This window comes from Rhinatrema bivittatum, chromosome 2 (genome assembly GCF_901001135.1).
Source record: "Rhinatrema bivittatum chromosome 2, aRhiBiv1.1, whole genome shotgun sequence".
In the NCBI taxonomy this organism is placed as follows: Eukaryota; Metazoa; Chordata; class Amphibia; order Gymnophiona; family Rhinatrematidae; genus Rhinatrema; species Rhinatrema bivittatum.
This window is the reverse complement of record NC_042616.1, coordinates 601,487,022-601,547,969: the sequence shown is the minus strand read 5'-3', so window position 1 is coordinate 601,547,969 and position 60,948 is coordinate 601,487,022. Positions and strand designations below refer to the sequence as shown.

The following is a 60,948-nucleotide window of genomic DNA, read 5'->3' as shown; positions in this document are numbered from 1 at the left end:
GGAACGGGCTCCTGCTCCTGCATCTTGTCGTCTTCAGCCGGCGCCATTTTCCGTACGAAAACGATTCGCGGCGGGAAATCGCTCCCTGACCCCCGCTGGACCTCCAGGAACTTTTGGCCAGCTTGTGGGGGGCCTCCTGACCCCCACGAGACTTGCCAAAAGTCCAGCGGGGGTCCGGAAGGACCTCCTGCCGTCCAATCTTTTTCGTCTATGGCCGCCGCCATTTTCGGCGCCATTTTGGAAAATGGCGCCGGCTGAAGACGACAAGATGCAGGAGCAGGAGCCCGTTCCGGACCGCTGCCGTTCCGGACCGCCGCTGGACCCGCAGGTTATTTAAGTTATTTGGTGGGGGATTTAATTTAAAGGGTCGGGGGTGGGTTTTAGGGGGTTTTAATGTGCCGGCTCACGATTCTAACGATTTATAACGATAAATCGTTAGAATCTGTATTGTATTGTGTTCCATAACGGTTTAAGACGATATTAAAATTATCGGACGATAATTTTAATCGTCCTAAAACGATTCACATCCCTACTTTTTAGTGGCAAATCAGAGCTACAACTCTATTCATGCAGATGGGGCAAAATCGGGAAGGGATCGGCATGTTTCAGTTGGCAAGTGATAAGGTGGCAACCCTATGCTAATGACTTGCTTCCACCATTAACCCGAGCCAGATCTGAACTAAAAATAAGGTGTCCATTTTCTATGCCAGTACTTGTACTGAACTATATAGCCATGTAATGTATTCTATACTGATTGCACTATAATTTCCTGAATCTGTTCTAACACAATTTGAACTCATCTGCTGAATAAACATAACAGTCATATACGATGAGAATGAGGATGATTCAGTTATATTCATTTATTATACAGTATCTCAGTATTTGCTAATGCTAAAACCTTTACAATTATTAATTGGAGCAATAATTTAATTGTAACACAGAAAGACCTTAAATGCCTTTTTAAAGGCTGGATGACAAAGAGGGTAGAGAAATGGATTAATTGATGAATTGAGCAAAAGGAAGCAATTTGTAATTTCATACCAAACTGGTTGGATGCACATTAGATTACAGAATTCACGGGTGATCATAAGTAATGAAAGTGGGGACCAACAAATGCAAAAAACAGTTATTATAAGTAAAAGGGATTTTGCTACTTTCTTATCTCTTGAGAGTTTAGAAGTGCATGATGTATTTTCGTTTGTAATTGTATTCTTTGCTCTAGATGTCATGGGGAAATCTTTGTCTCCTCTATGCTTTGCAGAAAAAAGTTGGCATTTCTTCTCCATGGTATTAGAATTCAAACACAAAATGGAATTTGACCTCTTCTGTTGTGCTCCTACATCAAGATGTGGTGACATGTAGACTTCTGCGCCATCAGTCGTTACATAGAAAATGTCTTCTGTTGAGTCTTCACCACTGGTCTTCATTTTATTTTTGTCTGTTTTACTTTTCTTACTTTTTTCATGCTTATTAATGGTCAAATATATATTTAAATTAAAATAAATGATGACAGAGAAAGGCAGAAAGAAATCTACACTGCAAGCAAAGAAACGGAAATATCTGTTGTGGGAGAACTCGGGAGTACATTCCCCATCTGGAATAACACTGAAGCCCACTATAATATCCCAGCACGATATTGCTGGTGTATATATAAGGAAAGATAAGATCCATGCTATAAACATTTTTACAAATGCACGACTTGTGATTCCTTGCTGGGCTCTATAAGCAATCTACAAGTAAAAAAAAACAAAAGGCAAAATGTTTAATGGTTATTAAAATCCAGAATAAATTATATAAATAATATAACTGATGAACTTTGACGTACTAGCTCTGCAGATATTTCTTCATAACAAAGAGGGTTATTTTCTAAACGTTTATTGCATGCATTAGGATGTTAATTAGCTGGAGGGGAGGAGTCGGGGCAGGGAGGGGAGGAGTCGGGGTGGGGAGGGGGAGGAGTCGGCCGCAACACCACTGCCTGCGATAATATGAGGGACATTATCACCGGCAGAAGCATGGCGAATAGCATCACCTTTTACGGTGGCGCTATTTGTATGAAATGATGAATGATGAATCCAGCCCAAAGTTTGATAACTCCTTTGTCATTTTCATGAATGTTGGTTTGTTTTTTACCAGGTGACGTACTTTTGCCATTGGGAATCCTCATTATATTACAGTACTTGCAGTCTGTTTTTTTCTGCTCACTGTTACAGTTTCCCTCTCTATTCAAAGCACACTTGTCATTCAACATCATTTTTAGATTACAATTTCCAGTTAAGTTTCATGAATGGCTTTGGCTTGTCAAAACCCATTCAGATGCCTAACACACATTTCCTTTCCTTCCATACATGTGTTTATATTTTACCTCATTTCTAATCTTTTTTCCATTCTCATATTTATATACTGTTCTCCTTCTGAACTGATGATCTTTGGAACCAACATTCTCTTTTCATTCACTGCATTCATTACCATATATTAAGAAGTTCCTTTCTTCACTACCGTCATTTTTCTATCTTTTTCAGGCCCTTGTATGATTTCCCATATTTAGATAGTTAAATACACAACAAAATTAAGCAAATAAAAATGTAAAAAAATCTATCATCCCAAGCATATTACCAACATACTTAAGAAATGAGACCCAACATTGTAGTCTCTTCTTAGCCTATAGCAGTGGTCCCCAAACCTGTCCTGGAGGGCCACCAGCCAGTCGGGTTTTTGGGATATCCTCAATGAATATGCATGAGAGAAAATTTGCATGCACTGCCTCCATAACATGCAAATTTTCTCTCATGCATATTCATTGTGGATATCCCAAAAACCCGACTGGCTGGTGGCCCTCCAGGACAGGTCTGGGGACCACTGGCCTATAAGATAATGAAGTTTTTGAAGCAAAGTCTCAGGCATAGAGCACCCTAATAAAGAATTGTAGATAAGTGCATTATTGGACTAATAAAGAATTTTAGATGAGTGCATTGAGGAAAACTTTTTTCAGATATAAAACATTGGCTTTTCTTTATCCCCGATTCTTTTTTTATTTTTGAGTTCAGGTCCGCTATTCTTAGCATTACCTTCAAACTATTGGCAAACCCCTCCCAGAAATTGTTGACCATTAGGGGTAAAAGCTGTGGGATGTATAAGATGGGTGCTCGAGGTTTGTTAAGCTATTTGAGAATGGTTAGGGATCAGGGAGCTAGGTTGGGAAAGATTGTGTTTGGAATGACTTTGGTTGTAATTGCGTACCTCTAGGGTGATTGGTAGTTAAAGAAAGAATAACTTAAACCAGAATTATGTTTTTAGATGTAGATGCTAAGGAATTTTTCTATTGTTTAATTTGATTTGTAAAGTTTGGTGTAGGTTATATCTTTGTGTAATATTATTATGTTGTTTATTGTATTGTAATTTATCTAGAATACTAAGGGGTATATTTTAAAAGCCCTGAGCACGTAAATCATGCCGGATTTACGCGCGCAGGGCACTCGCGCGCTGACGCGCCTATTTTGCATAGGCCGCTGGTGCGTGCAAAGCACCGGGATGCGCGTAAGTCCCGGAGCTTCGTAAAAAGGGCGGGAGGGGGCATGTCCGGGGACGTGTCGGCAGGCAGGGGGTGTGTCTGGGGGCGTGCCTGGGGTCAGGGGGTGGTCCGGGGCGGGTCCGGGGGCGTGGCGACGGTTTGGGGGCAGGCTGGGAGGGCAGTCCCGAGTCCTCTGGCACTGCGGCCTGTGCCGGGGGATGGCGAGGTGGCTCGCGCAAGTTACATCTGCCTCAAGCAGGCGTAACTTGCACAACAAAGGTAGGTGGGGATTTAGGTAGGGCTGGGGGGTGGGTTAGATAGGGGAAGGGAGGGAAAGGTGGGGGACGCGGAAGGAAAGTTTCCTCCAAGGCCGCTCCAATTTTGGAGCGGCCTCGGAGGGAACGGAGGCAGGCTGCGTGGCTCGGCGCGCGCAGGCTGCCGATTTTGCGCAGCCTTGCATGCGCCAACCCAGGATTTTATAAGATACGCGCGGCTACGCGCGTATCTTATAAAATCGGCGTACTTTTGTTTGCACTGGTTGCGCGAAGAAAAGCACACGCGCGCGTACTTTTTTAAGATCTACCTCTATGGATATAAGGCAAGAAATACATTTGAAGAATAAGTAAATAGATAATACTTTTCACCTGTGGTCTTTGCACCAGTTTTCAAGGTAAACTATGCGCACACTTTCATTTTGAAAACTACCCAAAAAAAGTACCCACAGAAAAGTGCTCCTCCTATTTCTGCAGCTACATTTTCCGACCAAAATGACATAGTTTTGAAAATCAAAAGCTATGCATGTTATTTTCTCCCCTAACATAATCCCACCGCAGAAACATCTGCAGAAATATGCGGATAAAAGTATATACATTGAGGAATAACACTCATTAATGTATTAGTGTAGCTGGGTTTTTTAAAGGTTTGGACAAATTCCTGGAGAAGTCCATAAACTGTTATTTATCAAGTTGACTTAGGGAATGACTACTACACTTATTACTGGCATTAGTAGCATGGGATCTATTTAATGTTTTGGTACTTGCCAGGTACTTGTAACCTGGATTTGCCACTGTTGGAAACAGGATGCTGGGCTTGATGGACCCTTGGTCTGACCAAGTATGGCAACTTCTTATGTTCTTATTTATATTTTTAACCACACAGGGGTAGGCAATTTTCAAATTTTTACTTACAGCATTTGTGACAGACAGAAAACGATCATGGCTGATAAGCACAATACTAAATACCGAAGTCAAACAGGTAGAATAATTTATAGCTAGCCAAAGTTTACAGACTCGTCTTCCAAGTATCCATTTTCCATTTAGCACATAAGTTATATATATGGGTAAAATGAAAGATCCTAGAAAAAGACATTAGTGAAAAGCAACATATTTTAATCTTTATGTGCACTTCTCCCCTTCCTTTCAGAAGATTCTAATTCAAAAGTGATTGAATTAAAAAGCAGAATTGTTCACACAATAATTATGGTATCATATGTGAGATTTAGGTACCTAATTTGGCCAATACCCTCTTCCACCCAAGAAATCAGTACATAGCCTTGGGATTGAACTTGATCAAAATCTCATGATGGAATCCCTCATCTCAAAGGTAGTAAGAGCCTTCTTTATACACTTATGCCAGATCCATCAATTATGCAACTACCTTGACCAACACAACCTAGCTACTGTAATTCTTGCACTAATCACCAGCTGTATTGACTATTATAACACATTTTTCAGTACATATTAAATGCCTCCAAGTCTTGCAAAATAGTGCAGCAAGAATCCTGGGAAGGGGCCAAAGCAATAGAAGATATAAAGCCCATTCTATTCAAACTGCACTGGCTCCCAACAGAATTCAGAATATACATTCAAAACCCTCTGCTTTATCTTTAAATCTGTGAATAAACAGGCTGTAGAGTATATGTTCTTTCTTCTTGACACCTACACCCCTCACAAGAGAACTCCAATCCTCTGCAAAATTGAACTGCATGAGACTGAATGCTTTCAGCAACTGCACACTGAAAATCTGGAAGAAGGTACCACTACCCCTTTGTCATGAACCGTCCTACCTAACTTTCCAGATAAAATCAAAGGCATGACTATTCAACCAGGCCTTCCCCCAGCTATTCATGACTAAAGAACTATGGGGTTCATTTACCAGATGGATCGCACGCGATAAGGGACGTTTCGCACGTGAAAAGTCCCTTATCGCATGCAATACCAAGATGGGGGCAGAGTCGGCCCCGGAAGAGGAGGAGTCGGGGCGTCACCGGGCCGACTCCGTGAAGACGCCGTGGACGATGAAAAGGTAAGGGCCTTTTCGCATCCTATTTCGCGCCCAATAGCTACACCTTCTATGGTGGTGCTACTGGGTGCGAAACCGGCAGCGATTGCACCACGGCAGTGCAATCGCTGCCAGCTAGCGCAGGACCGCCCCCCCCCCCCCCCCCCCGTTTCGGCCCCCCACCCCTCATTACCTAAAGTATCGCAGGCCTGAGATACTTTAGAAAATGAGGCCCTATGTCTGGACATTGAATCAATGATGATTACATATGACCATACAACTAATGTTATTGTTAATATACCTGTTAGTCTACTTTAATTCAATTATCAGCTGCCTTGAGTCCATTCTTGATGAAAGCCAGAATATCAGATGTTTGTAAATGAATAATTAAATAAATAACTTGGGTACCTAATTATAGGCAAATGAATTGCAGCCCTAAATTTAACCCTCCTAAATTTTAGGATTTCTAAATGTAGGGAAATTTTCAGCTGAAAACGTAAATGCCAAAGATCTGCTGAAAATTCCCTAAATTTAAGTTTCTAAAATTTAAATGAAGGGCTAAACATTTTTCTAAAAATGAAGCCAGAATATAAAAGAATAAATAATGAGCAATAGCATATTTGGTGAACTGGGAGTGGTAAAAAAATATTCAAAATTATACAGATAAATAAATCCCATTGTATCTTATGTAGGTGCAATCAGGCTCCATTAACAATGTTAATTAAGTTATTCTTAATCTTTAGCTTATAATTATTGCATTCCTGAAAGGTATTGTAATCTAGTATAAATTACCTTTGACATAATAATAAAACAGTTGAAATTAAAGTTGAAATATTTTTCTCACAATATACTTCTGTATAATTAACAGTATGCTACTGATGAGCAGCAGAGGAACTGAAAAAATCAAACAGATCAAACTAAGAACAAGCAATTCTTCTGGAACATTTTCAGAAAAATGTGTCCTCTGAAGAAAATGCAATTACTAATACTTCTAGTCTTCTGATAGATAACTGATTATGCAACTAGAACAGTGTACTGCAGCTATAAAATATACATAGAAGCAGTCAATTATGGGCAAAGGCAAGCTATAGAAGCAATAACACAAACTGATACTATGCACATGCATTTCCCTTTAGGTAATGTACAGGGTGGCAAAATGGACTTTTGGCTAATCTACTGTGCAATAAAGTAACCTAAATGAACTGAATGCTAAATATTTAAAATATTCCTGCAAATAGAGTCAACTAAACTATATACTGCAAATAAAAATTAAAGTATAAATCTGGGAATATTAAATTTATAATAAAAGATCATAAAATGTATTGTGTGAGCTGTATAGTAGAGAAAGCATTGTTCTTCATTAATGTTTTTTATACATATACATTTTAGAATAAAGTAAAAACAAACATTTAGTTTCATGGTATTGGAACTTACCCACTAGAAAGTCACAAATTGCAAGATTAAGAAGTAAAAAGTTGCTTTGGCTTTTAAGTTTCCTGTCTATTACAAAAACAACAATGACCAAGCTGTTTCCCAGTACAGCAACTCCAACAGCCAGTGACAGGAACACGGAGACAATCAGTCGTTTAGTGCTTGAGAAATCTTCCCAAGGAACTTTGCTGACACTAGAAAGATTATTGCTTTGCATCTTGTACAGCACAAAGTCATTTCAGTAGTGAACAAAAATCATCTTTAAAGGAAATCTCATTTTATCTCTATTTATTTACAATGTTTTTATTTGCTCAAGATTTATTGTGTATTTCAGAGTTATAATATATTTCAACCATCAGAAGAGAAGATAATCAAGCTGCTGCCATACAAGAGAAAGTACATATGTTGCTTTCCAAATGCCTGCACTCAATGAATTAGCTTTATATGTAAGAATGAGGTTGGAGAAGAGCCAGGAGTACTTGAGGCTTCAGTGGAGTGTCAAGTTACTGCTGCCTCTCTTCCAGATTTGCAGATATTTATAAGGGATAGAGCAGGAGGAGACACTAGAAGTACCATTAGGAGAAATAAGGCTAATTAGTTGTTTCGTATTTCTGCACTTTTGTATTATATTCTGAGCTATAGATACAAGTATGATTTTGGAGATAAATTAATGCAATTTTTATTCAAAGGAAAACGCTATTCTATCCTGGGAGCAAAAACTCTTTTATCTATTAGTCAAATATTTTTAGCATCTGATTCATGGTCTAAATTGAAATTTCATTGAAGTTAGAGCAGATTATCAATGAAGCTAACTTTCTAAAGCCATTTCCAGGAGCAAAACAATGCTTTAACCAGAGAAATGAGCTGCTTGAAAAATGCCTACCTTACAGGTGGGGGTCAATGCATGCCCCACTACCTGCAAACTTTTACCCACAGTACAGGGAGGTGTTCTTGGGGGCGGGATTTGGAAGTACATGCATAGATTTGAAAGTTTGCATATATTTTCCATCAGAAATAGCAGCCGCAAAAATGTAAGTGTAAATTTGTGCGGGTACATTTTCTTTGCCAGTTTTTTAAGCAAACGTACAAGCATACTTTCACTTTGAAAATTAGTGCAAAATTCACAGATAAAAATACCCACAGACTTTTCAGATATGTGGGCAGTCTGACAATTGCCCCCTTTTTTATCAGTCACTATTTATGACAAATTGTCATTGGCTACTACTTCCTGGTTATTTTATGGTGCATCAGTTATGTAAGCCTTTTGAGCCACTGGCAAGCAATGCCTGAAATTCCTCAATCAGTTTATTCAGCAACACAAACTCACTTCCTCTTGATTACAATAAGAGCAAACTCAGACTTGTGTATGATGCTCAACATAAAAATGTGCAAGCCTCCCATGGGTTATCACAGGGAGACTGGTACCAATACTTACAAATTATTCACTTTCTACGAGCAGAAGGGGCTCTTGCTGACCTCGGCAAGGGTAGATCGATATTTGAATCAATATGTGCACAAGCCAGGCCCTTGAAAAGGCCGATATCCCGCCTTTATCCGCTTCTCAATAGTGGACCTAAGCTCAAAGCGTCCTATCAGCGGCAGTGGGAAGTAGACCTTGGAGAAGAGCTCTCGGATGATGCTTGGGAGCAATGTCATATGGTTATGGGTAGAAGTTCTGTTTCTGCTCTCATAAAAGAGAATGGGTATAAATTGCTTTATAGGTGGTACCTAGCCCCTGACCGGCTGCACAGAATGAACAAGAACTTTAGTGAACTGTGTTGGAGAGACTGTGGAGCAAGGGGGTCCTTCTATCATATGTGGTGGACGTGCCCTAAAATACAGAATCTATGGGAACAAATGGCGAAGCTGGCCACTGACTTCACGGGGGTGTGTATTCCTAGGTCCCCCAAAGGTTGCTTGTTAAGCTTGGTGGGAGGGCAGCTCCGGGATGCACAACGATTGCTTGTGTTGCAATTATTTATTGCCACCAGATGTGAAATAGCTTATAGATGGAAAAGCACCGATGTCCCCTCTGAAACGCAGGTACTTACAAGGCTTGATAAGGTGTACCATATGGGTTATCTAACAGCAGTGAAGCATGACCGTGTTCGTAAATTCCATGCTGTTTGGGACCCCTATTGTAAGTGGACAGACAGAAAGGGTCCGGTCTGAACAGTTGAAGCGGATTTCTTTCGAGATGTCCTGGAAGGGTGGGGGGGGGGAGGGGTGTTTGGGGGTAGGGGGGAGGTCAGTGGGGGGAGGGGATGGAGGGGGAACATAGGGTAAAATTGATTGCATTTTCTGCTGGGCACACTGCATGGTTTCTTTGAAGTTCAGATGCAATTCTCTCCCATTGTTCAATGAGTGTCTAATAGGGATGTGAATCGTGTCCTCGATCGTCTTAACGATCGATTTCGGCTGGGAGGGGGAGGGAATCGTATTGTTGCCGTTTGGGGGGGTAAAATATCGTGAAAAATCGTGAAAATCGTTAAAAAATCGAAAAATCGAAAAATCGAAAAACCGGCACATTAAAACCCCCTAAAACCCACCCCCGACCCTTTAAATTAAATCCCCCACCCCCAAATAACTTAAATAACCTGCGGGTCCAGCGGCGGTCCGGAACGGCAGCGGTCCGGAACGGGCTCCTGCTCCTGCATCTTGTCGTCTTCGGCCGGCGCCATTTTCCAAAATGGCGCCGAAAAATGGCGGCGGCCATAGACGAAAAAGATTGGACGGCAGGAGGTCCTTCCGGACCCCCGCTGGACTTTTGGCAAGTCTCGTGGGGGTCAGGAGGCCCCCCACAAGCTGGCCAAAAGTTCCTGGAGGTCCAGCGGGGGTCAGGGAGCGATTTCCCGCCGCGAATCGTTTTCGTACGGAAAATGGCGCCGGCAGGAGATCGACTGCAGGAGGTCGTTCAGCGAGGCGCCGGAACCCTCGCTGAACGACCTCCTGCAGTCGATCTCCTGCCGGCGCCATTTTCCGTACGAAAACGATTCGCGGCGGGAAATCGCTCCCTGACCCCCGCTGGACCTCCAGGAACTTTTGGCCAGCTTGTGGGGGGCCTCCTGACCCCCACGAGACTTGCCAAAAGTCCAGCGGGGGTCCGGAAGGACCTCCTGCCGTCCAATCTTTTTCGTCTATGGCCGCCGCCATTTTTCGGCGCCATTTTGGAAAATGGCGCCGGCCGAAGACGACAAGATGCAGGAGCAGGAGCCCGTTCCGGACCGCTGCCGTTCCGGACCGCCGCTGGACCCGCAGGTTATTTAAGTTATTTGGGGGGGGTTCGGGAGGGTGGGGGATTTAATTTAAAGGGTCGGGGGTGGGTTTTAGGGGGTTTTAGTGTGCCGGCTCACGATTCTAACGATTTATAACGATAAATCGTTAGAATCTGTATTGTATTGTGTTCCATAACGGTTTAAGACGATATTAAAATTATCGGACGATAATTTTAATCGTCCTAAAACGATTCACATCCCTAGTGTCTAATATTGCTGACCTTTATACTACGAGTTATTTGTATGATCTTAGTGCGATGGTCTATATTGTTCAACATGGGATGTATTTATTTCTCATTCTGCCTTGTGGAGTGTATACCAGTTGGTTCTTTGTTTGTATACATGCTTAAATAAAAATTTTCAAAAAAAAAAAATGTGCAGCAAAAACTAGGCTTTTACAGATTTATCAAAAGCCTACTTCTTTAAATTCTTTTCATTTAGAAATTAATGTGACTATTTTATAGAACAAAAAGGCAAAAAACAAATTTAATTTTCACTAGATCTTCACAAGACCTTTCTTTTTTTTATAGTTGTCCAAAAAATCTCAGAGCTGGCAAATTTAAGCATTTTCTATCTTTTGTGTGGAAATTATTCTGTTGACATCCAGGGCAAACAGTTTAGCAAATGTAATCTCCTGCTGAGATGCAGGGGCACACAACAGCCCCCCGAGGCCACCTCTGTACCCAGATCTTCTTCTTCCCACTCCCTCACTGAACCTAGTTCTCCACAGGCCACCAGGGTGCCAGAGTCCTTTCTGGTGGGGAGGAAGATACACTTCCAGGGTCTTAGGCTCACAGGGGTAAGATCTCCCCCACAGCCTCTAAAGTCTTTCACAATGATACTCACAGTTTAGATATCCCAGCTTGAGGGCATTCTCCCTTAGAAGAAACAGGCTTGACACTGGAAGCTGGTGTTCAAAATAAAATTTACTGTAACCATGAAAAATCTTTCAAAGCTCATTTCACAAAACAAAGATTCAAAAATCTCTGTACAAAATAAGTCTAAGTGCCTGCTCCTAGATTAGTTCTTTCTGAGTCAATATCCCTATAAGCTGGCGTCTCAGTGTCTCTATGTTATGCTCAGGCTTTTGGACCCTTGGCCGACGAGAGGATGGTATACCTTTCAGAGGGTCCGTAGGCTCTCTCGTCGGGTGGCGAGGCAGAACAGGAGGCAGGACCAGCTGACCCTTAGCACTGGAGACTGAGGCGAACACGGAGACGATGAAGAGATGAGATAAAGTGCTGTGTCTTCACCACTGGTGGTCTGCGGTCCCCCCGAGAGGAGCCCGTAGGGACCCGACCGCTGGGACTTAGGTGGGCCTAGGGAGGTCAAAGCAACGGTGCAAAGGCCAACTGGAGCTTCGCCCTGGAAGTCCACGGTCCCCCCAGGAGGAGCCCGTAGGGACCCGGACCGCTGGGACTTAGGTGGGCCCTTGGAGACGGAGTCTTGAAGGAGTCCTAGGTCGAGTGCCAGAGGGTCGTCGCTCACCAGTCTGAAGTCGTGCACCAGGGAATCACCGCTTGCCAATCCAAAGTCAGGAACCAGAGAATCACCGAAGCCAAGCCGAAGTCAGGAACCAGAGAATCACTGTAAGCTAATCCGAAGTCAGGAACCAGGAACACCAAGACAGAACAGGATCCAAAGCTCAAGGACTCACCGAAGCAAGCAGACTGGACAGCGCTGGAGGACGTTGCCAAGTCGAGGAATAAGCAGAGGAAGCCTCCTTAAATACTTCCTCTGCTCTGGATCATTGGAAGCAGGTGAGTATCATTAAAGGGATCAGGTCCCTTTAAATCCAGCAGGGGGGTGTGGCCTCGTGCCTAAAGATGCACCCTGTCGTCCTGGGGTTACACTGGTTGCAGTCGCACCAACCCCAATTTGACTGGGCATCCTTGGAACTCTCCCGCTGGGGCCCAGGTTGTCATGGAAAGTGCCTTAAGGAGATTGCTCCTGTCATCTGCATGCCTACAACTCCAGTGATGCCGGGACTGCCGCCCCAATATGCATCTTTCAGTGATGTGTTTTCCAAAGAAGCTGATGACATTCTTCCTCTGCATAGGTCCTATGACTGTGCCATAAGACTTAAACCCAATACTGAACCTCCTAAAGGACGTGTCTATCCACTCTCAGCAATTGAGAACAAGGCAATGTCCAAATACATCGAGGAGATTTTATAGAAGGGATTTGTGGGGAAGAAGGACGGTACCTTACGTCCTTGTACCAATTACCGAGGTCTGAACGAAATCACGATTAAAGACCACTACCCCCTGCCTTTAATCTCAGAGCTGTTTGACCAGCTTCAGGGCGCCAAAATATTCTCAAAACTTGACCTGAAGGGGGCGTACAACTTAGTTCGCATTCGCAGTGGCAATGAATGGAAAACAGCCTTCAACACTCGAGATGGCCATTTTGAGTACTTAGTAATGCCCTTCGGCCTGTGCAACACACCCGCTATATTTCAGAACATGATGAACGACATCTTGCGGGACCTGTTGTACAAGAGTGTCGTGGTATACCTGGATGATATCCTGATATTTTCTCAGGATTTGCCCACTCATCTAGAGGATGTCAAGCAAGTACTACGCCGACTCTGTGAATCCCGGTTCTACGCCAAAACTATCCAAGTGCGAATTCCATAAAGACTCCGTGCCTATTCTTGGCTATATCGTGTCTAAAGATGGCTTCCAGGTGGACCCTCAAAAGCTAGAAAGTATCAAAAATTGGTCCCAACCTACCAGCCTGAAGGCCCTGAGATGATTTTGGGGGTTTTCCAACTATTATAGAAGCTTTATAAAGAACTACTCTTCTTTAACAGTACCCTTGACTGCAATGACCCGCAAGGGTGCCAATGCTTCAAAATGGACTGCAGAGGCCATTTTCGCTTTTGAGAAATTAAAGACTGCCTTTTCCATGGAACCATGCTTGCAGCATCCTGACCCCAGCAATCCATTTATCGTAGAAGTTGACGCTTCGGATGTTGATGTGGGGGCTGTATTGAGCCAAACTGTAGACTCTAAATCCTTATGTCCCTGCTCTTTCTTCTCACGACATTTCTCCCCGGCAGAGAAGAACTATGGGATCGGAGATAAAGAGCTCTTGGCTATTAAGCTAGCATTCGAGGAATGGCGGCCTTGGCTCGAAGGTGCTCATCATCAAATAACCGTATTCACGGACCATAAAAATCTGGAGTATCTCCACCATGCGCAAAGTCTTAACCACAGACAAGCCAGATGGTCCTTATTATTCAATCTTTTTGACTTTGTGCTCAAATATCACCCCGGAGACATAAATACCAGAGCTGATGCCTTGTCAAGCTCCTTTCTCTTGGAGGACGTGCCTGAAGAACCTCAGCACATAATTGACCTGAAGAAAGTCATCTTGGCAACTGCACATTCTGTGCCCACTGGTAAGACCATCGTGCCTAAACACCTCAGGAAGAAAGCGCTTTTTTGGGCGCACAATTCCAAGCTGGCTGGCCAACCTGGTCAATGCCACACCCTGCTCAAGATCCAGAAGTTCTATTGGTGGCCTACTATCAAGAAAGATACCTTATCCTATGTGGCATCTTGTACAAACTGTGCCAAACACAAATCTGCTTCTGGACAACCGTGGGGATTGCTGCAGCCACTGCCAGTTCTGGAACAGCCTTGGTCACACATCGCTACTGACTTTGTAATCGATTTACCCCTTTCTGGAGGAATGAATACCATCTGGGTAACAGTTGATCGCTTCATCAAGATGGCCCATTTCGTGGCGCTGCCTGGCTTACCTTCAGCCTTGGAGTTTGTGAAGTTCTTCATATCATACATTTTTTGCCTTCACAGCCTACCAAGACACATTGTTTCAGACCGAGGATTTCAATTCATGGCAAGATTCTGGAGGGCCTTGGGCAAGTTATTCGACATCTCTCTAGACTACACTTCAGCCTATCATCCGCAATCAAATGGCCAAACAGAACGGATGAATAGAACCTTAAAACAGTTCATTCGAGCCTATGTGAGTTGCCGTCAGAATAACTGGGCTGAACTGTTACCTTAGGCTGAATTCGCCATCAATTCTCATCCAGCAACATCAACTGGATCAACACCTTTTGAAGTGGTATATGGACGCTCTCCAACACCGCCACTTCCACTGAAGCTCTCAGTGATGTCCCCAGCAGCTCAATCTACTGCTGATGAAATTCATAACCTGTGGACTCAGACGAAAGACATGCTAGTTAAAGTGAGTGACTGTGCTAAGACGTTTTATGATGCTCACCATTTTCAAGTGCCTGTCTTCAAACCCGGTGACAAAGTCTGGTTATCTGACAAAAATCTCAGACTGAAGTTAACCTCCACTCATTTTGCTCCTCTCTACATTGGACTATTTCCAATCATCCGACGTCTTGGCAACATCACTTACAGCCTGAAGCTACCACTCGGACTAAACATCCACAAAACTATACTCAGTGAATTCTCTTCTAAGACTCAGGAACCACCTGCCATCAACACAGAAGATGACCTAGAATTTAAGGTTGAAGAGATTCTTGATGTCCGAAGATGAGGCAAAACACTTGAATACCTTCTTTCTTGGGACGGTTTTGGCCCCGAAGAAAACTCTTGGGAGCCTCAGGCTAACATCCTCGATAAAGAGATGCTCCTTCAATTTCATCTCGTGCATCCTTTGAAGCATAAACCTGGTACCCACAGAGGAGACCGCCCTTTGAAGGAGGGTACTGTTATGACTGTCGCTGTCCGACGTCTCCACTCTGCCCTCCTTACCTCTTTGGTGACTCCGCCCGCGGTTGATGGACGTCTGGCTGCCGTGGCATCTGCCTGCCGTCCTCTCCGGCATCCCCGGTTCAGCTTGGGTGCAGCATCCTGCAATGTTGTTCAGCTTCCATAGGGCATGTGTGCCGCGTGGCCCTGCTTCTTATTTCTTCTTTGGCACGAACCTCAGGGGCATCTGTTGTATATCTGCTAAGGAGTTAGCAATCTGTTATATATCTGCTAAGGAGTTAGCAATCTGTTATTGATCACCTCCTCCAGAGGGGAGGAGATAGCAATTTGTTATGGATCTACTCCTCCACAGGGGAGGAGTGAGTAATCTGATCAATGCTGCTCCCTCAAGGGGAGGAGCTAGCTATCTGTAATACTCCATAGGCGGGGTCAATGATCTGTTGTGGGTTGGCTCCCACCATGTGGCAGTCTGTATGATACTGCTCTAGTAGCGTAAGGATAAACACTTAGTGGAAATTGGTGAATCCTCGGGCCGATGGCAGATGACAGCGCCCCCAGGAGGATATCCTGAGAGGGACCACCGGCTAGGCTGGAGTATGGAGACAAACACAGATAGTTCTTTATTAGACAGGAATTAGAACCACCAGAGGTGGCAGTAGTGAGTTGATGTGCCCGGCAGGGCTGAAGTCCCTCAGATACTGGAACTGCGATCTCTGGGTTGCTGAGCTGTAGAGAGAGACTATAAGTAGTGAGTAAACAGGGTATACTGGATACATAACCAGTAGTAGATGATACACTTACAATTGTAGATATCTATAATGGCTTCTATGCAACAGAGAATCTTCAGTATATTCAGGAACAAGAGCCATAGGCGAGTACTGGTTCCTATATGCAGTCTGGAATAAGAACACACAATATCTGTGTATGAGATGGCTTCTGGAACAGAAGAAAGTCTTTGGAGAGTTTTAGGAATATAGGCCCTCGTGGAGCGAGTAACGGTTCCTATCTGCAATCTGTAATAGTAATGTACCAGAAATAGGTATGCGATAGCTTCTGAGATAGAAGAGAGTCTGTGAAGGGTTTTAGGAACATGGGCCCTCTTGGAGTGAGTACCGGTTCCTATCTGCAATCTGCAATAGTAACTCACGATCTCTATACCTGCGATAACGTCTTAGACAGAAGGGAGTCTTCCCAGATTAGGAACATAGGCCCTCATGGAGTGAGTACCGGATCCTATCTGTAATAGAACTCACAGTGTTCAAGTCTGCGATCGCTTCCAGGCAGTAAGGAGTCTTCTGAGCATTCAAGGACTAGGCCCTCGAGGAGCGAGTACCAAATCCCATCTTAGCAGTCTGAAATCAAGAAGAGAGAGCAGGGCCCCCGAGGAGTGGGTACCCCTTGGTATGTTTGTGGAGGCAGAGCAGCAGAGAAGTTTCCTCCTTGCTAACTCGATTCATAGTAGCAAACGAAGACCTTTTAAGTTGGAAGCGGATGATGTCACTAAGGGGGGGGCGCCCCCGAGGTTCGCGACCTTGCCGGTACAAACTCTGGAGCGTGCGCACGCGCGCACCCTTACGTCATCAGGAACATGGCAGATCCGCAGCATCAGGTCAGCCCGGGGATTCCGGGGAGAAGCGGCAAGGAGAAGCTGCAGCAGCATCTGTCCGTCAGAGCCGAAGGGAGTCGCCACAAAGGTAGAGAAGGTGGAGCGAGGGCAAAAACAGCCACGAACGCAAAAGCGTCCCCCTGTGATGACGTCACGCATCCCGGATACAAAAGCCTACTCTGTTTGCTAGCTATTCAAGTTAGCAAGGAACTCCTTATGGATGGGATTCGCTCTTTGTATCTAGCTACTCTGCCTCTCCTTAATTGGACTTACTATTGGGGTACCCGCTCCTCGGGGCCTCTTTCTTTTCTTTCAGGTCGCTGTCTGGAACCGGTACTTGCTCCTCGAAAGCCCATGTTCCCGGACTCGCTGACTGAGTTCACTTCTGCTTGGAAGAACCCGCTGCCTACACCATCAGTGAGTTACCATCTATATTCTCTCAGAGCTGTTCCCTGGAACCAGGTACTCGCTCCTTGAGGGCCTACCTCTATTCCAGCTTATGTGTTACTTTCTGGGAGAAATCGCTGTGTGAGTAATCTACCAACGAGGCTCTATACCAGAACCCTGTGTATGCTCCACTATACTCACTACCTCATTTTCTCTCCACTACAGCACAGCTATTGAGGGATCGCTGTTCCAGTGTCCTGAGGGACTACAAGCCCAGCCGGGCTTCATCTTTACTCACTACTGCCACCTCTGGTGGCTTCTCAACTCTGTTTAATAAAAGATAATTCAGTGTTGTGTGTCCTAAAGCTGAGCCTAACCTGTGGCCCCTCACGGGACTTCCCCCTGTGGGCGTGGTCATCTGCCACAGTGTCCAAGGGTCCACCCAAAACCTTACAAACAATAACAGACACAGACTGGTTTGACTCCGCCGGAGGCGCTCTTCCGGTTTCAGCCGCCCATGGCCAACTGCATGGGCTCTTCCGTCTTGGCCACAATAGAGACCCTACTTAGAGCAGGGCTGGTGGTCGGTGGCGATCGAACCCAAGAGAGCTTCTTGGGCATCCAGCTCTCTCGGTGATGCTCTTGGAGACGATGGTCAAATCGGCCTGTTAAATCTACAAGGTTCTCCAGGGAGGCAGGGAGCTCACTTGCAGCTAGTTCATCCCTCAGCTGCGAGGAGAGTCCATACAGGTAGATGGCTCATAGGCAGTCTTCCTGCCAGGCGAGCTCAGAGGCTAGAGTCTGAAACTCAATGGTGTAGTCAAAAAGACTTCTTTGACCTTGACGAAGATGTAACAAGGTAGTGCTTGCCCAGGCATGCCGCCCAGGATCATCAAAGGTCCGTTGAAATACAGCCACAAACTGAGATAACTCCCTTAGGAGTGAGTCCAATCGTTTCCATAAGGGTAAAGCCCAAGCCAGCACCTTCCCTTCAAGGTGTTATTGTTTGTAAGATTTTGGGTGGATCCTTGGACACTGTGGCTGCTGACCATGCCTATGGGGGGAAGTCCCATGAAGGGCCACAGGTCAGGCTCAGCTTAGGACACAACACAGATAGATCTTTTATTAGCAGTATTGAGGAGCCACCAAAGGTGGCAGTAGTGAGCAGAGATGAAGCCCGGCTGGGCTTGTAGTCCCTCAGGGCTCTGGAACAGCAATCCTACAATGGCTGTGCTGTAGTGAAGAGAAACTGAGATAGTAAGTACAATGAAGTATATGCAGGGTTCTGGAATAGAGCCTCGTTGGTTGGGTACTCACACAGCGGTTTCTCTCGGTAGGGAACACAGGACCTGGAGTAGAGGCAGGCCCTCGAGGAGCGAGTACCTGGTTCCAGGGAACAGCTCTGAGAGAAGTAGATGGTAACTCACTGATGGTGTAGGCAGCAGTATCTTTCAGGCAGAAGTGAAGTCCAGGCAGCAAGTCCAATAAACATGGGCTCTCAAGGAGCGAGTACCGGTTCCAGACAGCGACCTGAAAGAGAAGCAAGAAGCCCCCGAGGAGCAGGTACCCCAAATAGAGTAAGTCCAGTAATGGAGAGGCAGAGTAGCTAGGTACGGAGAGCAAATCCCATCCATAAGGAGTTCACCTTGCTAACATGATTAGCTAGCAGTAGCGTAGGCCTTTTGTATCCGGGATGCGTGACGTCATCACAGGGGGACGCCCCTGAGGTTCTCGCCAAAGAAAGTATTTGAAGCAGGGCCACGCGGCGCGCGCACCCTAAGGCAGCTGAACAGCATGGCGGGAGGCAGCGCCCAAGCCTGGACCGGGGATGCTGGAGAGGACGGCATGCAGACGCCGCGGCAGCCAAACGTCCGTCAACTGCGGGAGGAGTCACCAGAGAGGTAAGGAGGGCGGAGTGGAGACGTCGGGCAGCAACAGTCGTAACACAAGGCAAGACAGGATAAAGGTGACTTTGGTCAATTCATCCTGGAAGATGGAGGGCTGCAGAGCGAATTGCATATAGCATTCATTGATAAACCCTCTGCAGAGTCTGGAGTCACCGTTGAAATGTGGGGGCACTGGTAGGACCAGCAGGGCTAGAGGCATCGATGAAGATGGCTGTGGAGGAGGAGGAGCCGGCACAGAAACCGGATTGCTGGTGAGGGCATCAAGCTGGGCATGAAGGCGGCCAGTGCCTCAAGAAACTGCTGCTGTTCTTGTACCTTGGATGGCAGACCAGGAATGGCATGGAGGCTACGCGGCTCCACTGAGTCCATGGCCTTTGCAAACTGTTGCATCGGAGGTGGACCCTTAGGCTGAGGTGGGGTTGATGCAACCCGTAGATAGGGACTTATGGGCCCCCACCATCGGCAGGCAGAGTGGGCTGATAGATAGAGGCCACTGGAGTTTTACCTATATCAGCCCTCGTTCCCCGCAGGTTGAGCCTATGGGTGCCGGGGCCAGCAGGCCTTAGGTGGGCCTCGAAGTGAGAGTTGATTCAGCCCAGAGACAGCAGGTGAGAGATGGTACAGTCCTACTCTGAACAAGGTAATGTCCTGGAAACTCGAGCGCCAATGGAACGGAAGCAGACGGGAGCACTCGAGCAAGAGCTGGCTGAAGCCTAAATAAACCACGTCCAGGGGGTAAGCCAAAGAGGCATCAAAGAACAGGCTTGAGTCACGGCTGGCGGCAATCCGAAGGCAGTGGCAAGCAAAGCTGAGGTTTGAGCACAGAGATAGTCAATATTGTAGTGAGGCGAAGCAGAGATCTGGGTCTGGAGATAGGCAATAACGTAGTCAGGCAAAGCAGAGGTCTGGGTCTGGAGATAAGCAATTGCAAAGTCAGGTAATGCAGAAGTCTGGGCTTGGAGAGAGTCAATGGTGAAGTCAGGCAATGCAGAGGTCCGGGCTTGGAGACAGTCAGTGGCTAAGTCAGGCAATGCAGAGGTCTGGGCTTGGAGAGAGTCAATGGCAAAGTCAGGTAATGCAGAGGTCCGGGCTTGGAGAGAGTCAAAGGCGAAGTCAGGCAAAGCAGACTACAGGAAGCTCCTGAATATAGAACTCTCTCTCTCAGGTGGCTGCAGAACAGGCATGATCCTGCTTTTGCTTCTGATTCATTTGCACTCCACAGAGACATGGCCCTATCTGGGGCCCCATGTACAGACTTATCTGGGCCTATACTAAAACTCTGCAGAAATCTATGAATCTTTCAGATTGCTGGCTATGTTATCATCTACAGCCGGATGGCTCTGGGTTTGTTCCCGTACCTTTTAATGAATCCTCCTTCCTCAATCGAGATACTTATATTGCACTTACTGCTGTCTCTCTTACCCACGCTAACCTTTATGCCCTACCCCTGTGCACCAAACAGGCAGGGTGGTGTTTTCAACCGGAGGGTGTCACACCTTGGGCAAACTGTACCGATACTATGACCGTCACCTATAAAAAGGATTACTACAGTGTGGTGAAATATCAATTGTCTGCATGATGGAGCTTTGTGCATGAATGCTTTGACCATGAACTAAACATGACTGTTCATCTGTACAAGGTCAACAACAAGGTATTGGCTCTCCCCGGGGCACATCCTTCATACTGCGGGGACTATAAGCATAAATGCCCCACCTATCCCCCATGCTTCAACAGGACTTTACCTCGTTTTGACTACAGCAAACGCAGCCAGTCAGTCCAATGCAATTCGCCAGCTGTTCCCTATGGAGGCTAAGAAAAGGATTCAGGGGACCTGCCCTACTGGTTATGGACGCAACCTCAGGTGTACTGGGAATTATACTCATGATGAGTACACCCCTTCTCCCATGTTTCTGCTTGCCAAGGCTTATATTGAAGCACAAGGCTGTTCTGTGTTGGGAACATATCAAAAATCTACTTCACCACCTCTGAGGTAAGAGTAAATGATAGCAGGCTATCAGTGTATAATACCTCAAGACTATGGTTCTTTTCCCCGCGGGGAGCAGTAAAGACTATTTCCTTTAATACTTCTGCTCAGTTCTCATTTGGATACATTGTACCATTGTTTTATCTCAACAAACATCATCAGAACTGGTTTGCCCCTAAGAGAAGGCGCAGGTCACTATTTGATTTCCAGATGGACAGTGATCCCTTTCATCATGTTTTGAGGACTTTTCCCCCTAGTTTAGGAGTTTTTGAACTTGAAAGTGCTTTAAAAAATCTTTCTGCCACTGTGGAAGTCACAATGAATGAGACAATGAAGATTTTGGGACTCATGCAACAAGAGATCAAGTATCTTAAAGAAGTAGTTTTAGATAATCGTATAGCACTAGATATGTTGCTTGACGACAAAGGAGGGGTTTGCCAATTTATTAATTCTTCTTGTTGTTCCTATATTAATAATGATAGTAGTATTAGAAATCACATGCAAGCTATAGATACTTTACTGTCACACCTTTCTCATTTCACTGACATAGAAAACCCCTCATGGGATGTCTTTGGTTTAGGAAGGAAGCTATGACTTTGGGGCCAGAGATTACTGATGATAGTTATAACAATAATAGTACTTCTTATAGAAACATAGAAACATAGAAATGACGGCAGAAGAAGACCAAACAGCCCATCCAGTCTGCCCAGCAAGTTTCACACTCTTTTTTTTTTTTCATACTTATCTGTTTCTCTTGGCTCTTAGTAACCTTTTGGTTCTATTACCCTTCCACCCCCACCATTAATGTAGAGAGCAGTGTTGGAGCTGCATCTAAATGAAATATCTAGCTTAATTAGATAGGGGTAGTAACTGCCGCAATAAGCAAGCTACACCCATGCTTGTTTACCCCGACTATGTAATTCAATCTTTGTTGGTTGTCTGTATATAGATCCACTTTTCTTCATTCCCCCTGCCGTTGAAGCAGAGAGTTATGCTGGATATGCATTGAAAGTGAAGTGTCAGTCTTTCTCCCCTGCCGTTGAAGCAGAGAGCTATGCTGGAAATGCTTGAAGTGTCAGTCTTTCTCCCCTGCCGTTGAAGCAGAGAGCTATGCTGGAAATGCTTGAAGTGTCAGTCTTTCTCCCCTGCCATTGAAGCAGAGAGCTATGCTGGAAATGCTTGAAGTGTCAGACTTTCTCCCCTGCCGTTGAAGCAGAGAGCTATGCTGGAAATGCTTGAAGTGTCAGACCTTCTCCCCTGCCGTTGAAGCAGAGAGCTATGCTGGATATGCTTGAAGACATCCTCCCCTGCCGTTGAAGCAGAGAGCTATGCTGGATATGCTTGAAGACTTTCTCCCCTGCCGTTGAAGCAGAGAGCTATGCTGGAAAGGCTTGAAGTGTCAGACCTTCTCCCCTGCCATTGAAGCAGAGAGCTATGCTGGATATGCTTGAAGACGTCCTCCCCTGCCGTTGAAGCAGAGAGCTATGCTGGATATGCTTGAAGACTTCCTCCCCTGCCGTTGAAGCAGAGAGCTATGCTGGATATGCTCGAAGACTTTCTCCCCTGCCGTTGAAGCAGAGAGCTATGCTGGATATGCTCGAAGACTTTCTCCCCTGCCGTTGAAGCAGAGAGCTATGCTGGAAATGCTTGAAGTGTCAGACCTTCTCCCCTGCCATTGAAGCAGAGAGCTATGCTGGATATGCTTGAAGACTTCCTCCCCTGCCGTTGAAGCAGAGAGCTATGCTGGATATGCTCGAAGACTTTCTCCCCTGCCGTTGAAGCAGAGAGCTATGCTGGATATGCTCGAAGACTTTCTCCCCTGCCGTTGAAGCAGAGAGCTATGCTGGAAATGCTTGAAGTGTCAGACCTTCTCCCCTGCCGTTGAAGCAGAGAGCTATGCTGGATATGCTTGAAGACATCCTCCCCTGCCGTTGAAGCAGAGAGCTATGCTGGATATGCTTGAAGACTTTCTCCCCTGCCGTTGAAGCAGAGAGCTATGCTGGAAAGGCTTGAAGTGTCAGACCTTCTCCCCTGCCATTGAAGCAGAGAGCTATGCTGGATATGCTTGAAGACGTCCTCCCCTGCCGTTGAAGCAGAGAGCTATGCTGGATATGCTTGAAGACTTCCTCCCCTGCCGTTGAAGCAGAGAGCTATGCTGGATATGCTTGAAATGTCAGACTTTCTCCCCTGCCGTTGAAGCAGAGAGCTATGCTGGATATGCTCGAAGACTTTCTCCCCTGCCATTGAAGCAGAGAGCTATGCTGGATATGCTTGAAGACTTTCTCCCCTGCCGTTGAAGCAGAGAGCTATCCTGGATATGCTTGAAGACTTTCTCCCCTGCCGTTGAAGCAGAGAGCTATGCTGGATATGCTTGAAGACTTTCTCCCCTGCCGTTGAAGCAGAGAGCTATGCTGGATATGCTTGAAATGTCAGACTTTCTCCCCTGCCGTTGAAGCAGAGAGCTATGCTGGATATGCTTGAAGTGTCAGACTTCCTCCCCTGCCGTTGAAGCAGATCGTCATGCTGGATATGCTTGACGACTTTCTCCCCTGCCATTGAAGCAGAGAGCTATGCTGGATATGCATTGAAAGTGAAGTATCAGGCTTATTTGATTTGGGGTAGTAACTGCCATAAAAAGCAAGCTACTCCCTGCTTTTTTGTGAATGCAAAAAAAAAAAAAAAAAAAATTTCCCCCCATATTCATTTACGTCCTCTAGACTTTATGGATCCACAGTGTTTATCCCATGCCCCTTTGAAGTCTTTCACACATCTGGTCTTCACCACTTCCTCCGGAAGGGCATTCCAGGCATCCACCACCCTCTCCGTGAAGAAATACTTCCTGACATTGGTTCTGAGTCTTCCTCCCTGGAGCTTCAAATCGTGACCCCTGGTTCTGCTGATTTGTTTCTGACGAAAGAGGTTTGTCGTTGTCTTTGGATCATTAAAACCTTTCAAGTATCTGAAAGTCTGTATCATATCACCTCTGCTCCTCCTTTCCTCCAGGGTGTACATATTTAGATTCTTCAATCTCTCCTCATAAGTCATTCGATGAAGACCTTCCACCTTCCACCTTCTTATTTTATGTGTATCAGTTCAATGCATTGTCATGTTATGTAAAAGACGTATTCCTAAGATAATGGTCTCAGCAACACTTGCAGTGCCCCAGAATGTATCCTCAGATGAAGAATTTAATAGGTGTTGCACTATGAGTGAAAATGTAATAGACATCTAAGTCAAGCACTGCCCCCTGGAACAAAGGAGGGACTGTGATAATAACATTTATTGTAGGCATCTGTTTAGTGGAAATTTACCAGAAGGGTTCCAGGAGGCACTCTCTGAAACTGTCTCACACTTAGATAACAGAAAAAATAAATGTATCTCTTTGTAGTTTTAGACACCACAATGAAGAGTTATAAACAATGCATGTCTTCAAGGTTAGCTAGTGTTCCCAGGGCACTTAGGAATGTTAATGTAAGCAAATGTTTCTTTTCACCTTGTGATCCTAAATCAAAGGAGTGTTGTACTAATCACTAGGGCAAAATTGTATTTAAGACCAGTCAATTGGATATCTGATTAAGTCAGTCTCTCAAACTTAGGAGCTGACTTCCTTATGCGCATAAGATTAAAAGGCTTTTGATTATTAGAAATAAACTGTCTCTGTTGTCCTCATGTCCTTGGTAAACTTTTACATTGCAGAAACCTTTGAAGATACCTCCCTCCGAACAATGAACTGCTGAGCGAATGTCGGCTTTTCCTTTTGTTCTAGTTTAAAAACTGCTCTATCTCCTTTTTAAAGGTTAGCACCTGTGTAAACTATTAGAAATTTAAAAATTTGGTTTCCCCAGTCCCATTGGTGCATACATGAGGGGGAAAAAACAAAATCAGAGTCCCAGATTTCCTGAATAAACCAAATAACCACACAAGGCTACTGTGGCAGGTTGATATGAACCCTCTTTATTTATTTTATTTATTTATTGGTTTTTATATACCGCCGCTCATCAGAGATATCACGTCGGTGTACAGTGAACGAAACCGCAATTGCGTTTTACATAAAACAGTATGTTAACAATTGAGGAACAATACATTAAAACAGATAAATGCAGTAACAAAAAATTATATAGATAATAAGAAAAATGGCTTAGCTATAATAGTGAAACTTAATATAGTATTGAAAGATAACTGTTGGGAGAGGATAAGGGGAGGTATAAACTTAAATTGATGAAAAATAGAGAGAGGGTCAGGGAAGAAAGGAATATATACATGTGAAGCTGTGAGGCTGTTAGATACAGCAAATTCTTCGGTTGCAAGAATTAGCAAAGAGGGTACTAGGATTGAAAAAAAAAAAAGGAAATGAAGATTATAATGTTATAGAGAGTCATGTAGAGGTCATGTGTAGGCTTGAGTGAAGAGCCATGTCTTGAGCTTTTGCTTGAAGGTCTTTGGGGACAGTTCAAGACGCATATCAGTAGGCATGGAATTCCATAACATAGGGCCAGCCAGGGATATGGCACGGGCTTTGGTGGATGCGTATTTAAATAGCTTTGGTGATGGGGTTTGCAGGGTGGCTATGTACGGATTTCTAGTTGGCCTGTTAGAGCTATTAAATTGAAAAGAGTTGGAAGGCCAATTCATTTCTGGGTTGTGGAGAGATTTGTGGATAAGTGATAATATCTTGTATTGTATACGATAATGGATGGAGAGCCAGTGTAATCTTGTATTGTATACGATAATGGATGGGGAGCCAGTGTAATTCCTTAAGTATGGGAGTGATGTGTTCCTTTATGTGAAAATGGGTTTAATCGAAATTGTGTTTGTTTAAGCAGGCAGTCACTGTTGGTCCCGGTTTTTTCAACACAGAGAGTTTCTCAGGACTGGAAACCCTACTTCAGTCCATTCCTCCTGTAGTCCTTCCAAGTGTAAAGCAAAACCCTGTTACAGTCTGAGTACTACTGAAGGTGACTCTTATTCATATAACTATGAGCACCCAGTTCAGGAAAACACCTTCAGGGAAACCCTCTGGTTCTCACTATTAGAGTCAAGATTTAGATTGTTTTGTTTGGTTTTTGTTGGCTCCTTCAGCAGTGGAACTGCACCCCCTCCTTAAAAACGGCAGCCAATGTTTCCTAATGTAAGGGAGAATAGCAAGGAAGGAGTTTATTCCCAGCTCCACCCTGTCCTCCTACTGAGAGATTCTTTTCCTTTTGCTGGTGTTTAGCAGTGTTCCTTTTGGTGTAGCACACCTCCATGAGGTTTTTGTGTGGGATTCACACAAAAGCCAGATCCTTGTCTCCTTCCGCTCCAGCTCCTGTTGCTTCTGTTCCTTCTTTCTTTCAGCAGTAGCCTGCATCTCTTCTTTTCCTCCCTCCCCATTGGTCAGAACCCTCCTTGCATCTCAGGTAGTTCTGTGGCTCCCAATTGGTCCAACACACTTCCTGCATCATAGATCGGTTATCCTCAGGAGGAAAGAGGGAGGCTTTGAAGAGCTGTGAACATTTATTCTGCATTCACTGTCAGTTCTCTGCAGGTTTTCTTGCTATTAATCCTATTTATCTCAGTAAAGGGCTATCATAGTTGATGGATATTTTCCCTGCATGGATCTTAAAAGCAGCTTGTCAATATTAAGTCTCTCAAAGACCATGTGCTGCTCAACCCTGAGACATATACACAAGCATGGAGACAGGTACCCTTGTCACATTTACATTTCTGCTTGAAAATAAACTGTATGGATCAGCAACTATTACTTCCCTTAAAAGAAGGTTTGGCGAAAACCTGAACAGAACGGCAGCTACTACTACCCTTAAGAGAAGGCTTGGGAGTAACCTGCACAGAGTGGCAGATACTACTACCCTATAAAACTTGCTGGGCCAACTAGATGGGCCAGTTTGGTCTTTATCTCCATCATTTATTATGTTACAATGTTACTAATTTCTGTCTGCCATCTCTCCTCTCCACCACTACTGTTCTCTTTTCCTGTCATCATCCTTCACAGAACCGATCTGTTACCGCTCCCCTTCTAAGCCCCCTCCTCCATCAGACTGTTGTCACTTCTCCTCCCTACCACACCCACCTACTGGTGCTTTCATTCCTATTCCCATTTCCATACCAGTCTTCTGATGCTTTCCTTCCCTTTGCTTCATGGTAGCCTGCCACATGGACCCTTCCTTCTCTCTCCTACCTCTTCCACACCAGTCAGTCACTGGCATCCTTATGCCCCACTCTTAAACCAACCTGCTTTTTCTTTCTTTTGCCCATATTCTCACACCACACCACACCATACCCTCACCCTCAACCCAGCACCAGCAAACATTTCCTTCATTTGTTCATCACCATACCAGTCCACCTGACTATTGCATGATCACCACTCTGTCTCAGTACTCCCTTGTGAAGCTGGGGAGGAAATACTGAGAGAAAGGAGAGGGGTTGCAGGAGGGAGAAGGGAGAAGGATTGATAGTCTGGAGGAGAGATGCTGGGTAGAGGGAGGAGAGAGGCTGGCATGTGGAAGATGCAGATGAGAGGCTGAATGGAGAAAATCAGGGAGAGAGGAATGAAAAGCCGGAAGGAAGATATTAAGGGAAGAAAAGAGGCTCAGGTAGGAGGAGTGATAAAATGCAAAAAGTGCTACATTTGTAAGCCCTTATAAAAGTGGTGGATCCCCTAGTCACCACTAGATGGCCCTAGATCCTTGCCTATTAGGAATGCTAACAGCTTAGTGGGACTACCATTCCATTCCATTCTTGTCTGTTCGATTGAGGTTGGCTGTGATTGGCTGTCTCTTAGGGCACTTGGGTGGGGGGGGGCTAGTGGTTTAGAGAGTGTGGTCATTTTGAGTTGGCACTTGGAGAAGCAAGAGCAGTTTTCCTTTTCCCCTGAAGAGTTGGGCCCACTAACCCAATTTGGTATTTTTTCCATTTAGAGGAGATTTATCATCAGTACACTCTGAAAGTAATATAAGGTATATATAGCCAGGAGGAGACTGCCTGCTCCCCCTCCCCTTCCCTCTCTGGAGGATACTAGCTGTGCTACAGAAATGTACCACTTATTACCTTGTATGTGATATGAAGAGCCCAGGAAAAGACACTTGTTTGTCTCAGAATGTGACTGCTTTATTTTCAGACAATTTGGGTTTACTAGTTAGAATCAAATAGACAACAACTACAGTCCTTGAATACAGCCCAGGCTTATACTGAGTAAAGCTCTGCATCATTAGTGAACATAAACATATCAGAGACTTGTACTTGCTTTGGGAATATTAATAAATGGAGCTAGCTAACTATCTCTGTAGCTTTATGAGATTACCTTCAGTTTTACCCCAAAGCAGTCTCTGTAATTGGAAGTATCAGAGACTGTCTCTGCTGGAGGGAGCATGCGTTCTTAGCCCTTGTCACTTGTGGGTCTTGTCTGAGCCCTGGGCAAGAGAAGACAAGTTCCATCCAGATAATAACAGGGTTTTCTTACATGCAGCCTTCCCATACACCACAGCTCATTGGCCTTGTGACAGGGAGGGGCAACGGTGATAGTTCAGGCGTCATCTTCAGGTGTTAATGGTTCTTGAACCCTCTCCCTGGCTGCTTTTAAGAGATAATACAGGAATATGTAAGAGAACTCAAGTATAATCAAGCAGTGAGATGGACAGAGTTGTTTCTTCATTTCAAACTGCTAGCCTCCCCGATCTCATTGGGGAGGATCACTGCTCCTGCCACATGGCGACTCCAGATTCAATCTTGGTCCTGTAACCTCTTGACCTGTGAGCTGCCCTGAGGTGTCAGAGTTTTTCTATGAGCCGACCTGTCTGATAAACTCATCCTTTGGGTAGGCTGTTTTTCATCTCTAGGCAGACTTGGGTTGTTTTTCAGATCCATACACCTGGGCAGTTTAGATCATTGTTTGTGGTGAAAAACTATAGCCCTTAAGTTAAACAGGCAGATCAGATAACCTGGGCCCATACTATTATTCTGGTCAAAGTTCTTCATCTTGTTTTTCTGCTGAAACATACATGTCAGCATCCATCTTGTGGCATCAATATTCATATATTTTGTTGCATTCAGTGAAACCTCTGGTGTCCCCTATAGCTCCCTGTCTGAGAGGGTCTACCTCAATTTTGGAAGAGAGATTTTGTGAAGTTTGGTCAGGCTTTGCATTATTTTTTCTCATTCTGGAGAATACCCTGTACTCTTTGGAGAGGGACAAGCCCCAATCCAGAGAACAGGGGCTGAAGACCTGTGAGCTTCCTTCTACACCTTACAGGAAGCAAGACCATTAACAGCATTACCCAGTGTGGGATATTTGGACGAAGAGTATTTTGGAGTTTTCCCTTTTTCACAAATTGTAGCTAGGAGGTTGGAAACCTGGGTCAGGAATTCAGACACCATACTTTTCCTTTAGAGAAGTCACCCCAATCTAAGAGGAAGTGCAAGAAGAAGAATCAAGATCTGGAGACCCTACACAGGATCGCCACCTCAAAGGAACCAGGACATAGGCGGTGGGCAAGAGACATAACTTTGGACTCAAGTAGGATCTCTTTGGGCTTTCGGGTTTCCCCAGTAGGATTCCCCTCATACACTGGGGCTATGTTGTACCCTGAGAGGCAAAGCGGCAAGCTTGCCCCCGAAGGGATTTGAGATAAAGACATCACCAGAGAGATGCACACACTTAAGGAGAAGACATCACATCTGGGCCACAAAGGAATGCCTTTATCCCCATAGAAAGAATCCACCCCTTGGGATCTGCAGCAAGGGGAAATATGAGAAGGAAAACAGCCCCAGAGAATAAATTCTCTTATGGCCCTAGGGGAAATAGTAAAACCCCAGACAAAGGTTTACATAAATGAAGAAATAAAAGTAGATTGGAAGTAAAGGACTGAGAGCATCATCACGTTTTCTTTTTTTCTTTTTTCTATTTTCCACCTTATTTATTGTTCAAATTGTCACCTTTTCTTTTTACTTTATTTTCAATTTCAACAGTGAATGTTAATGTTCATGAAGCAGTCAATCAACACAGAATATGAAAGAAGCTGATGAAAAATTAAGTAATCACTTGAATCAATACATAACACATTTCTATAAACTCTAGTATTCACAAAGTTCATTTCTTATATGAGGCTGAAAAGTCATTAGTAAGAAGCAATCAGGGACCCTAACTTTCAAACTTATCTGGGGAAAGCATTTCATTGGTTAATTGGATGTGCAGAGATTTATGCTAGTATTTTATAAACTACCGTGTAGTTCATCTCCAAAAGAATATGCATATTTCAGTATGCACAAATATTACTATTACAAGAAGTTGCAAACATTTGCTTGCTATTTTATAAACATATGCACATATATAACAAATATGTGTAATAACCTTGATTTATACACAGCAGCAGATCAATTATAAAGTATGCACATATAACATTTTAGAAATACTGTACCTGTGCATACTTGAAATCACTCCATACCTCTGCCAGTTCACCCAGTCCATCTCCAGTTCACCTAAACCCTCTAGCACAGGGTGGCCAACTCCGGTCCTCAAGAACTACAAACAGGCCAAGTTTTCAAGATATCCTCAATTAATATGCATGCAATAGATTTCCATACAATGGAGGCAGTGCATGCACATCTATCTCATGTATATTCATTGTAAATATTGTGAAAATCAGGCCTATTTGTGGCTCTTGAAGCCTGGAGTTGGCCACATCTGCTCTAGCACTTCATCCTAAATGCAATGTATATGCTTATATCCCTTAAAAAATTGCATCTTACTAAACCACACCCTTTTTTCTGCCGGTAAAATATGTACATGAAATGGAAAATACGGGAGTATTCTCTACATTTATAAAATGGCATATCTGAAAGTACGTGCTACTTATGTCCAATTTTTACACATAAAACTCCTTTGAAAATTTACTGTATAACAAGCTCAATTTTCAATTGTCTGCATAAGTCACCAAATGTGTTCATAAGTGGGCCTGCCAACATTTATGCTAATATTTTATAAACGATGTGGCGAGAGCCCTAAAAGTACACCTGTATGCTTACACATATATTAGTAATGCAGGAAAAAGCATATTCTCTCTACCCATTTTATAAAAGTACACATATATATATTTTATGCACATAAGAATTGTCATGTGTGCATAATAATCCTGAGTTACACATGGAGGCATGCATTTTCTAAAGAATGTGCATACCCTAGTTCTGAAAATGCATACTTCTTTGTGTACTTGGAATCAATAGTTTTCCGAGACTTCCATCAGTTCACCCAGACCTCCTCCATTTCACTCAGACTATCCAGCTCGGGAGCTGAAGTAAGTTGCAAAAAAAGAAGAAAAAAGAAAAAAGGTAGGGTTTAGGGGATGGAGAGGAGAGGAGAGAGGAAAGGGGAAGGGGAAGGGAGATTAGGTAGGGGGGGTAGGTAGGGGGGGTAGGGACGTTCCCTCTCAATCTGCTCCTTAATTGGAGTGGACTGGGAAGGAACTTGGGAGCATCACCGCGTGGAAATTGCAAAAATCCAGCACGCATGTGCCCGAGGCCTGCGGATTTTCCACCATGCGTATGCCGGGTAGCACACGCACATAGACGCGGCACACTTATGTGGAAAATCTACCCCATAATGCTTACAGAACAGCAACTTGTGCACATACATCTGAATCCCATTCTGAAACATCCCTAAACCGACTCTTTTATTTCCCTGGTAACACTTAGATGCATCACTCCAGTACAAACATACGATATTTGTAAAATAACTTCTACAACTATACATGCTACTTACACATGTATATGCTGATTTTTATACGTTGAAACCTTTTGAAATTAACCCCAAGATTTATCAACAAATAGTTACGTAGATACTTCTCTTTTGATGAGTATTGGATTGAGGCTACACAATCATTTTACATAGAACAGTGATCAGCTTTCAGATTCTAATTTAGGTTTGCTACCTCACTCAGTTCATGCTAAACAGGCTAATTCCATCCTAATGTTGCCCTGTTGCATATATGAAAGTTTAGTCCTTTTCTTAGAAAAGTCAGAACTACAACGCCATGCATCCAATGGGGAAAGACGTTAGAACTACTTCTTCTCCATTGATTCTGAAGGTGGCTGGAATAAATATTCCATCCACAGATACTGTATATACCCTGGGTGTTGTTTTGGATTCACATCTTATTATGACATCTTAAATTTCATCTGTTATTCAGACAGCATTTTTCTATCTTAGATTTATCCGTTGTTTACGGCCTTTTTTGGAATTGCATGATTTTAAAACTTTGGTGCATGCTTTCATAATATCCAGAGTTGACTATTGTTAATTCTTTACTGTCAGGAGTGCCAAATTATCAGTTTAAAAGATTACAGCTGCTTCAAATACCTTGGCTAGTTTGATCTACCAACTCAAGAGATATGATCACATTACTCCTATTTTGTCAGAATTACATTGGCTTCCAATTATTTATCATATCAAATATAAAATGTTATGGCTTGTTTTTCGTGCACTTCATACAGGTTCTCCATCATACCTCGCTAAATTGCTATCTAATTTTGTAACTGTACGCTCTCTTCATTCTTCACAGAAAGGTTTGTTAGCTCTACCTTTGTCATCTGTGATTCATCTTGACTCAACTAGAGACTCTTCTTTTAGCTATCAGGCTCCATTGCTGTGGAACATGTTACCATTTGACCTTCGTATTGAAGTTAATTTCGTAAAGTTTAAGAAAGCAGTTAAAACTTTGCTTTTCACACAGGCATTTACCATCACCTAATAACAATGTAACTTATTATTTTATTTGTATTAATTTGATTTTTTTTTTAAGGAATGACTGAATTTTGTTTTAATTAGAATGGAATTATGCTTTATTGTAATTTTTTTTCTCCCCTTTGTTTGTTTAGCTGCACTAATTTTTATTTCCTTTTATTGTATCCCTGCTTGGTTAATGTAATTTACAGGTGGTATATAAAATTTTAACAAATAAATAAGGATGGAATCAGCCTGTTCAAGTAAGACCTAGGTGAAAGGGCAACTCTATGCCATTGACAGTCTGCACCAGTTGTGAACTGATGATATTAAGGCAAAAGTTTTCCATTTAAAAGCATCCATTTGCTAATCCATTCAGCCCCACCACACCCCCACCTCCATTCATTACATTCCTTTTTTTTGCTAGATTTAGATCTTCACAACTAGTCATTTGAGTGGTGATGGAATAGTTTGTAGCACAGATAGTCCTTAAATGTTTTTTTAAAGGCTGGATGACAAAGAGGATAGAGAAATGGATTAATTGATGAATTGAGCCAAAGAAAACATGATGCTATATCATACCAAAATGGTTGGATGCACGTTAGATTACAGAATTCACGGATGATCATAAGCAATGAGTATGGGGACCAACAAATGCAAAAAATAGTTACTATATATAAAAGGGATTTTGCTACTTTTTTCTCCCTTGATGTATTAGAAGTGTGGGATACTGTATTTTTTTTTGTAATTGTGTTCATTGCTCCAGATCTCATGGGGAAATCACCATTAAGACCGCTATGCTTTGCAGAAAAAAGTTGGCTTTTGTCCATGGTATTAGAATTCAAACACAAAATGGAATTTGATCTCTTCTGTTGTGCTCCTACATCAAGATGTGGTGACATGTAGACTTCTGCTCCATCATTCTTTACATAGAAAATGTCTGCTGTTGAGTCTTCATCATTGGTCTTTATTTTGTTTTTGTCAATATGAATTTTCCTACTTTTTTTACGTTTATTGATGGTCAAATATATATTTAAATTAAAATAAATAATGACAGAGATAGGGAGAAAGAAATCTACACCACAACCAAAGAAACGGAAATATCTATTGTGGAAAAATTCAGGTGTGCATTCCCCATCTGGAATAACACTGAAGCCCACTATAATATCCCAGCACGATATTGCTGGTGTATATATAAGGATAGATAAGATCCATGCTATAAACATTTTTATAAATGCACGACTTGTGATTCCTTGCTGAGCTCTATAAGCAACCTACAAGTAAAGTAAATAAAACTAAAATTATTTTTATACACCACAAAATGAAAGTATAAAACCACAAACTGGTTATCTGGCTGGTCATGCTTGGTTCTTACAATTTGAGATGTTAGAAACTTTGAGGTCACTATTGAGTAATCCAGCCAGTGACAAAGTTATCTGGATAAAGTTACCCAAATAACATTAATCAAATATTCAATGGGACAAGTTTCCCACCCAATATACTTAGCTAAAGTTACCTGGATAAAATATTCCGGAAACTTTGCCAAAGATGGTTTCACTCAATATTGGTTTTAAAGAAATGCATCCAGCATCCACCAAACTCCCTTTCCCTCTCTCCATCCCACCAAATATAAAATTGTAGCAGGCCAAGGGCATCCCTCCCAAGCCCATCAAATATAAACTTCTGGCAGATGAAGTACCCACTTCCCAATGCCACATAATACAAAATTGTTGCCTCTCTCACTATCCTTTTAAGGCTTTTTCCTTCTTCTGATTCACCAGCCTCTGACTGTGTCAGCTGTCAGTGAAAAAGCAATCCCCATTCAAAACTGTACTCCGCTGTGCCAGCATTTACTATTCATGCCAGGGGAGAAGGAAGAAGCCGCTATAATTTTATATTTGGTGATATCCGGAGTAGAGGCCCTTTGCTGCCTCAATTTTCTATTTGGTGGCCTGAATACAATTCATGAGTTTTTAATGGAATTGACCAGGGCAGTATCTTTCCTATTGGGAATCCTCATTATTTTATTATATTCGCCATCTTTTTTTTTCTGATCGTTTTCTCTGTCCGTCTCCCTGCTTTGTTCACAGCAGAATTCTCATTCAGCATCGTTACTAGTTACCAATCACAGTTAGATTCATGAATTTGGCCTCAACTTGCCAAAACACTTTGAAATGTCCACTACATATTTTGCCTCCCTTGTTTTCTCTCCTCACTATTTCCATATTACAAATCAATATTTTTCCTCATGTCAAACCTTTTGATTTTCATCTTCATATGTTTATGTGTTCTCTTTGGCAGACTAGATTGACCTTATGGGTCTTATCTGTCATCATAAGTTAATTTTGGAACCAGCTTTCCCTTTTCACTCACTCCATCCCATCCCCATGTAATCTTTAATCCCTGAACCTTCTATTTCTCTTCTGTGCAGATCTGCTTTTCTATGACATTAGTTCTGATCTTTACCTTGTCAACACCTTCAAACTACTGGCACTTCCTTTTTCGGATTTTGTTTCTTTGTTTTTATCTGTATCCAGCTGTATCTAGTATATATGCCTATGGTTTTTTTTATAAACTATTTACTGCATGCGAGTCATGCAAAGCAATATATACTATAGCAATAAAATATCAGGTAGGTTGAAATCACAAATCAGATGTCTATGGAGCTCTGTACAGATCACAATTCTGATCTCTAACTGTGAACCATATGGGAAGGAAAGGTGCTGGCAGCCAGAGTAGTCAAAGATGCTCTCACATTGGGTTAGGTCAGACCATGGTAGTGGGCATGAAAGGTCAGGTGGGTTAAGAGCAGACTTTGGCAAGGAAGATTCCAATATCTGGAAATATCTATTATCCAAAAGGGGCTTGATCCCAAATCTGCTCAATTTTTTTTTTGTTTTGTTTAATCATTATGTAAAATGTGATTTTGCACCTTTCAATTAGCACCTCAAATTGAGGTGCAGGTAAAAAAAATAGTATTGCAATCAATTATTATGCAGAAATAAATTATTGAATTGATTGAAGATTCAAATCAGTTCCAATACTCTGTAAATATATGTATTATATGATGGTTATTCATATCTAAGAGTACTATCAATTATTGGTCATAAATAATATTGCCAATTCTGCACGGTTGTCTGAAGCATCTGAGAATTAAAGATTAACAACAAGCATGCTGCTGCAAGCAACCCAGGAGAAAGCTCTTGGAGAATTCTCAGAAAAAGAACACTTTAGGTTGAATCATAATTTGTAATTTCACATATACTTGCAGAATATATAGTCCAGCCAGTATTTACAATGTCAAATCTTAAGAAGAGCAATGAGTGTGTGGCAGATGGTTTTACGGTCTGATGAGTCATATAGTGACCAAAAACACGTAGTTATGGTGTCAAATATTTAATTAATAATAATTGTAAATAAATCAAAATCAGCAATGTATTTTAATGCTCCTCTGTCCCCCAACATGGGAGCATGTTTGGCCAAAGCTTCATTGGCAGGAACAAGTCTACCGGAAAAATTAATATCAAAAGGTTTTTGTAAACATGTTAAAATGGACCAAAAAGAGGCTACAGCAAGAGGAAAAATATGTGATATACATACCACATTTAAGTCATGTATATGTAAGATGTAAGAAAATGTCTGCAAAAAATATTAATGAATACATCAAAAAGACTTAAATAAAAATGCATAATAAAGAACCAGGAACAGAACTTAGATACATGTATATAGTGTGATATGTGACCGGGACACGCAGGTGTGTAGATAAACATCATAGTAAAACAAAAACAGTAAGAAAGTACAATAAAAATGGTACCAGTACAAGCAGAGCACAATGCTAGAGCCAAACGGGCTTATTTAAATCCCTGTCAAAACCACAGGGAGATCGTGAGGAATAGCGCTGCTTTGAAACGGAGTGAAAAATACTGAGAGAGTGAAAGAATGTAACCATTTGAAAACAAAACTTTGAAGCAATGTCTAAAAGAATAAAAAAGTATGGGTAAACAACAGGTTAGATTTCTCAAATAGAAATCACAAGAGAAGTGAAGAGAAAATGAAAAACCAACCTGATCAAGGACTCCATACGAAGTGTTGTGAAGTGCAGCTTAAAAATGTTGGTGTTGGGGATAGCAAAAAGGTATATCGGCGGGGTTTGAAAAGCGTGTGAACAATGCTATGATGATGCAGTGACAGCATAGGGGCAGGGCAATGACATCAGAGAGGTCAAAGAAGAGCAGTTAAGCGTGAACAATGCTAGAGACAGGCGGACCACTCGATTTCCTTATTGAGACCAGAGGGAATTAGGGAGTTGAAAGTAAAAATCCAGCGCTGCTCTCGGTATACGAGGAGCCTTGAGAAATCACTACCACATGGTGATGGAAATATCACTTCTAAATCAAAAATTTTAGATTGTTAAGAGAATTGGTTAGTTTCCAACCAGTGAGCACTCCATTTCAAAGCAGTGCCATTCCTCACAATCTCCTTCTGGTTTTCTTTATTTAGTTATTTAAAACTTTTTGTATACTGTCTTAGCAAAAATTTGAACAAAACGGTTTACAACATTATCAAAAATATAAACTTTCAAGAAAGAAAGTAAATAAAAATAAAAGTAAAAAATAGAAAATAGTAATAAAGTTCGAATAAAATTACATTGGTAACATATCAATATCAATATAACTAATGTCTATAAAAGAAAAGAAAAGAAACAATAGATTTAAATTTTACCTTAATTTTAACAGGGATTTAAATGAGTCCATTTGGCTCTAGCATTGTGTGCTGCTTGTACCGTACATTTTCATTTTACCTTCATGCTGTTTTTGTTTTACTATTACGTTTATCTGTATATCTCTTGGCCTGCTCTACTATATACATTTATCTATGTTCTCTTGCTGGTTCTTTATTATGCATTTTTATTTGTTTTTTTGATATATTTATTGATGCTTTTTGCAGACATTTTTCTTACATCTTATCTATAAATGACTTCAAAGTGGTATGTATATCAAATATTTTTCCTCTTGCTGTAGCCTCTTTTTGGTCTGTTTATTTTAATATCTTTACAAAAACCTTTTAATATTATTTTCCTGTAGACTTGTTCTTCCCGATGAAGCTTCGGCAAAACACAGTCCTGTGTCAGAACAGAGAAGCATTAAAATACATTGCTGATTTTAATTCATTTACAATTGTTATTAATTACATTTTTGACACAACTACGTGTTTTTGGTCACTATATGAATCATCAGACCATAAAACCATCTGCAACACACTCATTATTTTTTATATTATTTGGTGCGTTTTGCACATTTTCCACATCCTTTGTGGTGTAAATCTTAAGAAGAAACACAACAAGAACAATGAAGCTCAATTGAAAGACAATAAACTTTTTTTTCTATCTGGGATGTGTCAGTTATTTTGTGATAGTATAAACTGACTGAAAATAACTCACACATACACACCATTTAAAAAACAAATGCAATTATTTTAGAAATAATCTAAATAAATCTAATAAATAAATATTTGTAAATAAATACATTAATACAATTTACAATCTTACTAATGATTATTTACTTGTTTCTGCAATGCACTTGAACTCTGTGTCTATTTGAAAAACCTGACACATACACAAATAGCTGTGTAATTAATGTGTTTCAATAAACTCATTCTGTACTGTTAATGTTGAGATATACAAATGCCATAAGATAAAGCCTAGATATTGATGAGAGTGCAGTCTATTGTAAGGCCACCAGATGGCACTGCTCTATTTTAGGGGGTTCATGTAAGATGGGAAAATGCTTTTCTTATAACCTCTCCTTTGTGACTTGTTAGTTGCTTCTTTTTGTTCAGTCACTGGTCACTGTCTGAGAAGATTCTACTCATTCCCTTTCTCAAGCTGTAATAAGGTAGAAAACCATAAATAAAGTCCTGTTTCATATTCCTGCTATGTCTTCTTCATCAGTATGTTAGAACAAGCTTACACTGTGATGGTTGTATCATATCATGAAACTTCCAGCAATAGGTCCAGTCAGACCTGACAGCCTAGGCAATGGCCCAGGTTTCATTCTTCAGTGAGTACAGTTATGAACTAACTTTGTTCTTCAAAACATATAATTTAGGAGACATTCTGAAAAATTGTTTCAGAAAATATTCCTTGATGTTTCTGCCTATATGAAATGTCTTAAGAAATATCCCTTGTTTTGCTTACCGCATTTGTGACAGATAGAAAACGATCATGGCTGATCAGCACAATACTAAATACCGAAGTCAAGCAGGTAGGATAATTTATAGCTAGCCAAAGTTTGCAGAGTCCTCGTCCAAGTATCCATTTTCCCTTTAGCACATAGGTTATACATATGGGCAATGTGAAGGACCCTAAAAAAAAAACATTGGTAAAACACAACACACCACTTTCATCTTTAAATGGATTTGCCCACTCATGAAAAACACCTATTTCAATGTACTTCTCACCTTCCTTTCAGGAGAGTTGCTACTTTAAAAGTGATTGAGATAAAATGCACTGCACTAGGACAACAATTTTTAAAGCTATTTACCTGAATAAATTGCCTATCTGAAAATTGCCTTTCTTGCATGAGCTTCCATGGTTTGTGTACTTTTAGCTGGATTCAAAAGATGTGTTCCGAGTGATATTTAGGTCGGGAGGAAAATAGCACATGTGAATTGGGTTTTCAAATGTGCACACACTGGCTGGCTGCAAAGTATTGTTTATTTAAATTATGAAGCACACACATATTTAAAAAGAGTAGATTTACCATGTGCATTTTTTTTGTGGCTGCTAATTTTCAGAGGGAAACAACATGGATGGTTTCCCTTTGAAAATTAGAAGTAAAATGCACAGACTAAAAATCACCAAGTACATTGCAAGCATCAAGGGCTATTGAAGAATGCTCCTGTGTTCTGAAGCCCAAATATGAAACTATATCACTAATGAAAGTAACAAATCAACTGAGTCTGGGTGTTTGTGGTTTATACCATTTTTAATGCACATGGTTCATTAGCTATTACACTGCTTTGGACAGTTTTCCACGAAGGTGGAATATAAAATGTTTTGAATAAACTACATTTACAAATGATGATGAAGAAGTATTTTATATTTTTTCAGAGTAATGAGTCTGCATTAACTATGTTAATTAAATTAGTCTGGGAGGCTTGCTTACAATTATTGGATTGCTGAATGATATTTTAATTTGTATATTAACTACCTTTGAAATACCTGTAAAACGGATTATAATAAAACTGAAATACTTTTGCCTTTATATTCCTCTATATAAAGAACAATTTACTACTGCAAAGCAGCATAGGAACTGAAAATGTGAAATACAGCATATTATCAAGAAGCAGAACTCCTGGATAATTTTCAGAACAAGCTTATTTCCTCTGAAGAAAATGCAATTTCTAGTACTTCTGCTCTTGTGATAGAGAACTAAATACTCATTTAAGATTTGCCAGTGACAGCATGAACTGCAGCTCTGAAGAATACACATAAATATATCACCACAACTAAACTATACACTGCAAATAAAAATGAAAGTATAAGTCTGCAAATATAAAGTTTATGAATAAAAGGTCAAATATATTTTATGAGATTCATATTGTAGAAAATATTGCTCTTTGATTTTTTTGAATTTCGAATAAAGTAAAACCAAACAGTTTCATGGCATTAGAACTTACCCACTATAAAGTCACAGATTGCAAGATTAAGAAGTAAAAAGTTGCTTTGGCTTTTTAGCCTCCTGTCTATTACAAAAGCAAAAATGACCAAGCTGTTTCCCAGTACAGCACTTCCATCTGCCAGCGTCAGGAACATGGAGACAATCAGTCGTGTGGTGCTTGAGAAACCTTCCCAAGGAGCTTTGCTGACCCTGGAAATATTATTGCTTTGCATCTTGTACAGCACAGAGTCATTTCAGAAGTGAACAAAAATCATCTTTAAAGGAAACCTCATCTTTTCTCTATTTACACTCTCTGTTTATTTGCTCAGGATTTATTGGGTTTTTTTCAGAATTATATTTCCAGCATCAGAATAAAATCAAGTTGCTACAATATAGGAGAAAGTATATTTGTTGCTTTTCAAATGCCTGCAGCTTGATGAATTAGGTTTATGTGCAAGAGTGAGGTTGGAGAAGAGCCCAGGAGTACTTGAGGCTTCAGTGGAGTGTCAGGTTACTGCTGCTTCTCTTCCAGATCTGCAGATATTTATAAGGGCCAGAGCAGGAGGAGACACTAGAAGTACCATTAGGAGAAATAAGGCTAATTACGTTGTTTTTAATTTCTGTGCTTCTGTGCCTCAGCTACATGTATGATTTATTTAATATGGTCCTGTGACTTTTACGTTTGTACGGCTTATTCTTAACCACTACCTAATTTACACTTAAAGATGAATTTTAAAAGTTAGACGCACACCAAAATTGGGAGATGGATGCGAAACTAACACATGTGTGTGTGTACCTTGTTCGCGCTCACAAACGCGAACAAGTAGGGATGTGAATCGTTTTTCAACGATTAAAATTATCGTCCGATAATGTTAATATCGTCTTAAATCGTTATAGAACACGATACAATAGAAATTCTAACGATTTATCGTTAAAAATCGTTAAATCGTGTTAGTGCGCACTAACAGGAGTTAGTGCGCACTAACTCGATTTAGTGCGCACTAACTGAAAATGATACAAATAAACACTTTCCAGGTCACTGAAGGTCAGTTAGGAATGAATATGTGTTCCTATTGGCTGGCTGCCCTCTTATCTATTGATGTTACCAAGGTTACCACTGAGGTGATGGTTGGGGGGATGGGAAATGGAACTGGAAACTAACGAACACCAACAGAAAATGAAACAAAGTGTTCACACTTCCCAGGTCAGTAAAGGTCACTTAGGAATGAATATGTATTCCTATTGGCTGGCTGTGCTCTTATCTATTGATGTTACCAAGGCTAACACTGAGGTAATGGTTGGGGGGATGTGAAATGGAAACAGTTGGAAGCTTGACAAAAAAAGTAATGTAATGATCAGCACTCACGTGACTAGAACTTGTTTCTTTATTATTTTTGTTAGCAGGCACCTGAAATGCTAGTGCATGTTGAATTTGCCAATCACTGTGCATTTTAGAAAGGTGGTCCTGGCTGGAACTGTACACAGTTCAAATATATGTAATTGATTGTTGGTAAGTGTAGATTTTAAGTGATTTTCCTGCACATAGTGCCCTAACCCTGGCACCAGGGGTGTTGTGATCTTCCTGCACACAGTGCCCTAACCCTGATACCAGTCTGAGACAGCTCCCTCCCTGCATTACTAGTGAGAGGCTGGCTTCACAGACAGGGGGGAGCTGCCTGACCCTCACTCCTGACTTCCCCCATGTCCCAGCTAGTGAATGGTGTGTGGGTGAGGGGGGGGGGGAGGATGGTGAAGTCTGAGACAGCTCCCTCCCTGCATTACTAGTGAGAGGCTGGCTTCACAGACAGGGGGGAGCTGCCTGACCCTCACTTCTGACTTCCCCCATGTCCCAGCTAGTGAATGGTGTGTGGGTGAGGGGGGGGGGAGGATGGTGAAGTCTGAGACAGCTCCCTCCCTGCATTACTAGTGAGAGGCTGGCTTCACAGACAGGGGGGAGCTGCCGGACCCTCACTCCTGACTTCCCCCATGTCCCAGCTAGGGAATGGTGTGTGGGTGAGGGGGGGGGGGAGGATGGTGAAGTCTGAGACAGCTCCCTCCCTGCATTACTAGTGAGAGGCTGGCTTCACAGACAGGGGGGAGCTGCCTGACCCTCACTCCTGACTTCCCCCATGTCCCAGCTAGTGAATGGTGTGTGGGTGAGGGGGGGGGAGGATGGTGAAGTCTGAGACAGCTCCCTCCCTGCATTACTAGTGAGAGGCTGGCTTCACAGACAGGGGGGAGCTGCCGGACCCTCACTCCTGACTTCCCCCATGTCCCAGCTAGTGAATGGTGTGTGGGTGAGGGGGGGGGAGGAGGATGGTGAAGTCTGAGACAGCTCCCTCCCTGCATTACTAGTGAGAGGCTGGCTTCACAGACAGGGGGGAGCTGCCTGACCCTCACTCCTGACTTCCCCCATGTCCCAGCTAGTGAATGGTGTGTGGGTGAGGGGAGGGGGGGAGGATGGTGAAGTCTGAGACAGCTCCCTCCCTGCATTACTAGTGAGAGGCTGGCTTCACAGACAGGGGGGAGCTACCTGACCCTCACTCCTCCGGGGTGATCTTCCTGCACACAGTGCCCTATCCCTGATACCAGGGGTGTTGTGATCTTCCTGCATGCAGTGCCCTATCCCTATTAATACCAGGAGTGTTGTGATCTTCCTGCACGCAGTGCCCTATCCCTAATACCAGGGGTGTTGTGATCTTCCTGCATGCAGTGCCCTATCCCTGATACCGGGATGTGTGCAAGAAGATCCCAACACCCCCGGTATCAGGAATAGGGCACTGCGTGCAGGAAGATCACAACACCCCCAGTATCAGGAATAGGGCACTGTGTGCAGGAAGATCACAACACCCCTGGTATTAGGGATAGGGCACTGTGTGCAGGAAGATCACAACACTCCTGGTATTAATAGGGATAGGGCACTGTGTGCAGGAAGATCACAATACCCCTGGTATCAGGGTTAGGGCACAAGTTCTAGTCACATTGACTGATCACATTACTTGTTTTGTCAAGCTACCAACTGTTTCCATTTCCCATCCCCCATATACTGTCAGTGGGAAGCTTGGTAACATGAATAAATAAGAGGGCAGCCAATAGGAATACATATTCATTCCTAAACTGACCTTAACTGACCTGAAAAGTGTCAAATTGTATCATTTTCAGTTAGTGCGCACTAACTCTCCGTTAGTGCGCACTAACTCGAGTTAGTGCGCACTAATCGGAAAAAACGATTTTTAACGATTTTTTAACTAAAAAATCATGCCTAACACGATTTTCTTGCCCTGCCACACGATTTCTATCGTTAAGACGATATGGAAAACGATTCACATCCCTAGTATCGAGTCGAGATCTGGAGCTATATTCAGATGCTGCGGGGGGATCAGCATGGGTGCATTTTGTCAGGGTTCTTGGTGCTTTGTGGTTTAGCTTGAGGCATGGAAGTAGTCAGGAATGACAAAAACATTACCTTCTTGGAATTGTTCCCTATCGTAGTGGCACTAGCAATATGGGGAGGTAGGTTCCGTGACACTGATATTATGCACATGTATTAGGCTACTATAATGGGGAAAAAATGGACTTTTGGCTAAACTACTCTGCAACAGAGTGACTTGAATGAACTGAATTATAAATAGTGTCAACTAATGTATACATCTATATAAATAAAAATGTAAATGTTCGTTTGTTCGAAATCTTAAATCTCTGAAAGTTCTTCACTGATTGCTTTGAAATCATGACACAATGTTGCATTCGAATACATGTGTGTTTTTATATACCTATATTATATAGATGTCACACCTGTGACAGGTAAAAACATGATTTTTTGCAAAAACAGCACCATCTGTTGGACGTAAAAGCAACACACACTATCTACAATATAAATGGGCTCTGACCGACGGACCCCCAAATGCGCAGTAGAGAGCAGCTCTACCGCGCATGTGCGGACCATAAAGCTCTGCGCTCCGTGCTGGTTGTCACAGAGGGGAGGAGGAAAGGGCAGATGAGTCGCCGCTCTGAGAAACGGCTCAGCCCGTTCCTCCGCCGCTGGGGAAGGGGGGAGGGAGTAGGGACTTCCAGACAGTTACACACAGCAGGAGAAAAGGGTAGAAGAGTCGCCGAGCCAGTCCGTCCACCGCCGGGGAAGGGGGGGAGGGAGTTGGAACGGCCAGAGCAGAGCAAATGCAGAAACGTGTGCTTTCTCTTCCATTTAACCAAACTGAGCCACAGCAACGTGTGGCCGGGTACAGCTAGTTGCAAATAAAAATCAAATTATACATAAGTGAATATCAGATTTATAAATAAAAGATCAAAAATATTTTATGAGATGTATACTGTAGGAAACGTTGCTCTTCTTTGATATGTTTTTTTAATGCATGTATGTTTTAGAACAAAGTAAAATAAATTGTTAGTTTCATGGCATTGGAACTTACCCACTAGAAAATCACAGATTGCAAGATAAGTCAAAAAGTTGCTTTGGCTTTTAAGCTTCCTGTCTAATACAAAAACAAAAATGTCCAAGCTGTTTGCCAGTACAATAATTCCAAATTCCAGTATCAGGAACATGAAGGCAATCAGTCATGTAGTGCATGAGAAATCTTCCCAAGGAGCTTTGCGGACCCTGGAAAGATTATTATTTTACATCTTGTACAACACAGAGTCATTTCAGTAGTGAGCAAAAATCACCTTTAAAGGAAATCTCTCTTTTCTCTGTTTACACTCTGTGTCAATTGCTCAGGATTTATTGTTTATTTCAGAATTATAATATATTTCCACCATCGCAAGAGAAGATATTCAAGCTGCTACTGTGCAGGATAATGTATATATGGTGCTTTCCGAATGGAGTGTACCCTGATGGCAACTCTGCAAGAAGCCATCTCGAGTATATTGAGGACTTAAAGGGGCAACTGAACCTGGCCTACCAGGAAGCTTCTGAAACTGTAGGAAGTCAGAAACAAAACCCGATGTGATGCCAATGTTAAGAATCATGAGCTAAGTGATAGGGATCAGGTACTGGTGAACGTATTAGGTAGATGTGAATCAATTATTTACACTTTCGGATAATAGAAGGACTAGGGGACACTCCATGAAGTTAGCAAGTAGCACATTTAAGACTAATTGGACAAAATTCTTTTTCACTCAACGCACAATTAAGCTCTGGAATTTGTTGCCAGAGGATGTGGTTAGTGCAGTTAGTGTAGCTGGGTTCAAAAAAGGTTTGGATAAGTTATTTGAGAAGTCCATTAACTGCTATTAATCAAGTTTTCTTAGGGAATAGCCACTGCCATTAATTGCATCAGTAGCATGGGATCTTCTTAGTGTTTGGGTAATTGCCAGGTTCTTGTGGCCTGGTTTGGCCTCTGTTGGAAACAGGATGCTGGGCTTGATGGACTCTTGGTCTGACCCAGCATGGCTATTTCTTATGTTCTTATGTAGCCCAGGAAAGCATAAGTTGACCAATTGGTGGCACAAAGAACTAGATCTCATTTTCTCCTAGTTAACAAACCTACTTGTCTACCGAGTACAGCCAGAAAAGGTCAAGGCCCTGAAAGAACATTGCACCAGAATCACCTGCTCCTCCTAGGGCAGATGGTGAGATTGCCCTCAATTGACACTGTGCCCTTATCTGCACCCCATCCACTGAGATTCCAGCGACTGAGGTGCCAACAGGGTAGCAGACCAATTAGTAGAACTATCAGACAGTGAGGTCTCTTAGTCAGAGATGGGATATGCTGCTGCATTCCCACAAAGGAAGACTTCTGATTCCATCTTGTTGGTGAGGCTTTTTACCCATGCCATCAGACAGGGGAGGGTCCCACTAAACCCCCCTCTTGCACCAATTCAAACATCTCCTCCTGTAACCTCATTGCTGCCTATGCCTGAATTTGTAAGGGTAACCTTAATGAGCCAGGTGAACCTCCTGCATCAAGGACCCCCGAACCTCTAACTGAGCTAACGAATGGGGAGGCTGGGGATTTGGGCAGTGCGAAAACACAGGAACATGAAGAACCCAGTGGGGCATTCCAAATAGCACTTGGCACCCCTTGCTATAGCAATGGTACAGAGGATGATCCCCGATTGAAAAATGCTGGGGGAGGGGAATAATCATTAGGAAAAAGGGTGATTAAGCCAGTACAGAAGCTCACTTACAATGTGTTTGGGGTACCCTCAGTAATTCCTCAGCCAACGGCCTGCCGGGGGTAGTGGCTAGTATAAAATGTATCCTAGGTTTGAATTGATTTGATAAAGTGAAAGCTGTTAATGTTGCTGTTTCATTAGTTAGTAATTGAATTGCATTAGACAGAGGTTGTTTTAACCTGTTTTCTTTTCAGAAACATGAGGACACAGTTCCCAATTAAGTGGAGAAAGGGGAGCAAGCTTCTATAAAACAGGTTCCTTCCCCCATGAGCTCATCATGTGTTGGAGCCCTGCAGTGTGGACCGAGCTGAGTCTGGATCTGAGTGATGGGTTTTGGACCTGACAAAAAGGGGTTTTCAACCCTGCAGAGACTGCAAGTCACCACAGCCAAGGTGAAGGAATATGTCAAAACCCCTGTGTGCTCTCCTGTGAATGACAAACGTTCTCCAAGAACCAGCCTCCAGCACTCACAATGTTTACACATTGGAAAAGGGCTGTACTGTTTAGTCTGCCCAGAAAATATCACTACATAGCCAACAGAGTAGGAAGTAGTGTAGATGTGCATTCGTTTCATTCATTTAATTTGTTTCATACGTTTCCCATTACATGTCAATTAGATGTGCATTCATTTCATATGTTTCATATGTTTCATAGTACATGCTTGTATAGGAAACGGATGAAACAAATGCACATCCCTAGTAGGAAGCCAAAGGAATTTTGGGAGACCATTTAAGGAACAAAAGGTGCAATTTGGCTGGCTCTGTCTGTTTGTGAGGGGCGAGGATGGCCAAAAGTTGGAGCCAGGAGCCAGGAAGAGAGGAGTGTATCTAGCAGCTATGCAATTAGTTCTCCTGAAGAACTAATTATCAAGAGAGAGAGAGAAACAGGAGTATGCGCTCTGAGGAAATAGAGAGACAGACAGCTGTCCTTGCTTCATAGCCGAGTTACCTGTAAAATCCCAACAAGGGACAGAGGAGCCAGGAGCTGAGAGAATAAGAGACTGAGAGACTTCCCCTCTATAAAAATCCAGGCCCAAGAGCACATGGTTTGAAGGGCCTGGGAATGGCTTTTCCCCTGGGATGCTCTATAACAGCTCTCTCCTGAGATTCTGGAGCCAGTTGTGTATAATTTTTGGAGAGTTAGAAGGTGGTAAATTGTTGTCCTTTTCAGTTGGAGGGAACAGGTTAACCCAGCCTTGGAATCCTGACTAGGGTCGGGAGGGTGGTCCTGCCAGTCTATACCCTAGCTGGTTTGGATACCCCTCCGGGATGTTTTCGAGATTTTAACATTTTTATTGGTAGGAGCCTTGATGGACATCTGTGCATTTCCTGGATTCAGGGAATGGGGATGCCCAGGGATAGGGAAGACCTGCCTATCTGAGATGGTGACCCACTGCAAGGGATAACACCGGTGTTATCTTCAGTTAAGGGAAAAGACTATTAAGCTAGCCATCCAGGAGAAAGATTGTTGACTGCCCCTTCCTACCTGCAGTGGAACAGGGTAAGAAAAATCTGTTCTGGGGATCCCCCCATTGGGGGCAAAAGTAGAGTAAGAGACTGAGATAAATCTAAAAGAAGTGGAAGAACCTGCTAATCATGAGTAAGAGAACTGTAAAGATTCTAGAGGATGCCCATCAGGAGTCTTCAGTCTCTGGGGAGATAGATATGTACTCTCTGTGTCATGACAGGATTTTGGGCCATTCAAGGAAGTGGTTTTCCTGACCAGCTTAAAGGTTACCCTGCCCATCAAGACCTCCATTTTACCTAATCCAGGAGGGTGGATGGATCTGTGCCTTTTGAAAGATTCATGCACAGACAGAGGTGAAAATTGTAAATTAAAAGAGAAGAGACTGTGGTGTTGGAAACATATTTATTGTCATGAAAAGAATGCCAAAAGTACTACCAGTGCATAATAGGGATGTGAATCGTGTGCCCGATCGTTTTAGCGATCGGGTTCGGCTGGGGGGGGGGGGAATCTGATCATTACGAGATGTGAATTGGAATCGGTTCCGATTCCAATTCACATCACTAATTTTTTTTACTGAGGCCTGTGCCGATAAAAAAAACCCCACCCCGACCCTTTAAAATTACCCCCTTAGCCTCCCCCACTCTCCCGACCCCCCCCCCCAAAAAAACTTTTTACACATACCTGGTGGTCCAGGGGGGCCGCGGGCAGCAATCTCCCGTTCCCACGCTATGAGCTGCGCTAAAATAAATGGCGCTGATGGCCCTTTGCCCTTACCATGTGACAGGGCAAAGGTAGCACCGGCACCATTTTGAATATTAGCAATATGGCCCGCGTGCAGGAGATCGCTCCCAGACCCCTGCTGGACCCCCAGGGACTTTTGGCCAGCTTGGGGGGGGCCTCCTGACCCCCCCACAAGACTTGCCAAAAGTCCAGCGGGGGTCCGGGAGCGACCTCCTGCACTCCGGCCGTATTGCCAGTACTCAAAATGGCACCGGCGCTACCTTTGCCCTCACTATGTCATAGGGGCCGACGGTCGGCCGACGGTCGGCCCCTGTGACATTGTGAGGGCAAAGGTAATAAAGTTAATAAAGAAAACACTCCATATAAGGAGAAGAGAAGAAAAAGTGGCAGAGACAGAAGGAGAGAGAGAGAAAAAGAGTTTACAGGACATAGTCACCTAAAAAAAGATTACATAAAACAGGAAAGCTCATACTTACCTCATTAGCATATTCCATCATTCAGGAATTCCTGAAAAAGCGATAAACACACAAATTCTTTGATAATACTGTTTTATTGTACTAATATCTAACAAAGTTAAAGTTTGTATACCATACTGTAATTTATTATATCACTTTAGATTGGGATCTGTTCAGAACCCGTTCTTGGTAGAATTGAAGGCAATAATGCTGATTTAGCTTTATGGTTTCTACAGGATTCTGGCTGAACCAGAGGCCCTGTGGCTTCAATGAAGATCTACTGGCCTTGAACATCTAAAGCTGCAGGTTTGAGCACTGCTGTATCTGATAGAATATGCCCTTCCTGGCCTTTTCATTCTTTGTTTCTCTGGGTATTCTCAGTAGAATTGGGCCGCAGTTCTTTGGCATGATGTGTCCTCAGGCAGTATTAATACTCAGAGGGATAGCTATCCCTTGCTATGTTCCCTGTACTCTGGCCAGGAGTCTGTGTTTCCCTGCTGGGAACAACCCTGATTCTGGGATCTTCTTTGGCTAGTATTTCAAAAATGTCCTGAAAGTCTGCATAACCCTTTTCTTGAAGGTGATATATTCTTCCAGGGCACACAAAATAATTTATATAAATCTGGGGCTGTCTTCCTCTGCCACATGTCCCCTCCGCTATTAGTACCCCAGGGGTGAGTCCTTCTGTGGGTGGAAGCTAGTGCTTGTGGCCCGGGTGGTGAGGTAAATCCCTTTTCTGTAAAGTGTGGCGCTGGTGCCTGGCTGGGACAAAGAATGCAGGACACAGGTCTGGGTGTTCAAATAATAAAAGTTTACTGATTTCTTAAAAAGTAATCAAGTTCAAGGTGAAATAAGTGGCTTTACAGATGAGTGTCCTTTTTCTCTCTCTGTGTAAGTGCTGGTGACTCAGGTCGCTGGGGAATTCTTAACTCTACTGGAGTGAGAGCTTCAGGGTCCCCTTCTCTGGAGGGATCCTACACTGTGAGGGAATCCCCTTAGAGGTTTACACAGTCCTACCTGAGTTCCAGTAGTCTTCAAACAGTCACCCATCCTGCACCCGTGTCCCAGGAGGAAGATCCTGTGGAGGATCTTCAATACTGTTCCTTTTCTCGTTTCTTGCTGTATTGGACCTCTCACTTGCTTGACGGAAATCAGGCACCTTGCCCAGTCTCCAAATAAGAGGAGAGGTAACAAAAATACCTCCTCTCAACCAAAAGAGGTTGCAGCTCTTCCCTGGCTCTGGAAAGGCACTGGCAGATCTTCCGTGACCTGGCCTCTGGATCCGGGGGATAGCCTTCACCAAGATCACCAGGCTGCAACCCAGAAAAATAATCCTTAAAGTAGTCAAAAATCCTAATAAAACTGGAGGCAGATCCAACCTGGCAGGGACTGCACAGGAAGGAATATTCCCCAAAACTAAACTGAGTGAGGGCTGTAGACTTCACCAAAACGAAACCACTCAAAAGGAGTGACTCTCTAGTCCTTAATTATAAGCAGGGTCCACCCACTCAGCTGCCTCTAGAGGAGGAGCTGCTAAATGGTATTCCCTTTAGCTGGTTATCCTCTACTGGGACTTGGTGACATCTAGTCGCCAACCCGTCAGGATGCCTTACCTGCAATAGATGCACAAATCCTCTTGACAGTGTCACTCCTTTTCTTCCTCAGAAAGGTGGTGTTTCATGCTGTCAACCAGCATGGACTCCTCAGAGATTAGTGATCTGTTGGTGGAGGTCTGTAGCTCTCTTTCTTTCTCTTGGCTCCATTCTGTCAAGCATCTCTCACTTCTTGAGTATATAGAGCCCGATTTTTAAAAACATTTACATGCTTAAAATTGGGTTTTACATGTGTAAATGCACTTTAGCTTTAAAAAATTGCTACAATTGTATATTACAATTACATACTTAGAGGCGGATTTTAAGAGCCCTGCTCGCCTAAATCCGCCTAAATCCGCCCAGATTTAGGCAAGCAGGGCCCTGCGCGCCGGTGCGCCTATTATACATAGGCCTACCGGCGCGCGCAGAGCCCCGGGACTCGCGTAAGTCCCGGGGTTTTCAGAGGGGGGCGTGTGGGGGGCGGGCCCGATCCGCGCGGCGTTTTCGGGGCGTGTCGGGAGCATTTCGGGGGCGGGCCCGGGGGCGTGGTTACGGCCCGGGGCAGTCCGGGGGCGTGGCCGCGCCCTCCAGACCCGCCTCCAGGTTGCGTCCCGGCGCGCTAGCGGCCCGCTGGCGCGCGGGGATTTACGTCTCCCTCCGGGAGGCGTAAATCCCCCGACAAAGGTAAGGGGGGGGTTTAGACAGGGCCGGGCGGGTGGGTTAGGTAGAGGAAGGGAGGGGAAGGTGAGGGGAGGGCGTTAGAGAATTCCCTCCGAGGCCGATCCGATTTCGGAGCGGCCTCCGATTTCGGAGCGGCCTCCGATTTCGGAGCGGCCTCGGAGGGAACGGAGGTAGGCTGCGCGGCTTGGCGCGCGCCGGCTATACAGAATCGGTAGCCTTGCGCGCGCCGATCCAGGATTTTAGCGTATCTACTAAAATCCAGCGTACTTTTGTTTGCGCCTGATGCGCCAACAAAAGTATGCCAAATCGCGCTTTCTGAAAATCTACCCCTTAATTCCTTTGAAAATTCACCTGAAAGTGAGCAAAGCTTCTAGGTTTTCTGGGTATTCTAGCTGGGCTAATTCATCCTTCATGTAGGCCACTAGACTCAACTAGAAGTGAGCACACAGGGCTGGTTCATTCAAGTTCAAATAATTTGCTAACTAGTGTGAAGGCTCACCGCCTGTGATGCCCTGAGTGCCGCTCTTCTGCCTCTGGTTCAGGCCCCTCGCGAGTCCCAGATATCCCTGGAGACCGTCAGCCCGCACAGGACTCCCTGGGTCCAGGTCTCCGCAGGCCCTGGTTTTGCTGGGCTTATGTGTTCTCCTTGTATGGAGTGGGGGTTGAAGGAGTCCCCCAACCCCCCAAAGATAACACGGAGAGAGACAGATTCCTCAAAGCATTTTTATAAAGCAAAATTGCTGCATCTATTACATTTGCTCCATCCCCTCAGGAGCTGACCAAACGACCCTGCCCCCGCTCTCCAGCATTCTAACCCCTTAGCACACGTGCTGGAGCAAAGGTACGGTTTGAGCCCCCCGGCTCTCCAGTTCACCAGCAAACACCCCTGCCCTAACTTCCCTTAGGGTACAGGTTATATGTTTCCCTTTTCTGGCTAGGCTGTATCCATGAGAGAGCTGGAGGTTTCCTCTCCCCCGGAACCTACCTCCATTTCCTTCCCCCTCCCCCGGCAGCGCTGCACTACATCACACACCCTCCCCCTTAAAAAAGTCTCTGTGCGAGATATATAGTGTTTCTAACCTGAACACGAAAAGCCATTCTTTTAGAAGAGAGCATACCATCCCTTCCTTCAAACCCCTTAAAGTTGTAGAGTGCAGAGACTCGCCTCTGGGTCAAATCACCACACTAGTTAAACTCCAAGGTACAGTCAGTCATGCTCCGCTGGCTCTGGGGAAGATGCAATCTGTTTCACCAAAAGCCTGAGAAGGGGAAGAGACAAACAGGTCTATTTGGTTCAAGATTGGATCATCTTGTTCCAGAAATGGTGCTACCCAATTTGGGGCCTTCGTTGTGAGCAGGCTAATCATAAATCCCACTTTGAGCAGTTCCGATGGATATGAATGCAGGTGCAAATGAAACTAAAGTTTGCATTAATGCAGGAAAACCCTCAACTCACTTCTAACTTCAAACTTTTCAAGAAGCATTAACCAGGCTCCAGTGGTGGTGGGTCCAGTCAAAATTGCTCACCTTGACTGGAGGAAAGACCCTGGAGGGAGTCTACCCTCAGCTGAAGGAATGAAGCTGAGTCTGTATCCCTTGTACTGCCTCCATAAAGTCTTCCAAGTATTTTGCATCTACAGGAGGCTGCTTCATTCTAGCCAGGCCTCTATTTTGGGCTGATCCAAGCTATTACAGCTTGCTCCACTAAGGACAGAAAGAAAGTACTATATCTGCACAGGAGCGAATCTTAGATGTAATGCCCCCAAGACTGCTTACCTTGCAGAGCACTCCTGGGTCCGGGACCGACCTTGCGGGAGCCCCCCTTAGGGTATGCTCCGTCAGTCCTCACATTCTTGGTGCCTGGTGCCTCCACCTGGGGAAGAAGGTGTTAGTGGGTGGGATTTCCCTCCCTTCACCCCATGAAAACAAATAGGATGGTGAACAAGGCTGGCGATATGTACAAATATATACAGGTTTATTAGACTATATAAGTATATACATTTCTACATGACTATGTACATTGCTAATAGGATGCCAAACTGCACACTTATCTACTCATGGTTAATAGTCTCAGGACACACAACTATACAAGGTAGCAAGATCATTTCATATTTTGGCAAATTGGAGTTGCTGCCCCCATGGTATACCACCATGTAGAATAGAAGGGAGCTCTTGAGTTCCCACTTAATCAAGTGTTATTATTATCCTCTCTTTCTTTTTAACCCAAGTCTCACCCATGTGAAAAGATGCAACTGAGCTGGTGGGCAGTGTTGTCCTGGGGGCCCATAAACTGCTGCCATCTCTCAGTGCTGCTGAACCTCTGCTGAAAGGTCTGTACCAATGCTGGGGTCCAAGCACTCCTGGGGACCTGACTTCACTTCCCAGTCTATCGCTGGGTCCACACCATCCTAGGAAACCCAACCACCTCCTTGAATGCTGCTGGAGTCCATGCCCTAATGGGGAACCCAACTGCACCTCTGGACCTGTTGCTGGGGTCCCCTTCTTCCTGTGGACTGCTCAATCTGCCGCTGGGATACACATCCTACTGGGGGACCACTCAATCTGCTGCTGGGATCCCTTTGCTCAAGGGGGACCCAGGGTCACCTCCTGATCTGCTGTTGGGGTCCTCTTTGTCCTGGGGGACCACTCAATCTGCCACTGGGGTCATACCCTCCTGGGGGACTGCTTGATCTGCAGCTGGTGTCCACACCCTCCTGGGGGACTGCTTGATTTGCCACTGGGGTTCACACCCACCTAGGACCCTCAATCTGCCACTGGGTCACTTACTGATCTGCCTCCAGATCTGCCACTGTCCTTTGGTTTCTTTCCCTTGGTAGCAGGCCTTTTCCTGGCTGGGGTTTACAGCTCCACTAGGCACAAGGCTTGTTTAGCATTCAGTGATTCAGGCCCTCTGCAGTCTCAGCTTTTAGTGATTTTAGCTCCGCTGAGCTCATGGCCAATTATTCGCTGTTACCCAGCCTGGATGGGTTACCTTCTCTCAGCCAAAAGGCCAAGATCCAGGAAGGACCATGGAAAGAGAATATGTGCATACCCGTCCATACTGCCTGTCTTTTCTTTTCTGTTGTCTGAGAGCTGGGTACCCAAGGTTCAGATTCCCCTTGCTAGTCAGAGTGAGAATTTGTTTGCTTCCTAGGACTGTTTTTCAATACATTTCTCTCATAAATCCCTTTCTCATTCAGAATTGTCTAATGTAGGACTTTTCCAGTCATAGTTCTGTAATTTAGGATTTTATTATCCTTTGATTTAAAGTGATATTTCACTGCAAGTTACCAACAGTAGTCCAGGGGGCATGCAAATCCCTTACCTAAGTCTCTGAAGCATCTATTCAATGGCCATTTAAGTACCTTCACAGTAAGGAGTCTGGCAACCTTTTCAATCTCATTCTGGGTTTCCTGGGCTGGTGGCTCATGTTACATAGCTACATTGTCCTCCTTTTTTCTCTGCTGCAGTTCACTTAAATGGTGGCATGCTGTTTAACCTCTGTCTCCCTTGGGAGGTAGGTTTCATAGAGAAGCCAGGCAGTCCAGAGCCAATGTCTTCTATCTGAAGCAGCCACCATTCCCCATAGGTTAGACCCTTGTATGCAGGCAGCCTCTAGGCCTTATCAGGTAGAGTAGAAATCAGAAAAAAGCAGAATCCAGGAACAGAGCTGAGGGCAAGGATCAAAGCCAAGGACCAGGATTGAAGCAGGCGTCAAGATCCAGCAGGCACCAGAAATATGCAGGGAACAGGTGTCTCAGATTAGGGCTCCTTATATTCAGCCCTCAGTTTGGGACACAAGAGTGCTGGTCAAATAGGGAGCCTCCAGGGGAAGCTTCAGTTATATTCACATCATGCTTATTAGCAGATGATAGAGGTAGTTTGGAGTCATTCATATCTATGTGCTCTTTATTTAAATCCAACTGGCTACTTCAACCATTGCCATATCCTCTGTATCAGGATATTTTGTCAGTATCCTTTAAAGATACTTCCCTCTAAACCATATACTTCTGAGTGACTATCAACTTTCCCCCATGAACTAATTTATGTGATGATGTTTATCTAACCTTTTTTTCACGATTACTGTAAACCGTTCTGATGGCGAAACCGAATGATGGTATACAAAACACATTAAATAAATAAATAAATAAATAAATAAATGAATAAATAGTTTAAAAATTGCTCTATCTCCTTTTTAAATATTAGCTCCAACAGACTCGTTCCATCTGCTAAGAGGAAGCCCGTCCCCTTGGAACAGGCTCCCCCATTCCCAGAATGTTTCCCAGTTCCTAATAAATCTAAAACCCTTTTCCCTGCACCACAGTCTCATCTGTGCATTAAGACTCTGGAGCTCAGCCTGCCTTTGGGGGTCCCATGTGTGGAATGGAAAGCATTTCTAAGAATGCAACCCTGGAGGCCTGGATTTTGATTTCCTACCTAAAATTCTAAATTTAGCCTCCAGAACCTCCCTCTTGCACTTTCCTATGTTGCTGGTACTGACATGTATCGTGATAGCCAGCTTCTCCCCTGCATTCTCTAAAATCTAGGTGACATATTAGGTCCACTACCTTTTACCAGGCAGGCAAATTACTAAGCAATCCTTAGCCTAACAGCCACCCAGCTATCTATATTCCTAATGATTGAATCACCAACTACAGTAATCTTCTTGCAACTTTCTGTACTTTGACGTGTTGATGCCACTTTTTTTTTTTTTTTTTGCTGCCTTGCTCTGCATTCTGTGCCTTGGAGTGTTGATATCATTCTGCTTGTTGCCTTACTTTTCACTCAGTATCTTGGGGTATTGGGTGTTGAGGTGTTGATGCCACTCCCTTGCTTGTCTTACCCTTTACTCTATGCTTTGGAGTGTTCATGCCATGATTTCTCCTGTTTTGCCCTTCTCATTGTGACATTCATTGTTTATGCCACTGTTTATGATGCTTTGCCCCTCACATGGTTATGTGAGGTATTAATGCCATTATTTATTTTTTATTATTTATTATTATTTATTATTTATTAGTTTGTACTGCTTTATGCCTCTCATTGTGTCATAGGATGTTCATGCAATTGTTGCTACCTTTGTCCCATTTAGGTGCTCCGGGCTGTTCATGCCATTGATTGTGCTGCTTTGCCCCTCTTGTGATGCATTTGGGTGTTCATGTTTCCCTTACTGATGCCTCCCTGGAGGGTTTATAAAACTTGGATGGAAAACCCCAATGTTAAAGTCTAAAATAAACTACATAACGTGAAAAGAACAAACAAACAATACAAAATAGCAAACAAAATAACACAAAACTAAAGTTTTTTCATGCACCACACTAATTATTAAAGGCAGACTAGCTGCTGCAGGCTCATAAGTTGTAGCCAGAGAGTCTGGTTGATATTTCCAGGGCACTGAAGAAAAAAAGTAGCATGGCCTAAAAGCCCAAAGCAAGCTTGATCCTCCTTTCAGTAGAAGGTGACATTATTAGCCATAAGGAAAAAAAATACCATTTGACTTACAGCTGCTAGTCAATAGAATTTGGAAGATGAATGCTGGGAAATGTAGTCCTACTGCAGCCTTTTCTTAGGGTATTGTGAGACTGGAAATGCTGGGAAGTGTAGTTCTGTAGAGCATGAGATTGATTCCAAGTGTATGAGTTTCATGCCCAGTATGAGAGTTTACAGGTCTGCTTGCAGCACAAAATGTTTTCTCAGCCTTTAAAAAGTAAGACTAGAGCATATCCGCAAAAGTCATCATGAAAGTATAGGGTGCATGAAAAACAGAATGAAAATGACCCACTATTACAAAATTGAAATACCATCATATAATCACTCATTGAAATAAATATAATGTACTGTACATATAATAATATTTTTAGAACTGCAAAAGTAGGAAATAAGATTAGCAGATGCAAAGAGGGTAATTTTCACATAGGCTAAAGTCTACAAGTACTTTTTACCAGCAGACTTTAGCCAGAATTTTCAAAGCTTTTCAAAGGCAGTTACATACATAAAACTCGGTTAATACACAGAAGTGGCTCTTTGAGAATAGCTTCGCAGACCGATGCAATAAGATGCACTTTAAAACGGGCGCTCGTATTTAGTGCCCGTTTTCCTAACATACGCACAGCCACAACTCCTGTGCGCCTGCAATTGCAACGAGCACTCAATGGGGTAGATTTTCAAAGGGTTACGCATGTAACTTACGCACGTAACCCCAAAAACCTGCCCCTGCACGCGCCGAGCCTATTTTGCATAGGCCTGGTGGCGCATGCAAGCCCCGGGACGCTCGTATGTCCCGGGGCTTTGAAAAAGGGGCGGGAAGGGGGAGGGGTCCTGGGCGTGGCGTCGATCCGGGGGCGGTCCAGAGGCGGGACTGAGTCCTCCGGCACAGCGGCCGTGCCAGAGGTTCGCGCACCAGCCCTTCAAATAAGGTAGGGGGAGGATTTAGGGAGGTCTGGGGGGGGGTGGGTTAGATAGGGGAAGGAAGGGGAAGATGGGGGGGACGGAAGAAAAGTTCCCTCCGAGGCCGCTCCGATTTCGGAACGGCCTTGGAGGGAATGGGGAAAGTCATCGGGGCTCCCCTAGGGCTCGGCGCATGTATGGTGCACAAGTGTGCACCCCCTTGCGCACGCCGACCCTGGATTTTATAACATGCGCGTGGCAGCGCACGCATGTTATAAAATCGGGTGCGCATTTGTGAGCGCCGGGTAGCGTGCACAAATGTACCCTGCGTGCACTCGTTTAAAAATCTGTCCCAATATGAGCATCCATTTTATCCCGCCCAAAATGCATCCATAAGATACATGCACAAAAGCAAGGGGCAAAATCAGCCTGGAGCGGGTATATTGTGCGAATATATTATGCGGCCAGAATTTTTTTTTTTACATCAAACCTTTATTCTTAAACACCACAAGCAGTAGATTTAAGTATTGCAACGATACTAAGTAGGAGGAACCACAGAGCAGAGGACCCTATTTTTTAATTTGTAATGAGCCCTTGATTTAACGTCAGCTCCGGGGCTGGAATTAATTTTGCCACATTAAAAAGTGCTCCTTGAGCGCCCAGCAATTTTCTGCATTGGAGAGTGGGGGGGGGGGGGGGGGAATAGTTAATAGTCTCATCTACATGGAATTTACATGTGATGAGCGCTATCGGTTATGCGTTTCTTTGGGTGCACATTTTGGACATGCTAATCTCCTTATTGCATCAGGTACTAGTCTAGTGTGTCCAAAATGTGTGAAACCTGTGCCCTAGGCTGGGCGCACTTTATTGCATCAGACTCTTGGTGGGTATGCACGGAACACGATTTTGCATGTACCTTTATGTGCAAACTAAATAGGCATTCCTGGGGGGGGTGGAATCAGAATTTACATGCACACAGTTCTGCCTGTCTAGCAGGTGTAACTTTAGGCATATATTCCATGGGGGGGGGGGGGGGGGGGGGGGGCAGTTCCACGCAGGCCTGTGAATTTTCCAAGCATGTTTATGCCCAGAAATCCACTTTTAAAAATCTGACAAAGGTCTGCGGATAAAATGTCCCTGTGGACCTTAAGCCCTGTTCGGGCTGTTTCAAAAATGTTCACTTTTCTTATGCATTCCTTTATTCCAACAGAAAGAGTATGCACAGGTATAGTGAGAAAAATATGTTTGCCATGTTTTATATCATGTTCCAAAAATGAAACATAGGTAAAATAATCCTATCTACAAAAAAATAATAATGTTCATCTTTTAAATGCAATGACTAAAAGAAGCAGAGATGACAGATAAATGAATGGGATAACCCAGACAAGAAGCAGTAAGAGAGAAAAGAAGAACAGAATGAGATTCAGATAGTAAGTTATATGACAAAGTCATGTGGTTAAGAGGGAAAGGAAAGCCAGTTAGAGCAGCTGAAAACACGTGTGCATACTCAACAATAACTGGCACAGAACAACAACTGGCACAAAAATCCCCTCCCCTCCCCTTTAACGCATGGAAACTATATAGCCAACCAGCAGCTCTGAGAATGATTTAAGAGATTTGACGTGCAAAGGGTCTGATTAGTGAAGTTGTTTTCTAAAGCATACTGTATTGAGACTTTTTTTTTTCCTATGTGCTGATGATAGCTCTTTGGGTGACTAAGAGCTAATGTACCTGAACTACTGAACTAATGAAGTAATGGCATGTGCCATGTTAAACCCAAGGTTAATTCTCCACATGATGTGCTTTTTCTACCCTGGAGGAACATGCTCCTCAGGGCTCACTAACTCTCCAGTTCTGTGTAAATCTTCCCTTGGTCCCTGGATTTCTAATGGCCAAAGTGGTAACATTTTTTATAATAAGCTTTGAGAATTGAAAACCTTTCCTTAGAGTGACTGTCATGCAATATTTTTAGCTTGCATGATCTTTTTAAAATACTCAGGGAGTCAATTTTTATACCAGCTGGGCTTGTTTTTCTTACGCTTATAATTGTTGTCATTAAATTACATTCCTATGATAATTGAGTGCCATTTGGAGTTTAGAATAATTATGTGATCTGTGTCAATAAATAATGTTTTTCTTTACAATGCTATCTAGCCCAAATGCTATTTTTTTTCATATAGAAACAAATATCTTGTAAATCGACTCTGAATGGTTTTAAATTTCAGATGGGGTATTTTTTTGCAGTGTATGTTTCAGAAAAGGCTTTTCAGGTGTTCTACTGCACTTCGGAATATGACCAAATCTACTGAGAATGTAAGCCACCAGGTGCTCATTTTAAAGGGACTCAAAATCCACTCACTAAAAGAGAGAAGGGAAAGGGGGATATAATGGAAACATTCAAACATTTAGAAGGCTTCAATAAAATACAAGTAGGTGACATGTTGCATAAACAAAATAAATTCTAGGATATGGGGGTCATGATATGAAATTGGAAGAAAGGAGACTCAGAGGAAATACTGAGAGTAGATGCCTGGAATGATCTACAAGCAGAGGTAATAGCAACCAATATCTTGTTGGAAATTTGGGACGGATACAGAAACAGGTGGCAGGAAGAGGGGTGTGGGAGCAGTAGGATAAGAACATAAGGGAGTTCAACAATAATCAAGTTAAAACGTCAGTTCTACACGATTCCACTGGGTTGATCACTTACAAATATTGTATGGTCAAGATATTGTTGCGGTGTAGATAAACCAAAGCAATCTTTATGTGATTGATACAAATTATATAAGTAACATGTTCACTGTATTATTCAACTGGATGTAGTGCATTATTGCTGAATAAAAATGATAAAAAAAAAAAAAGAACATAAGAAGTTGCCATACTGGGTCAGACCAAAGATCCATGAAGCCCAATATCCTATTTCCAAACATGGCCAATCTAGGATACAAATACTAGGCAAGTACCCAAACAATAAATACATTCCATGCTACTAATGCCAGTAATAAGCAATGGCTATTGCCTATGTC

At 43.3% G+C, this 60,948-nt stretch overlaps 2 protein-coding genes across 2 annotated transcripts; both read right to left on the bottom strand.

The window, feature by feature from the left end:
- Positions 1-880: 880 nt before the first annotated feature.
- On the bottom strand, positions 881-7,439 carry LOC115083368 (histamine H3 receptor-like). The gene is made up of 3 exons (XM_029587167.1): positions 7,226-7,439; positions 4,699-4,865; positions 881-1,730 (listed from the first exon to the last, which is right to left on the bottom strand). The coding sequence occupies exons 1-3, from the start codon at positions 7,437-7,439 to the stop codon at positions 927-929; spliced, it is 1,185 nt and encodes a 394-aa protein (XP_029443027.1). The 3' UTR covers positions 881-926.
- Positions 7,440-17,715: 10,276 nt separating this feature from the next.
- On the bottom strand, positions 17,716-40,703 carry LOC115083367 (histamine H3 receptor-like). Its single transcript, XM_029587166.1, has 4 exons — positions 40,490-40,703; positions 39,006-39,172; positions 33,694-34,083; positions 17,716-17,937 (listed from the first exon to the last, which is right to left on the bottom strand). Exons 1-4 carry the CDS (start codon positions 40,701-40,703, stop codon positions 17,716-17,718), a joined length of 993 nt encoding a protein of 330 aa, XP_029443026.1.
- Positions 40,704-60,948: the final 20,245 nt, after the last annotated feature.

Excerpts from the sequence above, each read along its gene's own strand:
- LOC115083368 (XM_029587167.1), bottom strand. The coding sequence starts at position 7,439 with ATGCAAAGCAATAATCTTTCTAGTGTCAGCAAAGTTCCTTGGGAAGAT. Across the intron at positions 4,866-7,225 it reads AATTTGTGACTTTCTAGTGG|GATCTTTCATTTTACCCATA; the intron begins GTAAGTTCCAAT and ends GTCTTTTTCTAG. Across the intron at positions 1,731-4,698 it reads TTCTGTCTGTCACAAATGCT|ATTGCTTATAGAGCCCAGCA; the intron begins GTAAGTAAAAAT and ends TTTTACTTGTAG.
- LOC115083367 (XM_029587166.1), bottom strand. The coding sequence starts at position 40,703 with ATGCAAAGCAATAATATTTCCAGGGTCAGCAAAGCTCCTTGGGAAGGT. Across the intron at positions 39,173-40,489 it reads AATCTGTGACTTTATAGTGG|GGTCCTTCACATTGCCCATA; the intron begins GTAAGTTCTAAT and ends TTTTTTTTTTAG. Across the intron at positions 17,938-33,693 it reads ACATGTCACCACATCTTGAT|CTGAGGGATGAACTAGCTGC; the intron begins GTAGGAGCACAA and ends CTCTCCTCGCAG.